The sequence below is a fragment of the Magnolia sinica genome, chromosome 10, assembly GCF_029962835.1.
Source record: "Magnolia sinica isolate HGM2019 chromosome 10, MsV1, whole genome shotgun sequence".
Lineage (NCBI taxonomy): Eukaryota > Viridiplantae > Streptophyta > Magnoliopsida > Magnoliales > Magnoliaceae > Magnolia > Magnolia sinica.
Genome location: NC_080582.1, coordinates 12,078,901 through 12,150,989, shown reverse-complemented (window position 1 = coordinate 12,150,989; position 72,089 = coordinate 12,078,901). Strand labels below are relative to the sequence as shown.

General features: G+C 39.5%; 2 protein-coding genes across 4 annotated transcripts; both read right to left on the bottom strand.

The window, feature by feature from the left end:
- Window positions 1–26,125: 26,125 nt before the first annotated feature.
- LOC131257990 (pentatricopeptide repeat-containing protein At5g64320, mitochondrial-like) lies at window positions 26,126–42,009 on the bottom strand. Of its 3 annotated transcripts, none has more exons than XR_009177752.1 (3): window positions 41,784–42,009; window positions 37,848–38,229; window positions 26,126–26,438 (listed from the first exon to the last, which is right to left on the bottom strand). XR_009177752.1 is itself a non-coding variant. In XM_058259008.1 (2 exons), the coding sequence occupies exon 2, from the start codon at window positions 40,537–40,539 to the stop codon at window positions 38,407–38,409; it is 2,133 nt and encodes a 710-aa protein (XP_058114991.1). In that variant the 5' UTR covers window positions 40,540–40,905; window positions 41,784–42,004; the 3' UTR covers window positions 38,226–38,406. The 3 variants fall into 3 exon arrangements, 1 of the variants encoding a protein (XP_058114991.1); XR_009177753.1 differs by having other exon boundaries at window positions 37,848–38,000; window positions 41,784–42,005; XM_058259008.1 differs by lacking the exon at window positions 26,126–26,438 and having other exon boundaries at window positions 38,226–40,905; window positions 41,784–42,004.
- A 2,901-nt stretch (window positions 42,010–44,910) lies between these two features.
- LOC131257989 (H/ACA ribonucleoprotein complex subunit 2-like protein) lies at window positions 44,911–55,647 on the bottom strand. Its single transcript, XM_058259007.1, has 4 exons — window positions 55,434–55,647; window positions 52,697–52,766; window positions 45,743–45,848; window positions 44,911–45,291 (listed from the first exon to the last, which is right to left on the bottom strand). The coding sequence occupies exons 1-4, from the start codon at window positions 55,558–55,560 to the stop codon at window positions 45,130–45,132; spliced, it is 465 nt and encodes a 154-aa protein (XP_058114990.1). The 5' UTR covers window positions 55,561–55,647; the 3' UTR covers window positions 44,911–45,129.
- Between the last annotated feature and the right edge of the window lie 16,442 nt (window positions 55,648–72,089).

The window sequence follows — 72,089 nt, the reverse complement described above, 5'->3', positions numbered from 1 at the left end:
TATAAAATAACTCCCCCTTTAAAAAAGAAATTCTCATCTTTCTTCCATGAGGGGGCATTTTTGAGATTGGGAATTGAATTTCAATCCAATGGGTGGGGCATTTCAAAGGAAATCCACCGTCCCCAACATGCAACACGTGTGTAGGATCCAAGCCATCCATCAGATGGGGGCACTGGGAATCTTTAATCGGTCAGGCTGGCCCATTCATCAAGTGGACCATACATGTATGTTGAATATGTTCTGATCCATCTTGGCGATGAAACTGTTCGCAACCCGCTCTACATCAATCTAGATCATTCATCAAGTAGGCCTTATCCAAAACAAATTAGGCTGATCACATCAGGCGAGAGATGTAATTCATCAGAGGTGTTGATCAGGTGATATTTAATGGTCCAATATTCACGCCCATGTATTGTTATGAAAAAATTTTGATTATATATATATATATAAGTTTTGTTTGAAAAAACTTGTGGTCCTGGCATTCTTGGGAATAGTCCCATATCAATATTAAAAAAACAAAAATAAAATTCAATGTTTATATACAAGGTGTGTAATACCTTATTATTTACTTAGTTGATTAATGGAGTATGTGCGATGACATGGGCATATGAGGCAGTGTGATTGTACAAGCGTTAATGGCGCACTTTGCACTTCGCAAGTGCCTAGATGGGTCACTCCTCCGCGATCTTACGCGAACCGATGCGAGTCGTAGTGCGATAGGGAATATGGGTTAGGTGGCTGGCGTGGGCGAGTGGTCTGAATAAGACCGATATGGCTTTTATAGAGGCTGGAAACTAGACGTTGGCTACAGAAACTGCTGCATGTGGCTAGCTCAACAGTCATAAAAAAAGCTAGCCAATGAATCTAAACGGCTAGCATGCAGCAATCGGTTGTCCTACATGCATCACGGTCAAAAACTATCAATAACAGCTAGTTTCTCACTAATAGTCATATAACAGTCATATTGAGTTATGACCATGGACCAAAATGATCAGCAACCATGGCATATATAAACAGTGTTTGAATGGTTCATTGAACCATCATCAACACTCCAACCATTCTCACTTACAACCTAGCAAGAAGAGTAACAGTGTACTCTGATCCATCAGCAATGTTCATACGAACCTTAACTAGAAGATCTCGAGAAATAAACTAAAGCAGTGGTCTAAATTTTTATAATTTTATTTCTAAATCTAATTTTTTTTTTTTATTTATCTGTCAGAAAAAATTAAAAGAAAATGCATACACAATTCCATTTGTGGCTCTTCATACTTATTGAATGCATAATCACACCCAAACTCATCAATCATCGTACCTTAAAAGCAATTTCTTGCAACCTATTAGCATTCTTAATTATTTTGAGAATCCACGAATAACACTTTAAGGATAGCATAATCATATGTGCTTAAGCTTGTCCTTACATTTTCAGTTTCTTTAATTATTTTACATAAATTGTAAAATCTGTAACCTGCGCTAACATGTACGGCCTAATTCGTGGGCTAGTTAAGGTGAAATGAGTAATGGGCAACTTGATAAGTGATCCAGATCAAGCTCTGATGTGCATGCACGTGTGCCGCGAGGACCATTCTCAAACTTATTGAGTACACGTGACACCATGGCACACGTGTTATAAGATCAACGCCATTCATCAGATGGACTCCTCTCTAAACATGCTCTAGCCCATAAATCTGGCGCGTCCAATGAACAAGTGGGCCGAGTGACCAAAGGTCTACATTGAATGTACAAGCATGTCCCACGTGATTGGTGGGACTCGCTTGATTTTCGGGCAAGGACATGTTGATGGAACGGTTCACCTGATCAATGGCCCTGATTCACCCACGTGCCACTCTACCTCGATAATTATCATAACATTTAGAACGAAGGACTCGCTGCCAACCAAAAGAACGGACGGTTTAAAATACTTGCCAGAGCCACCATTTAAACCGTCAGATGTCCCACACAAATTTTCAGGTTGGCATACGTGCTGCCATACAGTCCCCACGTGTGGAAAAGTGGCAGAAAGACCGTACACACGTGTGAAGGTCAAGGAACCAAAAAGCAGTCAAAGAAGAGGGAGATCTGACAAATGCTTTTTTCCCATGAAACGTCCACTACTGGACGGCTAAAAATGAGTGAGGAATCATTAGTCTTTTTCCCTTTTTACCACTTGTTTGGTGGATTTGAATGGACAGGGATAGGTGGGCCACACCCCCCCACATGAGATGCTTTGCCAACGCACCTAAAATCAGATGCATTTCAAAGCATCCAGAGCAGTTGGCAGAGGTGGGGCCCACCTTTGTCTCTTAATCTCACAACCCCATTCTACCCCTTTGGGTATTATTGTTTTGTTCCCATCCACCCAACTTGTCTCTGGTTTGTACTTTGTATTCTTCTGTTCGGAATTGTATGATACAACCTTACATTGGTGTATAGTCCGGTTCTGTCCTCTAGAGCTTGTGTGGGCCTATGTGGTGGGCCCAGTCCTAGATATTTCTAAGTTTTCTATTCAGACTATGGTTTAGAGACTCGGTGACTCGGACTGACTCAGTGGGCATTCGGCTGAGTCAACTTGTACGAGTCACCCACTCTCTCTAAACACTCGGGTCGACTCCGTTGGCCTTGAGTCGTGTGAGTCATTCCAAGTCTTCCCTTTCTCTTAATTTTAAGTAATTATGGGATCATTCACTCCATTCATCTATTGTGCTAGCTTGTATTAGAACGCAATTTATAAAATCTGGTGAATTAAAACTCAAGGAAAGCATATTGGCTAGTGATTGAGTCACATAGTGAGATTTCATTGGTTCGTGTGCTGTTATAAAAGAAATGTAGCTCACACAAAACATGTTTGAAAGTTATTCAGTCGAATACGTATTCAAACTTCATATAATAGTGACACCTGACCTAATTAAATTTTGCCCTGTCATTATAAGAGATATCCCTGTGATTCAATCACTAGGCCATCTTCGTTGACAAGAGGGTCGTGTGGGCTCCATAGAAATATGGATGACAAATCCACTGTTTACATCTATTTTGAAAGGCCAAAATAGGTTAGTATTCTAACAATTAGGTGGATCCAAAACTCTGGTGAGCCACACCAACAAAATAGGGGGAATGGCAATGTCAATTGTTGAATCTTTCAAGGAGCTGACCATGATATTTATATCCCATCCAAACTGTTCATATAATGATTACCACTCAGATATACTGTAGGAACAAATATCATTCTAATACAAAACTTCTATCACCACCAAGCAATCAATCCCCATTGTTCGTGTAGTATGGCCTACATGAGTTATGGATCTATTTGATTTTTAGAATCCTATCCTATTGTGGTCTTTCAAAACAGGTGAACGGAGTTGATTTGTCATAGACATCTCCATGGGCTCCACACAACTCTAGGCACAGAGATATATTCGTGCTGGAGGTCACAAGCAATCCTCTCCTATCACATGAAACAATGGGATTAAATGCTAGCCATTGCTACCTTCTTGGAGCTCACAAGAGTTTTTTTATTAATTTAATAAAAAAAATTCACTTCATCTTAGTGGGAATGACCTTAGGAAAGGTTGGATTGTATGTAAACATCATGGTGGGCCCCAGGAAGGTTTCAATGTAGGTTTTCTGTCCCACTTTCCTTTGAGTTTTGAATTTACTCATTTTTGGCTCATGCCCTATCAAGAGCTCGCGAAACTAATGGACAAAGTGGATATTACATGCACATCATGGTGGGCCCCACATAAGTTCCTCCTTCCATGGACATCATGATGGCCCCACAGAAGTCCCTTCAGAAGAGGATTAAAGGGAGAGATTCCATCCAAATGACTCGGACAGGTCTGACTTGGCCAGACTTGGTAATTGTATCACCCGAGTCACATTCGACTAGAATGAGTCGGACTGAGTCACCCTAAGAACCCGAACTCATTGTGTGGAACCAGATCAGTGTCTACTGAGTCTGAGTCGACTCATCCTAGTCACACCCGACTGGAACGAATCTTAAAAACATGGCTGAGGCCACCAAAAAGACCGTTGGTGAGTTTGGTGGGCCAGATGGGACTCGAAATTGAAGACCCCGTTACTATCCTAGAGCTGATCATCTACAGGCAACTGTACCACAACTCATGGCGCCATGCCACCATTCCTGCCAATATGCCACCTTTTCAGGAAATCCGTACCATAAAAAGGATAGATCTCACTATAAAGATCACAATGATAGAAATTCAGGCTAATCTGCTGGCTAGGTGGGACAAACTTGTCTGTTGAGTGAAAAACTTCTATCCATCCATTCCCAGAGCATGACCAATCTAATGACCTGTTTTTATGCAATTCAATCAAACACAAGGCCACCCTTGTAATGTAATCCCACGATAAATTGAAAGTGTAGGATTGGATTTGAAAATTTTGCTATCGAGTTTGTCACCGGTTGTAATAAGCAATTAGGTAATTTACAAAAGAGTATGATTAGTCATTCTGAATAGATTTTTTTTGCCTTATAACTTCAGAAATTTTCTTTTATCAATATAAAGATGGACAAATAAATTAAAATTAGACTAAACAATATCATTTTTATTAATATTTAAATATGTGGCACATTATAATCAACAAAGTATCAAAATAAACAATTTAGAAAAATAAACAAATGAGAAATATCTAATCTATCTATAAAAATAAATAATCAAAGTTGATGGGCAGCAAGATGTGACCAAAAAAATGATCACCTAAGTAAAAACTCAATTAATCAGAATCCAGCAACTTATGCTTATAGACATTTAATTTAATTATATAGTACTGTAACGATGGCGCTAGACAATGGCGATTTATGCTAAGACTAGGCTAGGCTATGTTATGATATGCTACGATAAAAGTAAAGATAAATGCAAAAGATAAATGAGTTGTGTTTGGTGTGGGCCTCAGGCTCTTTTCCAATGCTCTTTGATTTTCCTTACTAATCATGAAACCTCTACACCTACGGCATGCATTCTGAATAAGAAAGCATCCGTATTTACGTAGATGGTCTCCTCTGGAAATATTTGCATCGAGATTTGGGATCATTTCCATGTACATTTGGGACTATTGGCTTCCGGATGTAGATTTTCGCATAAATGGTCTCTTGAATGAATTGTATTTAAAAATAAATCCATTAGGGAAACCTCTACCACCCCGAACCTCAAGTCAATCCTAGTCACCCATCTTGTGACCTAATCAAACCACTTCATACAAGACCTTGAACCTTCGTTCCCTTTTAATTGGGGTCCTAAAGGGGTTGGATCGTTCAAGACACTGTTGCATAAAAAAATAGTTCGATCAAAGTTATCTCCACCGTTTTTCCTACCTTGTCCCATTTAATTGTCGAACTGGTCAAACTAAAATTTTCATCGAGCGCTTTTATTCAATTAATTTTGATTATTATACACACTAGGAACCGATTTGATTGGTATTCATCCTCTCTTGATTTGGATCTGAACAACAACCAAATTTTATTGAATATTGGTTCGATTTTCAAATATTCAAAATTTTCGTTATCACCAAAAACTTTTTGATTGTATCTAAAAAAAGTCTCATATTTTAAAAAGACTACGAGAGACAGCCTCACTGATAAAATTCTTACTTTCAGTGAATCTTTATAGACATGTCAAACACTCATTAATTGACTTGCTAATCATGGCCACATGACATGTAATGGTTTGATAATATAAGGGTATGTGCCACCACATTAATAATGAAATAAATATCACCAAAGAAATATCAAACTACTGTATGCTTATGTGGGACTATGATTTATGTGAAAACCAAACCTTTAGTGTAAACATGTGATGGCTAGTTATTGGTCCACATAAGTACACTAAAAATAGGTGTAAACAGTTTTTGTGCCAAGTGATATTTATGGTGGGGCCTATCGTTCCCAAGGAATCAACCGTCTATATCACCTGCCACACATGACACGTCCAGATAATGGTGCTTCCTAACGAATAATGGGCATCTTTCTAGAGAGTATTCCATGATTCAGTAAGTGGGGCCCATGATTCAGTAAATCCAGACCTTTAGAATGTTGAGTCCCACCATAGATGGAGGAGTCATCATCCCAGATTGGAAGATCAGAGACCTTAATGATGGGACTTTTTTCAACTGAATATGGACTGTTGTTTTTATTTCTCATCTCAATCGTCTATCTATAAGCCACAAATCAAACGGTTAAGATTGTCCCATCAAGAAGATTTCACCGTGGGACACAGCAGATAAAATAGTCTATATTAGTGAAATGTGGGCCCCACCTGTCAGAAACCCGTTGATGCTGGCCAACGTACCATGTAAAAACATCGCAAGAGTAGAATCCTTGGAGAAGGCCCTTTTGAAAAGGATGGCTCCTCCTAATGCCACGTGTAAATTTGATGACCGTTGCTACTAATAAAGATTCAGTTCTGTAAAGACGAGTTTAGTAGTCTGCAGGACTACCCAAAATTGCAGTAATCCTCGAGATGTGGAAGTATGGAGGGCCCACCATGGAAAATTTGGGACCGTTGGAGGCCCACAATCCTAACCATCCAATCGACTGCTGTATTAAATTAAACCTCTGGCCTTGAACTTCCACTTTGCATGTGTCCATCTGGTTGGACAATCTGACCGTCCAATCGCTTGTTAGATGTAAACCATCCATGTCTCAATCTCAACCGTCCGTTTGCTAGCGATGTGACACTCCTCATCATCTGATCTTTGGGATTTTCACTAGTGGCCATCCAAAGTAAGGCCCACTGGTGAACAGATCTAGTCACCAGGTGGGCCACATGAAGATAGAGTTCCACAAAGAAGGAAATGGCAGCCATAGTTCAAAAACTGAGCGACTCAACTTAAAACTCGACCGAGTCAATTCAACTCGGCAAGATATTGAACCGGGGAGAGGTCTTCTAAGAGAGAGTACAATGCTCCTAGTTGCATCAGTTTCCTTGGACAGTCCAATCACCGATCTGAACCGTCCATTTAAGTCCAAAACACATTTCACGAGCTCTAATGCCAAAAATTCAGCTGATCAAATGATCCAATCCATCCTTGATTTGGCCTTTTTTCTACGGCCGTCGTTTTTCAAAGCCATGGATGGCATGGTTGTGGTTACCTAACAAAAGTGATTCTTTAGAATCATAAGTAATCCATGATGAACCCCAAAATATAGATGGATCAAATTGCTGATTGGACCTATTTTTGTGTATACAATCTTGACTGTCCATATTAAACGCCACTAATCGAATGGTTAATGTTTGTCAAATAGCTTTGATGTTTGAACGGTAGTTCATGAAATGTGCATAGAAGCTAATGAACGGTCTAGATCAATGACTACGTGTTCCAATGCAACTAGGAACACTATAGAGTGCTCGAAGAGCCTTCTCTTATAAATATTTTATTTTAATTATTAAACGTGAAATCAAGTAAAGATTAAGTTGAGTCATTGAGTTGACCACCATCCCTTGGTCAGGCGAGTCGCGATCCATCTGATTCTACACTAAATGAGTTGGACCGACTCGCCCAGCCATTTAACCATGGATTTAAGCTTTTCCTTCTTTTTTTTCTTTTTCTTTTTCTTTTTCTTTTAAACACACTTCATTTGGGAACTCAAACCCAAGACCTCAGTCTTTAAAACGCACGGTATCTACCATTATGCAATGGGTTAAAACCATGGCTAGGGCTGTACACGAGTAGATTTAGCTAGGCTAGCTCTCTCGACTTGACTTGAAAAAGCTCAATTCGACTCTGTTTGAAATTGAGTTCGAGCCGAGTCGAGCTGATTTTTTGAGCTCGAAAAAATTTCGAACTGAGTTCGAGCTTGCCCAAGCTCGACTCGACTCGGATCGAACCCAACTTGAATCGAACTCGGATCGAACTAGTTCGGTGACTCGGTTACTTTGATATTGTTGTTGCTCACCAAGTGTTTGATGAAATGACTCAACGAAGTATGGCTAATGGCAAGAAAGGTAGGTAAATGAAACAACTACCATTTTTTTTTCTTGATTTTTATATTGCTTACAAGGTGTTTGATGAAATACATATAAAACCATTGTGTTGTTTTACATACAATGAGATTTTGAAGGTACAGTCCATGTCTTAGTCAAAATGCTACACAAGCGAACCCGGCTCAATGTTGGCTCGAGCTCGACTCGAACTGGCCCGAACTGTTAACCAAACCGAGCCGAGCCGAGTTCGAGCTGGGGTCAACAAGTGGTCGAGTCAAGTCAAGCTGTGCCAAGCTCGACTCGACTCAACTCGTGTACACCTCTGATGGATTCGGGTCACACCAAGTCGCGTCATGCATCACGTCAATTAAGTAGTGTAAACACTCCACCCCAAGCTAATAAGTTGATTGAGTTTAAACTGATGGATGGATAACCAAATTCCAATCCTAAACTCTAACCCTCGAAGCCTAAATCTTGAGAATCACAATCCTAAACTATAAACTCCACCCATTTAACTTGGTTATCCTTGAATGATGCAAAACTTCAAAACTGCAATCTTCACAATAAAGTCTTCACACGCTTGGAAGATGTTGCCAACCAAAGCAGGGAGTCCGCGTGTAGACCAACGGCAGCCAGGTTGCCACCGGCTACGTGGCACTCCCTCCCTTTGGGGCAGCGTTCTTCAAACATATGGAATACTCATTTTTTCTACCATAAGTGTGCGTCTGAAGTGCATTTACTCCGATTCTCATCTCCTTATCCAAATTTACTATTTTACCACCTCATCTAACCCATAAGATGATGATGCTTGTGGCAATCTCCAACTACAGCCTTTCAACCACTTTTTGCTCCTAGAATCACCCAGAATTATCAGAAAATCAAGTTGGGAGACTATATATAAATAGCTCTATCACCTTCTCATTTCAAGCATCCACTTTCATTTCAACTCACTCTCATTTCTAGAAATTCATTAACTTTAGCCTTAGTCACCCCTCCACTAATAAGAGTTATAATGAGAGAGAGAGAGAGAGAGAGAGAGAGAGAGAGAGAGAGAGAGCCTAACCCTAGTCTAGCCTAGCCTAGACAGAGTCCAAGTCTCTTAAGTTAAGTTTAAATATGAGCCACTCAATCTAGCCTTGCGACACTAACATTCATCCAACCAAACAAGCTTTTATCAGTTTCATCGAATCAGCGCATAACATTCATTCCCTTCTCAACCCCTCTGCTCCTCATATACATCAACATCATAGTGTATTTTCATCGCTTTCACACATCTAACTAATGGGCATATGCTTTGAGGCTTGCCGATATAATCGAATCTTGCCCATCAAAAACCTTAGCTAGTTAGCTGTTTTTTTAGCATATCCATTGTATTTTATCATTTTCTCGCATCTGATTAGTCGGCATATGATCTGACACTTACCGATATAATCATAACAGGTCCACCAGAAGCCTTAGCCTGTTGGTCCTTGTTTTATCGTAAGTATCCATACAACATCAGACATCCCATACATATATACTTTATAGCTTATACTTGATCATTTCAAATATATGCTCTATGGCTTGTTGATATAGTCGGATCTTGCCTATCAGAAATTTGGATCGGTCAATCATCACTACCATTGCATCGCATTACATTTTCTACATGCAAGAACTATTCTTATTCTTCAAAAATTAGTCAAATGGGTGCCTAACACCTTCCATCTCTATAACAGTTGTCCCTTACTTAAAATCTCTACAGTATAAACTCACGATTCAACTTATAATTAAAGATCTTTGGGTTTTCAATCTTAATCATTTTTACGGAGTTTAACCAACTATAGAAACGTAATAATTACTTAGTGGTAACTCTGGTCAAATATTACACCATTTATCCTCTTTTATGAAACCCCTTGAACGAGGGAATCAGAGAAAAAAAGAGAGTAGATCTCCCATACCCTCAAGAAATCCGCTCTCCGGCGTTTACGAGTAATCAAGCTACTTGATAAGTCTTTTCGATTCAATAAATTCAATATCACAGACTAATTTCTTGTTGGGATGGCTCGAAATTCCATTGAGTCGAGTTGACTTGGCCAACTTTCAAGTTAGGTCATTGAGTAAGTCAATTAAGTGAGCCAACTCAACAAGACTTTCCAATCTAAGAGTCGGATTGACTCGGTGAGTAGTCTAACCATAGATTCATACTTTTTTCTTGTTTTAACATACACACCTCATATGGGCAATTGAACCCATGACCTTAGTGTTGAAATTCACTCTCTTAACCACTAAACCATGGGTTGGAACCCCGAGTTCGAACTTCATCCATACTTCAAATCAATTCAGGTCACACCAAGTAACATCCCATTGACCAAGTGGTCAAGCCATCTTGATAAGTCCTTCCCACTTAATGAAGTCACTATCACATACTAGTTTTCTATTGGGTTGGCTCAAAATCTCATTGAGTCGAGTTGACTTGGGCAAGTTTTAATTTGAGTCACCGAGTAAGTCAATTAAGTGAGCCAACTCAAGTCTTTCCAATTCAAGAGTTAGACTAACTCGGCAAGTCATCTAACCATGGATTCGAACTTTTTCTTCTTTTTTTTTTTCTTTTTTTTTTTTTTTTTTTTAAAGCCACACACCTCACATAGGCACTCAAACCCATGACCTAGGTGTTGAAAATCACTCTCTCTACCACTTTAGCCATGGGTTGGAATCCTAGGTTTGAACTTCATCCATAATTAAAATCAGTTCGAGTCACATCACGTCGACCAAGTAATCAAGCCATCTTGATTGATCCTTCCCACTCAATGATGTCACTTTCACAAACAAGTTTCCTGTCATGTTGGCTCGAAATCCCATTAAGTCGTGTTGACGCGTCCAAGTTTAAAGTTGGGTCACCTAGTAAATCAATTAAGTAGGCTAACTCAGTAAGTCTTTCTAATTCAAGAGTTGGGCTAACTTGGTGAGTCATATTCTAACCATGGATTTAAACTTTGTCTTCTGTTTTTAACACACACAAACACCTCACACGGGCACTTGAACCCATGACCTCAATGTTAAAATTCATGCTATCTACCACTTAGCCATGCGCTGGAACCCTAGGTTTGAACTTCATCCATACTTAAAATTAGTTCAGGTTACACCAAGTCGCATCAGGTTGAGTAAGTAGTTAAGTCGTCTTAATAAGTACTTCTGACTTAATGAAGTCACTATGGCGGACTAATTTCCTATCAAGTTAAACTTGAAATCTTATTAAGTTGAGTTGGCTCAGCCAAGTTTCAACTTGGGTCCAACTCAACAAGTCTTTACAATTAAAGAGTTGGACTAACTCACCGAGTCATGTAACCATGGATTCAAACTTTTTCTTGTTTTTTAACAAGCATACCTCACATGGGCACTCTAACCCTTGACCACATTGTTGAAACGCATTGTCTGCCACTCAGCCATGGTTAGAACCCTGGTATGAACATCATCCTTACTTAAAATCAGTTCAGGTCACACCAAGTCGCATCACATTGACTAAGTAGTCAAGCCATCTTGATAAGTCCTTCCAACTCAACGAAGTCACTATCATGGACTAGTTTTCGTATTGGGTTGGCTTGAAGTCCCATTGAGTAATGTTAACTCAGCCAAGTTTCAACTTGGGTCACCCAGTAAGTCAATTAAGCAAGCCAACTCAAAAGGTCTTTTCAATTCAAGAGTTGAGTTGACTTGCCGAGTCATCTAACCATGGATTCACAAAGAAATATATATATATATATATCTTTCTTTTAAGGCGCACACACTTCACATGAGCACTCGAACCCATGACCTTAATGTTGAAGCATACTCTATCTACCACTCAACCATGGGTTAGAACCCTAGGTTCAAACTTCATCCTTGTTTAAAATTAGAGCGGTTCACACCAAGTCGCATCGTCAACTAAGTAGTCAAGCTGTGTTGATAAGTCCTTCCGACTCAATGAAGTCACTATAACAAACTAGTTTCCTATTGGGTTGGCTCGAAATCCCATTGAATCAAGTTGACCCGGCCAAGTTTCAAATTGGTTCACAGAGTAAGTCAATTAAGCCAGCCAACTCAGTAAGTCTTTCCAATTCAACCATTTCAAATCACATCTCCAAATCTTACCGAATCGAGTTGACTCGGCCAAGTTTTCGAGTTGGGTCACCAAATACTCAGACAACTCTTTCCTAGTCAACCGAGTCACTTCGCCAGCTAGTTTCCAAATGGCTCAGAGGAAATCTTACCGAGTCAAATCAGTAAAGTTTTGAGTCGCTTCACCTAGTTTTAAATTAATTAAATTAACTATGAATTTTAAACCATACCAGCCAAGATGGGACAGAAGTTGTCAAGGTAGAGACATGGTGGGCCCAACTACACTATTCCCCTGTGATGGATGTTGGACCGTTCTAAAAGGACTCCAAACATGTCTACATACTTTATAGTCATAAACACAATCAATGTTTTCACCTTCCATTTATCATGTGTAGAATATCCTATCCATGAAAAATGTGGGCCACATCATGATGATTGCTTCATATGAAAATCAGACCGACCCACTTATCCAATCGGACACAACAACAATACCAATGGTATAACCCAATGTACTGGTATGGCCCACCTAATGAGTGGATCAGGATGATTTTCTTAACAGGCGATATTCACGGATAGGATCACATTTTGAACGGTTTAGATATCCTATATATGATATTTTGGTGGCAAAGGAAAAGGATGTACCGTAGCTTATGATACATCTGCAGTATCTGATCATATCTCCAGGAATAATTTCATGCATGGTTACAGGGATTCTCTTCCTTGGATTTTACTCCAATGTTTAAGGATTTTCTCTTTGAAGATTTCCTTTTTTTCCATGAAAGATTGACAATGGCCCCTTCAATCCAATCAGATTGGTTAGCCCCCCTATCTAGGGTAGCAAACTGGTCGGGTCGACTGGACCCGACCCTAAGAACTTGGATCTACTGGGTCGGGTCTGGGTCTTGTTATAAACCCCGCTGGTGTAACTCACATGGGTATGTGCATTAGATCCGCTCCGTCCATCAGGTGCACCGCCTCATATTCACCGTAGAATCTCGAAACTCATGTAGGCCACACCATAGGGAGCAGTTGGGATGGTAACGCACACCGTTAGTTTTGTGTGGGGTCCACCATAAAGTTTATGTTCCATCGAAACCATTCATCCGATGCCCATCAGCAGTGCGAAGGGACCCCCCAAAAATTACACCATTCCATAACCCCAGTGAACTGATTCACATGATTTTACACCTGATTTTACATTTCTCTCTATGATGTGGCCCACAGGAGTTTTAGGTACGCCAGATTTTCGGTATCAGGATCAAAAATAGGGTGGAAAACCTAATGGACGGAGTGGATCTCCTACACCAGTTATACCGGCGTTTTTCTTGATAAGCCAGTAGGGTCACCCAATCAGACCCTGGGCCTAACTTTTAAATGGTTCAGATTCAAATCACCCAAAACAGATTTAACCAAGACCCGACCCGTAAAAGTTCCTTTGGCAAAGGTACTAAAATTTACAGACCTACCTTTTAAAAAATATATATATTGTTAGATTACAGAAACTTTACATTCAAACTAGGCCCGTTAGTAAACGGGTCTGGTGTGAATCCTCATGATCTAGGCTTAAAATCAGACCTGACCTATAGCCAGCTTATTTGGACCATTGTAACAAATATTTTATAATTTTAAATTTATTTACTGATTTGTTAATAAATATTTATATTTTTAATATTTTGTTTTCAGCAAGAATTTCCCAATAACATCACGAGAAAAACATCAGAATATGAAAATCTCCTAAGAAATTACCAAGAATGAGATTTGTCAGTGTTTTGGACTTGGCCCCGACCCAAAGCTGACCCAGATGGGTCTGGAAGGGATATCTAGACCCGGTTATTGAGAATTCTCCTGCCCATGAGATTTTTTGGGATTCTAATATTTTCAAATGAAACATCCAAACAAGCACCTAAAGATACCCCACAATGTAAGCTTGTCGTTGTTGATGTTGACTACATCATGACTACTTTGTGGCACTATCAAATGACAATATCATGTTACCACACCTTTACAATTATTTTTACATGTGATTGGATGTATCATAAAAAAATATATATTAATTAATTAATTAATAATAAAATTAATTTTTTTAAAAAAAAATATTCTTACATTAGATTACCACCACATCTAAAAATATCAGCCGACGACACCGATAAATAGTGCTAGTGCCATGCCACCCACCCACCTACATCAGGTGGGCCCCACCGTCCATGAGCGCTCAAAACCAGGTAAGCTGATTACCAATGTCGGTGGTGTGTTGATGTCACCAAGTTATGTAGGCCCTACCGTGAAGTATGTGTTATATCCGCACCGTCCATCTATTTTGCGAGATTATTTTTGGGCATGGGCCCAAAAATGAGACAGATCCAAAGGTCAAGTTGAGTACGCCAAAATAATCAGTGGGGACAATGAGACACACCACTGAAACGTTCCTGGACCCCTACCATTATATTTATTTGCCATTCAACCTGTTCATAAGGTCACGTAGACCTGGATATCATAGAAAACACTTCTATGGCCTCCAAGAAGCTTTCAATGGCAGGCGTTCAATCCCCACTTCCTTGTGTGGTGTGGTCCACTTGACCTTTGGATCTACCTCATTTTTCGTCCCATGCCCTAAAATGATCTCACAAAATGGATGGACAGTGTGGATATAACACATACATCATGGTGGGACCCACAGAACTTGGTGACGTCAACACACCACAGAGATTGGTGGTGTGGAACACACCATGGGCCAAAACACACGCCACCGTGCATATATGGTGGGACCCACTTGGTGAAAGACCCTAATCTTGCACATGTGCACAAACCACACATTCCAACATGATTAGGAAGGAATTCAATGGCTGAAATAGAAAGAAACAGGGACCACAGCTGATAAAAATACTAAAAATGTACAGAGGAGATCCTTTTCAAGGCATGGATGGAGGAATCCTCTTTCCATGACATGTCACTACCAGAGGCTTGGGATGATTTTAACAACTCAATACAAACACAGCTAGATTCTGTTTTCATGCATGAATAAAACAGCACCAGCTCTGTTGGTGGTCCCCACCACCACCTAAAAGAAAGGGAATATGACACATGATTTTAAAAATGACAGGGCATGAGCCAAAACAGTTGCATCTGTTATCAAGATCATGCATTTGTTTTTCTTTTTGTCTTTCAACCTCATACCTTAGTTCTAAAACTCAGTGACTCGACTCATAACTCGGCCGAGTTGACTCAGCTTGGCGAGAGTTTCAAGCCGACTCAGTAGGAAACTCGCTCATATGAGTCAAGTCCCAAAGAGTCGCAGACGCAACTTGCCTGAATGTGGGGCCCACCATGATATTTGTGTTACATCCACTCTATTCATCTGTTTCGCTAGCTATTTATTTTTTTCCAAGTTTTTACTGTGAAAAAATAATATTTAAAATATGATAACATGTAAATATTGTCTAGTTTTGGCAAATCGAGTTTTTTAATAAAGCAGTGACCAAAAATCAGGTTTTTCTCAAGTTTTGATGGAATCTGATTGAGTCGAGTCAGCTGAGTCAGGTCGGGCGTTTTTGAATTTCTAAATTATCGTCCCATCTACGCCAACAGAGGACTCTGACATGCATTTTTCCTAAAGACAAAATAGATATGCAAACACGAAATAAATTCAGAGAAATGAATGATGGATTATTTGAAATTCATTTTCGGACAGGAGAGCATGCATAGTACTATTACTGATCACCTACAGGCAAGGTACCACAACTTGCAGTACGGTACCATATTTCCAGCCAACATGCCATTGTGTAGGACATCAGTACCACAGAACCGATAGGCCCCGGCATGCAGATCACCCGCCACAAAATCAGGTCAGCCCGCTCATCCGGTCAGCCGCGACACTGGAATCCATTGACAAACACGTCTCGCTCACTCAGTGACTAGATCAGTCTGATAATCGAGAAGGGTGACACTCATCGTGGGGCCTATCATTTTCATGTTACTGATTCCCAGATACATAGCATGTTGGCAGGAAAGATGGTGCAGTACCACAAGCAGTGGTACCTTAGCTGTAGGTGATCACTTCTCGCATTACATTCCCCAACTCAGAGTACCACAATCTGAGTTGACTCAGGAAAGAGCTAAGTAATGTTCAAAATCTCAGAAAAGAGCACTGATTTTATCATAAAACGGATAGAGTCAGGCAATTCTCAATAATTTTGGAGTTCGGATTCGACTACTGGGCAACAAACCAAGCTGGGTTGACTCGGTTAAGTTCCGAGTCGAGTCGTGCATTTTTAAAACTAACAATCTTTGCAAATAATATAATATGTGGGATATTTGGAAAATGAAGAACTCCAGAACCAATGAATGAAGGACGGCAGGAAACGGAAATGAAGGAAGAGAGATGTCATTGGAATCCAAGTATGACAGGGAGTAATGACGTTAAGAAAATGACAGGACCAGCTAAGAGCGAACTGCCGCTCGGTTGGTACTTGAACATAATAAAAGAACTGATGCAATTTTCATCCGAACCAAATCACAAAGATAGAATCCTCCGTGGAGACGTGAAAAATCGTACACAAGCAATGACCGAAAACCAAGAAATAAAGCTTCAGAGGCTGGATAACGACATTAGGATTAAAATGAGAATATAACAAAACTCCTGTCATGACAGGACATATGTTCAGATACAGCAGAATGGTATAAACGCATTGTACGAGAAATATACATATGCTATTTTTAGCATATAAAATTGCTGTAATATATAGGGATTTTGACTGTACTGACCTTGAAGTTTGGGCAAATTACCTACGAAGCTATGACGTTCCATATGTCCCGAGAGTGGCCTTCCTACCAGCTTTCGAAAATTACTTAGACCAAAATGCCCTTGTCCTTGTTTTAATAGTTGTACGGTTTTCTAAAGAATAAGAAGTTACGTCGTATTTAATGCCAAGAAAGTGATGTATACGGAATCCTTTTTTGCACGTGGGCAAGGACCAAACTCGTGGGGCCCACATTAATGTATGTGTATAATCCATGCTGCCTATCCTTTTGCCGTGTCATTTTAGGGCTACAACCTATATAACATAACAACGACAATCCATTTCACATGCGAACCACTTCCCATGTTAATAACTATGATCCATGACAACCATGACTCATTTAAAATGACAACCACGACCCATATTACATGACAACCACAGCCCATATAACATAACAACCACGACCCATATAACATGACAATCACGACTATAATTACAATACAATATGAATAACAGTTCTCTTCAACGGGCACCTAACGAGCTGAAAAAATCTGTTGAGAATGTCTTGTTTTAGCCTTGCAAAAAACTTTGTTGAGAAGGTCAGGCTTAAACAAGACATTCTCAACAGAGTTTTTCAACTCGCTGGGTGCCCGTTGAAGAGAACTGTTATTAATATTGTATTGTAATTATGGTCGTGGTTGTCATGTTATATGGGTCATGGTTGTTACGTTATATAGGTCATGGTTTCCCACAGAGTCGTGGTTGTTATATTATATGGGTCGTGGTTGTCATGTAATATGGGTCGTGGTTGTTATGTTATATGGGTTGTGGTTGTCATGTAATATGGGCTAGCGACTCCATAGAAATTCTCAACAGAGTTTTTTAGCTCGCTGGGTGCCCGTTGAAATTGTCGAGTCACCGGAGTTCGGAAATTATCTTCAGAATTTCCTGAGGAGGCCGTTGATCTTCAGGAAGATCGTCAACATCCCTAAGGAAAGGGCAGGGATCACCCATAAAGGAAGAACGCGAGAAGATCTCGATGGCTTCTTCGAGTATCTGCTCTATTACTTTGACTGAAAGAGCAAAGAAATCCATCAATGCTTAAGGTGTTGCAATAGGTTTCTAAAGTCGGATTAGCTTGTGAAAATAATTTCAAACCCAAGTACCACTTTTGTAGGCTGGTCAAACATTCTGAAGGGTCGTGCTGATTCCAGGGGGATTACGGGGAAGTAGCGTAATGTGATTTCCTGAAAAAGAGTGTGGTGCTGGTTCCGAAGGGTCGCTCTGATTCCAATGGGAAGGGTCATGGATAGGAGGACCCATATAACATGACCCAGTGTATATGACAACCACAACACTGTCGTGTGATCATAGTTAACATGCACATTGGATCGTAGTTTTTATCCACATTGGATCGTGGTTGTCATCCAATGTTGGATCCTTAACATGAGAACCACAACCCATATAACATGAGGACCACGACCCATATAACATGAGGACCACGACCCATATAACACGAGAACCACGACCCATATAATATAAGAACTATGACCCATGTTATATGGACCTTCTCAACAAAGTTTTTTAGCTCGCTAGGTGCCCATTGAATAGAACTGTTCTTCATATTGTATTGGGTGCGTGGTTGTCAGCTCCTGTAGTGTGTTCCACCTTAAGTTTATATCCGTCTCATTTTTGGGATCAAGCCCTAAAATGATCTGAAAAAACAGATGAACAGTATTTTGATCAGAGAAGTGAGAGTATAACATGACAACCACGACCCTTACTGCATTACAGTCACCTGATGTGACCTATGCTATTATACAGATATCGTTTGCACAATATCTACGTATGTCATGTACTAACTTAGATGGACGGTAAGGATCTTACAACTACGACCCTTACCACATTACAACTATGACTCTCATCATTGTCATGTTATATGGGTCGTAATTCTCATTTCTTGCTCCCACGTTGCATGACAACCACGACCCATACATGCATATAAGATCCTTACCGTCCATCAAAGTTAGAAAAGTAATGTGCCCTTCCATACCAAAGCTAGCCTGACATTTTTCAAATATGAGATGACTATTGATAGATTGCAGGAGCAGGAAATGCAGGCTATATGGGTCATGGTTGTCATGTTATATGGGTCGTAATTTGTCATATTATATGAGTCGTGGTTGTCAAGTTATATGTGTCGTAGTTGCTATATGGGTCATGGTTTGCAAGGGTCGTAGTTGTCATGTGATATGGGTCGTGGTTGTCATGTTGCCTGGATCGTGATTGTAGTTTTTAATGTGTTGACTTCATTTTTTACCAAACCATTGGTACCATAACCTAAGGCCCACAATGGGGTGATCCGATCCATCCACCCTGTCGACTAGCTTGCTGTGGGGCCAAAAAGTCCTGATTTGGGCAATATCCACTTCTATCCACCTTGTATATTTAGGCCTTACCCCTAAAATGACACAGCAAAAAGGGTGGGTAGCATGGATTATAGACGGCGTGTATGCCTTACTCCTAAAATGACACGGCATGGATGCCTTACCCCTAAAATGACATAGCAAAAAGGATAGGCGGCATGAATTATGAACGGCATAAATTATGAATAGCATAGATGAAACACATAAGCACCGAACACCAACCATTGCCTAGTGGAGGGGGGAGTAGCCAATCTGTCACTTTCTCGGGAGAGTAGCTATTCCATCTCTCCAAGACCGTATGACTTCTGAACCAAGGACATGGGCATTTTCGTTCGAAACAATATCCAAAGCTTGTCAAAAGGCCACTCTTAGGATATTTGAAAGGTTGAATCTTGTTAGATAATTTGCCCAAACTTTGAGGTCAGGACAGCCAAAATCCCAAGTATATATATAAGAAGTAAAAAGGGGGGAGGCTTTTGACATATAAACCCCTGCCTTTTGGCCTAAACCCAAATTCCCCCTACTTTTAAGTATTCCTGAATAGACGCCTATGTTTTCAAACTACAGTCAAATAGCACTTCGGTAGTATTTCTGTCACACTAGTTTGATCGAAAGGATAAAAAACAACCATTAGCAACAGGCAGAAGGATTTACAGCTTTAGATGTGTGTGGCGCTAGCAAGAGATCAGGTAACAGCTGTAAAGACATGCACAGCCAGTTGGTAACAGTTGTGATAAAAGGCCTAGGGGGCGTTTGGATCATAAGTTACTTAAGCTACTTATGCCTCAAGTAACTTACCTTGCTTTCTACTTATTAATATGAAGTGATCAAGTACACATTTAAATAAAAAAGCTACTTGAGATTGATATTAAACCAAACTTATTTATCTCAAATAAGTTACTTATCTACTGCTGCAAGTAGAAAAAGTAACTTATTTGGTGGTATCCAAATGGGCCCCTAATGACCCATAAGTAAATGCAAGGGGCAGTATTGAACTTTTTGAAAATCGGATAATTGTGGTAATGGCTTGTTGACAGTAGGGATTTTTTTACTAATGTATGACAAGATAGGGGTTTATTTAGAAATACTAAAAAGTAAAGGCGTATGCGGGTATATGCCATAATGCAGGAATTTATATGTCAAAAGCCCAAAAAAAGCAATGCAGTACTTTTCTTACTCTGGCAAATGATGCCAATGGCTGATAAGGGCTTCTGAACCCAGCTCGGCGATTTTTAAAACCCTCATACCTTAATAAATAAATGAATAAAAAGGAAGAAGAAGAAGAAGAAGAAGAAAGAAAGAAAAGAAAACAGTAAGAGAGACTGCAACTTATCCCCTCCCAACTGGTTGGATGATAAGGTTATCATCCAACCAGCACATCATTTGCCAACATCTTATCTTTGTATGAACTCCAACCATCCAAAAGGTAGGTCCCACCATCAATATCACTTACCGCAAAAATCAGGCCAATCCACCATCAGGTGGACCACACATCTTTTGGTTCAAATTGGCAGCTGTCAATTATTTTCTACAGGGTGGCCCACATAAAAAGTGGAATGATCAGGTGTTCTCCATGTTAACCAACCTTTTGGATGGGTTGGATATGGTACGTACTTGAAACAGTGACACTATGCATTAGTTGGACGATTCCCATACTAGTTGTGTGTGTGGGTCCAGCTCCATTGAGCAGTGGTAGACAGACTCTGTTTCAACACTGACATCAGGGATTGAGTGCCCGTGTGGTGTGGGTGGGTGTGTGAGTGTGTGTATAAAAAAAGAGAGAGAGAGAGACTAGTGCGTGTGTATGTGACCTCATATATATATATATATTGGATTTCAGATCTTCACATAGGATGGGGACATGTGATCAAGTCCATCTGAGAAATGTTTCCAGCTTTTACACATGATCTGCACAAAGGTATTCAATAATGGTAACGGTGGCTATTACTGCTATGATACGGGCTGTAAATGCTGTTACGGCCTCTCTCTTTTTTCTTTTTCCTTTTCTTTTTCTTGTTGAAAGAAGTAAAAAACTATATTGGCCCATAACGGGGATTTATAGGCCATTTTGCCGTAACAGCCATTACGGCCCATAACCCATAATGGTGCCCGCCGTTACCGTTACATAACGACCATAATGGCCGTTACATAACCGAATTGCATACCTTGATCTGCACCCACCAAATAGCATCTCAATAATCAAAATTCAAACAACTATTTAAAGTGCACGTACAAGCAATGTTTTAAATTTCAATGATATTGGCCAATATATCCCATGATATATCTTGTATCCCACTTGTGCGATACGAAACGCACAGGTAATGCTGATATATCCCACATGTTCGATCCGATGAGCATTTTCAATTTTCAATCCTTTTTTTTTTTGTTGAAATTATGTTAAATCAATGTCAAATCGTTACAAATCCATTGGTTCTTCATGTTTTGCTTCAAAAATCATGGAATTAGAGCTTTGATTTCGATATCCATTGGTATTTCATGTTCTCCATGTTTTTTTGAAATTTTCCTTCAACCAATTGTCAATTGAGGCTAATTTCGAAGTATTAGGAGTATTTGATGAAATGATCATCACATATACTCTAATTTCGAAATTCGAGTGTAGGTGGTCCGATTTGGGAAATATTCAAAATTTCCCCAAGTTCTCCCAAATTGCTTGCAATGTTGCACTCCAAACATCAAATCGAGCATATGCAAGGGCTTGTCAATTTTCGAAAAATAAAAATTATTTTTAAATTAAAAAATTATATATATATATATATTCAAAATTTTCCTTCAACCAGCTATCAATTGACACTAATTTGGAAGTATTTAGAAGTGTTTGATGAAATGATCATCACATACACTCTAGATGTTATGCATTCAGTCAAACAACACATAGCTTAGGACCCTATACAAATGAAACTTATTACATGCACTTCTTTTTTGAGATTTTATGATTCAAAAGAATGATTTAAAAGTGTGTTAAGGTCTTTTATAACAATCCCTAAAGGTTTATTAAAAAATTCAATCATTTTCCCAATGTTTGCCCATGTTTCGCAAAAAGTGCGATAAATTACCTAATACAAACGAAATATCCCATGCAATAACCGATACACATCTGTATATCAACTGATACGCATCTATATCCCAAGGATGCGATACATAATGTGATACCGATATTTCGAACACTGTGTACAAGAAAATTGCCATTAAGACAAAACTACTGATGTGAATTCAAAATTTATCAACTTCGGTTAAGTAGCTCAGTACACAAGGAAACAGGAGATCAAAAGAATAACCCAGGGAAGAACGAACTCATTGGTGAAAACATGGCATTAGATGAATTCATGATTGCAGCAAGGCGAACACGATCTTCCACTCCAGGTAGTGAAAAAAATGTTTATTGTGTTTTGGATGTATGAACATATCGCAGTTGTAGGAATTCTAAAGAAATCAGAGAGGAAAATGGAACCCACATGGAATGGGCTTTCCTTTTCCCAAATTTCAGCTCCAAATCACAACTCCAAAAAATATCTCAATTCCAGTTTGGTGATATCATGTCAGCCTAAAAAGCACGGTCATCAAAATGTAAGCATTCAATATCTATAGGATAAGATCTTTGATATATTCCTGTGGACCACTATCAGGAATTCAATGCAGATCCTTGAATATATAGAAGAGACTGCCTCGATCCTCTTTGAAATGGCACAAACCCTTCAGGAAAATATTTTCCTTGTGAATGTAAAACCGCCTCCATGAAAGAGGAGAGGTAGCAAGAGACATCAAGTCTCTTTTAAGATCTTTTTATACTTGAAAGGAATCCTCATATCGCAAAGACTGGATTTCAAAACATCCTTTTTGGCGGGAGCTGTTAGCTGTCTCATTAGCTTGTCTACCTATATGCTAGAATGCAATGTTTAAAATATGAAGGCTAATCTTGCATCTTGTCAGTGCCGAAAGATACATCAAAGGTTTTGAAGCCTTCTAAGATTCCCACTTGAATCTGTTTTCAGGGTCCCATTTCACCACTAGGTCTTGTGGACGAATATGAAGCAATAAAAATCTGTAAACCTTCTTCACAAGCTCTAGCTTCCACTTCATTTGAGCTTGTCCGCCTGGCCGCTTCATTTGGATTCCTTGGGGAGGGATAAAGCATCGGTCCAAATGGGTAACCTTTGGCCTTCTTCCAGCTGTTTTGGGAGAAAATTGAGGATCTAATAGAATTTGTGAGGGAATTTGGTGATCAGGAAAGGCTGTCAGTGGAACTGGATGCATCTTCTATTGCCCTAATCCCAAAGAAAGAGGAGCCGAAAGTGTGAAGATTTTCAGACCAATCAGATTGATTGGAAGCCCATACAAAATTCTAGCTAAAATGTTGCCAAGGTTTCAAAGGCTAGTAATTTTGTGTCCTATCGCTCAATTTCTCCTCCTTTTTTTTTCAGGCATATCTTTCCTCCATAGCTATTGTTTCTATTCCTTTAAAGTTGTAGATGCTCTAGCTACTCCTCACTAGAAAGCAAATATGACGGAAGATATGGCAACTCTAGAAAAATATGGGACATGGGACTTGGTAGAGTTGCAAGAAGGAAAGCATGTTATGGGCTGCAAATGGGTGTACAACTATCAAACATAAGCCTAATGGCTCGATTACCAAATACAATGCCCATCTTGTGTCAAATGAGTTCACTCGACAGCATGGCGTGGACTATCAGGAAATATTTGTTGTGGTAGCAAAGTAAATGGCTGCATTTCATAATTGACTTCTTGATTTGCTTGTGAAGAATGTGTTTCTTCGCAGAGAGCTACAAAAAGAAGTATTTATGCCTTTGCCACCTGGGTTCATCCACAAAAAGAGAAAGGGAAGGTGTGTAAAGAAATCAATCTGTGCTCTGAGCAATCGCCTAGAGCATGGTATGAGAAGTTCGTTACTTATAATTCTTAGCTTGGGTTTCTAAGGAGATGGTCTAATCATTCCATGTTTATAAGGCACAATGGTGGTTCACAACCATCCCGGAAATCTACGTCAATGATAACATTCTCATAGGCAACAATTGATGCAGGGATATGTGATGACCTAACCCTAGATGCATTTATAATCAGGTTAAAGAATATTCAAATAAATACACCAATTAACTAATCGTTTCCAATCAAAGGGCTTCGGTAAATCTCAACACAAAGATGAAGGTTATTCTGTCAGGATCATGCCCCTTAACATAAAATCACATAAAACAGTAAAAAGGGAGGATCTAGAGATATGAGGATATCCCAGGTTTAGCATAAGTCAATCCACGGTCACGTTTGGATCTGATTCTACTGACTAACCATCCTTCTTTTCCGTTCAAACTAGAAAGGGGGTATCTAAAGAGGAACGAAAAGGGTGAAGAACGAAGGATTCGAGATGAATAAAGTACGGGTCTTTTTGTCATCAAAAGAAAAGAATGAAGATGATTCTTACCTTTCCCTGCACCTCGAAGATCTAGAAAGAAGGAAACCTGAAATCGGGGTGAAATCCTCAACACCCAAGGGCCAATCCTGAAACCCTAATCTCTTGAAAAAAGAGGAAGAAAGAGACGAATTTCTATTCATTCAATAATAATGAAAATAGAGTTTCTCACAATATATATATATATATATAAGTTATGGAAAAAGTAAAAGTGCACTAAAGCCCTTGGAAATAAGAAAAATAACTAAAAGATGAAAAATAAAGAAAGTGCAATAAAGCCTCTGAAACAAGAAAAAGAACAAAAAAGTCTAAAACTAAAACACTCGTGTGGTAGGGTGTGAAATCCGACCCATGGATCTATGGTTGGGGTGAACACCCGCGTAGGATCTATGGTCGTGGCGCGGTTATGCCACTCCTGCACTCGTAGCGCGTCAGAAAGTGGGTCCGATGGACCCATCGTCCATCCATATCAACTCCTCCGCTCTGGTACTCCGTCGGCGATGCCTCCTCCTCTGGTACACTCTAAAGGGTGCACCACTGATGTTCGCATCAACAATGATCTCCAGATAGATGGTTCTAAATCATATTTGGCAGTGCTTCTGATATTAAGGAGTCAGGACCTTTGAAACACTTCCTTCAAATTGAGGTCGCTAGGTGGACCAGAGGGATCTTTACTTCTCAATGGAAATATGTTCTCGACCTTCTTGTGAATATTGGCATGTTGGGTGCTCAACCTACAGATACTCCTATCAAAGTCAATCACTACCTTCATGAATCATGATAAGGAATCAGAAGTCCTTGATCCGGGCATGGATCATCATCTGGTGGAGAAGCTCATTTACTTGACGATAACTCATCCTAGCATCCCTTGCGACATTGGTGTGACCAGTCAATTCAAGAACACTCCTCATTCTCACCATCTTGAAGTTGTTTGTCAAATTCTTCGCTATTTGAAGGCAGCTCCAAGAAGGGGTTTACTATATTATAATCATGGTCACCTGAATCTCACAGATACTGAGATATCAATTGGGCTGGTTCTTCTTATGACCTGAGTTACGTAAGAGGTTGCTGTATGTTCATTGGGTGCAATCTAGTGTCTTGGAAGAGTAAAAAGCAGACCATGGTGAAATGTATCTTCATTGCAATAGGATATCGTTATATGGCTCATGCTATTTGTGAGATTATATGGTTTCGTTCTCTTCTTCAAGAAATGGGGTTTCATGACCCTACTCTTTGTAGGGAATGTGATCTAAGATTTTTTATTTTATTATTTATTTATTTATTGAAGATTCTATACCATTTTCAAACAAGTAGTTCTAAAAGGTTGTTGAGATGTATTCACCACCATTATCAAAATGCAAGTTTTTATTGTAGCCACGATTGGTTGGTAACCATCTTATGATTTATGATATAATCGAACGATGAAGAAAACTTCATCTTCGGATTTCACAACATAAACCCAAGTAACTTGAGTACAATCATCTATGAAAGTTACCCAAACACAGAAGGCACTGAAGAAGGGCCCCAAACATCAGTGTTTAAGAATGAAAGGGACAGCATACTTTGCATTAGGAGTAGCTTAATAGGATGATCAGCAATGTTTAGCTAATTGACATGTCTAACAAAATAATTCGTTCACCCTTAACATTTTGAGACTACTAATCAATATATGGTCAAAACAACGATGGCAATACAAAAGCTGATTGGTAACTGACTGAGATGAACTCAAGGTCTGAAGACCCGATCCAATATCGTCTGAAAGTTGAAAAAGATAAAGTTCGTCCTACTCATGGCCATCCCAAGTCCTTTGTCCAGTCGTCGGGTCCTGAAAGACACAGTGAGAAGGAAAGAAAATTACACTACAATTAAAAGACCTGCTATGATGATGATGAGGACATCCAAGCACCTAACAGATAATAACTTGAAAGATATTTTGGGGACATGGAGAACAGAAGACAAGTGAAAGAATAGTGAGACATGAATGATTCCAAATCCCTTTAATGTCAGTATAAGAGTCATCCACGATTATTACATGACAATCATATGCAGATAATGACGAGTGAAACAGTAATGTCATACTAGTCATATGATTCGAGCTACAGAATCAATGATCAGGACCGACTAACAGGTGGAGACTAAATGCGTGGAAGTTGGTATACTAAATGGAGTAGAAAAGATCTAGATGACGATGCTAGTCAAGAATTTCATCAACAAACCACTGACTATTTGGAGATCTCAAACTCTAGGATTCATCACAAACACTGTCAATGAGTCAATTGTAGCCACAAGTGCCTTCCTCGGTGGTTGACCCACTAGATCCCAACATGTATCTCTAGAATGCCCAGAATGTCCACAGTGAGTACAAACTAACCTTTTACACTCATCACTTGATAACTGCTCCGCTCCGGCCCCTTTCAAGATAAATACAACCATGATCCATAACTCCATAGCTACTACTAAAGTCACCATGACCAGAATCACTCTATCCCAAACCACAACCACCAGATCTGAAATGATCACCTCAATCCGAACATCCTTTGGCACCATCTAGTCTATTATGTCAACGGCGACTGCCAATAGTTGAACTAAGCAAGGCATATTGATCACGAGAACTTAGGGTGGTATCCATCACAACTCTTATGCAACTTTCTTGCTGAAAAGATAGTCCTAAGTGAAGGTAGAGGAATTTGTGCTCGAATGGTTTCATATTCTAAATTAAGCCCTGCAGGAAGATTCAAAAAATAAATAAAAATTGTTGTTACTCAATCTCCACTCATCACTCCTGAGCACATCATAAATATGAGAATTTGTACTTGAATGGTTTCATATTCTAAATTAAGCCCTGCAGGAAGATTCATAAATAAATAAAAATTTGTTGGTAATCTCAACTCATCGCTCCTGAGCACATCATAAATGGACTGGTCTAGGATGACCAACTTCAGCCACAAACCTCTAACCATTGTATAATAATCTCCCAAAGACCTCTCCCCTGGACGAAATTTAGCGATATTTCAGGTTAACTGAAAAACCCAGCCACATTTTTCTTCAAAGAATAAGTTGCAATGATAGAATCCCACCTTTTTTTAGCAGTTTTACAGTACCCAAAAGTATCACTGATTTCAGCCTTGCAACAATCATCCCATAAGCATCACATCATCGGCTTCCCAATCCACATAAGAAGGATCTGACTTCTCAGGTGCTGGAATAATCACATTTGTATCTCTTTTTTTTTTTCCCGACCACCAATAAACATACAAGCTACAAGGACCATGATAAATAATTTGTACCGTCAAATTCAACATTGGTAATTGCCAACCTAGATTATCACTTATTCCAGATAACACGTACTCCCCTTGGTATCACTGAGGAACTTATCACTTGAATGTGAAGATGTACCTTCATTTTGTTTTTTAAAAAAGAAAAAAGAAAAAAAAAATCACTCCAAGCTACTGCCTACTAGAGACCACCCAAGCACACTCTCAACTACACACAATATTGATAACCACTCCAAACAACTTCAAACCACTCAAGGTCGACCACAACTACACATATGAGAGTGCCACAACTATCTTGACACACATCTAAACCACCATTTCAGGAAATCACATAGAAACAACAAGAAAATACCCAAAAACACATCATAAGTTCCTCAAATGTCACCTGATCAACATGATACTTGTTTTAATAGTTGGAAAACCCCAAACCGCACCAAACCCCTATGAAAAAAGGTATAAGAAATCCCAAGAAAAATGAGAATTAGCAATTTTCCTGACTTTTTCTATTTTGACCGAAACTCCTTCAAGAGCTTAACAAAAAAATCCCATAAAAATCACCATAAATCTTTTAAAATAGCGCTCTTTCAGATCCCGTACTTTCTTTTTTTTTTTAAAACCATGGGGCCATCCGACCGTACACTGGTAACGTCACTCATCCGGACAATGACATCAGTAGTCGGCCCCACCAAAAAGATCTTCAATCAGCACAAGAATCCTTCTCTAATACCAAGTAGAAAGGGGAGAGAGAGTGAGAGGATTTTTTAGGGAAATGCAAGACTTGTGTTAGTCCCTCTTGAGTAACACAAACACACACACGCACAGTCGGCCCCACCAAAAAGATCTTCAATCAGCGCAAGAATCCTTGTCTAATACCAAGTAGAAAGGGGAGAGAGAGAGAGAGGAGATTTTTTAGGGAAATGCAAGACTTGTGTTAGTCCCTCTTGAGTAACACACACACACACACACACATTAACATAAGGAAAGCATATAGTGCTCAGCATCAATGCAACAGTAAAATACATATGGGGGACACATTTACATATACATTCACATTCCTCACACTCTTGTCCCTTTGCATTGTGACAATTAAGATGCAATCCGCGTCACCTCTACTTCAATTTTCCATGAAAGAATCAAGCATATAGAGGTCTAATGCCATTTTGTGAGAGAGAATCTTTCGTCCAAGTTTTTATCTACTCCATCTGTCCATTCAAGTTAATCAATTGGCTGATGTTCTGACAGAAGCCTGCAATTCTTACATCTTTAGGAGATGGTGCAAGTCAAACAATACAACATTTATGCTCCAGCTTGAGGGGGAAGGAAGAAGAATGAGTGTGAGTTCTGTATTTGATGCACCTGCAGAGTGCCATACTATATGATATATTCTTAGGGTTTCTTTATAAATAAGAGTTCAAGGGAAGAGAGAAATTAATGTTTCTAATACCCTTTTCTTTTTGCCCCTCTTCTTCTTTCTTTCCAATCACAAATCTCATCAATCTCAAAAATACAATATGAGACCCACCATGAGCCAAGAGGTCACTTGCTGGCCAGTAGATTGCTTGCTTAGAACCACCCGCAATAATTATCCTTCCCAATAGGAAAGGCAGTGAAAGGAGTGTCAGATTTGCTCAATCACTTCCAAATGAGACAGGTATGCGGTGGTTTGTTGTCTATCCTACTAACATCCCCCCTCAAATTGATGTCGGTCGATCAAGAAGCATCAATTTGCCAACAAGAAATTGATGACGTAGTCGTGTCATAGCTTTAGTAAAGACGTCCGCTATCTGAAGATCGCTTGAGACATGTGGAAGAGATATAACCCGAGTATCAACAGCTTCCCGAATAGAATGGCAGTCCACCTCAATATGTTTGGTACGCTCGTGATAGACGGGATTGGTAGCGATCTGAATAGCACTCGTATTATCAGCATGAAGAGGAGTGAGAGTAGACTGAGGAAAACCTATTTCAGCAAGTAAGCCACAGAGCCACATAATCTCCGAGCAGGCTGCTGACATGGCACTGTACTCGGACTCGGTCAAAGATTTAGAAACACGATCATGTTTCTTACTCTTTCAAGAGATAAGTGAATCACCAAGAAACATACACCACCCAGTGACAGACCGGCGAAAATCAGGACATCCTGCCCAATCAGCATCACTAAAAGCCACAAGGCGAAGAGGAGTACCAGTAGAGAAGAACAAGCCACGGTGAGAGGAACCCCGGAGATATCGAATAATTCGGCGGACTGCGGCAAGATGAAGGTGGCGAGGAGACTGCAGAAATTGACTGACTTGCTGGACAGCAAAGGAGATGTCAGGCCGTGTAATAGTGAGATAATTGAGACTACTAACTAACTGTCGAAACACCATGGGATCAGGAAGGAGATCCCCCTCCTCATGTCAATACTTGACATTTACTTCCAAAGGGGTATCCACTGAAGAGGAGTCCTGCCAACTAGACAAGGAAATCAAGTCCTCCATGTATTTATGCTGATGCAGGAAAACCCCAGAAGAATCGGACTGAACCTCCAAACCGAGGAAATACCGGAGAGGACCAAGATCCTTCATATGGAATGAATCATGAAGATGCTGCTTAAGTTGATCGATGAGGGCAGAATCAGTCCCAGTGATGACAATGTCGTCGACATAAACTAGAAGAAGAACGATACCAACAGAAGTCGTTCGAAGAAACAACGAAGAATCATATTGGCTTTGGATGAAAGAAAATCGAAGTAAGGTAGCCCGGAACTTATCAAACCAAGCCCGGGGAGCCTGTTTCAAACCATACAGAGAGCGCTTCAGCTTACACACATTCGACGTTGATGACGAGCAGAGGCCAGGAGGAGGTGTCATGTAAACATCTTCCTGTAAATCACCGTGAAGAAATGCGTTCTTCACATCCATCTGGCAAAGGGACCATCCCTGAGAGGCTGCGATGGCAATAATAGTACGCACAGTTGTCATTTTAGCGACAGGAGCAAAGGTCTCCTCATAGTCAACCCCATACTCCTGGCGGTTACCAAGGGCAACCAAACGAGCCTTATAACGGTCCACAGACCCATCAGGCCGAAGTTTCACAGAAAAAACCCACTTACACCCAATTAGCTTGACATGAGAAGGACAAGGGACCATGTCCCAAGTCTGATTTTCTTGAAGAGCTTGAAGTTCTTCCTGCATAGCCTTTCTCCAACACTCATGTTTATCAGCTTGTGAGTAGGAATTAGGAATCGACACAGTTGATAAGGTAGCCGTGAAGGAGGTATGAGGGAAACCATACCTATCCGGTTGATGAGAAGTACGGCCAGATCGTCGAGGAGGGTGCAAAACGGGATCAGGTGGCAGATCAGACTCAGGAAGGGGTAGAGTTGGTCGACGGCGTTCATACACAAAACCAGGCTTGAAGCGTTCAGGAGGGCACATCAAATCATCAAAGTGAGGAAGAACAGAAACTGCAGGAGATGATGTAATAGAACTAGGAAAGAAATATTGATGCTCAAAGAAAACGACATTACGAGATATATGAAATTTATTGGAAGAAGCATCATAGCACACAAATCCTTTTTGAGATAAGTTATATCCCATAAAGACACATTTCACAGATTGCGCAGAGAGTTTGTGACGTTGATGCGGAGGTAAATGCACAAAATAGACACAACCAAAAGTGTGTAAGTCAAGAAAGCTAAAGTGTTGTTTATGCAGACGATAGAATGGATAGTCGAAATTTAGCACTTATTGCTGTAGCTAAAGCTTCAACCCAAAATTTAGGAGGAACAAAGATGCAAGTAACAAGGTCCTAGCAACATCTAACAAATGTCGATTTTTGCGCTGAGTCACGCCATTCTGTTGAGGCGTATAAGGACACGAGCGGTGAGAAATAATTCCTTTATGACGAAGAAACTCAAGAAATTTATGAGACATATATTCTCTACTAGAATCAGATCGTAAAGTTTTAATGCTAGTGGTAAATTGATTCTCAATATATGCTAGAAACGATTTGAAAACAGCAAAGACTTCAGACTTATAACGCAGAAAATATACCCAAGTATGCCGACTATGGTCATCTATGAATGTCACAAAATATTTAAAATGAGCATGAGAAATGACAGGAGTAATGCCCCATACATCACTATGAACAAGGTCAAAGCAATTCTTTGCCCTACTCTCGAAAGAAGGGAAGGGAAGAATCTTACTTTTTCCGATTTTACACATATAACAATCAAAAGACAAAGCATGAGGCAAAGAAGAATCTTTTTTTCCCAACGAACCAGAATTTAGCAAATGAGATAAAACAGCATTGTTTGGATGGCCTAAACGTTTGTGTCATACTTCACAATTATTGGAGATAGTAGTACAAGCCAAAGAAATGATACTAGGAATGAAAAAGTATAATGGAAACAATCTCCCAACTTTAGGCCCCTTCGCTATTGTCCTCCCCGACACCGGATCCTACACATGACAACCATCACAAGAAAACTGAACATTGTAATTATCATCCACTAATTGTCCAACCGAAATAAGACTCGTAGAAAGCCCAGGTGATACAAAAATATTAGTAAGTGATGGTGCGATATCACCAACCCCAGTAATCGGTAAATGATGGCCATTAGCAATTTGAATATTAAAAGAACCAGTGTACTTACGAACATTGCTAAGCGTATCAGGAGAACTGGTCATGTGATTGGATGCGGCGGAGTCAACAAGCCAAGATTGAGAGGGTATAGTACGTATAGTACCCTTACCTTGCAGCCCTAAAGCGGAAAATGCCGATACAATCATTTGCTGCACCATTTCTGGTGTAAGGGCAGGTGTAGCAGCAGTGGAAGATGACACTGGAGCGAGATTTTGAGTGCTGGTTACCCCATCCGAAGTGTGGCCAGTAGCAGTAGCATGATAAGCATTCACGGGTCGGTTTTGAGGACGTGTTGGGCATTCTTTGATGATGTGCCCCTTCTGTTTACAGTAGTTGCAGAACTTTTTAGCACAATGGGCAGCAATATGCCCATAATCTTTGCAACTGTAGCACTGAACTGTACGCATGTCTCGAACCCTCCCTTTGCCTTGAGCAGCGTATGCGACAGCATTCTCTTGTGGAAGCAAAGATTGAGTAAGAAGACGTTGTTCCTCTCGAAGAAGTGCTCCAAAACACACGTCAAGAGATGGTGAAGGATCCCTGTGCATCAGGTTGGAGCGAATAGACTCGAATTCTGGCCTTAGTTTCATTAAAAACTGGTCTCCTTTGCTAACTTCATGAACTGCTTGAACAGCAGAGAGGGACTCGGTCGACATATAGGCATACACAATGTCGGAAAACTCAACCCAAAGTTCTGAAAACCACAGAAATATTCCTGAACAGAGAGTGTACCTTGGGAATAGGAAGCAAGATCAGTTTCCAACTGAAATCGCCGGGCGGAATGATCGTGATGATAGACCTTTTTCAAGTACTCCCACATCGATTTAGCCGTCTTGTGCGGCCTTAAATTGAGTATAAGCAATTGATCAATAGACCCAATAATCCAAGTCATCACGCGAGCATCTTTCACCTTCCATTGAACCAACGTCGTAAGATCAGTAGGCACTGGATCACTCCCATCAACATGACCCCACAACTCCTTTCCCATGACAAAAGGTTGAAACTGAAACTCCCAGGCAGCATAATTCTTCCCTGTAAACCGAGTTTGAAAGACTTCTGAGTTGGAGTTGTTAGCCATAACTAGAATCTCTCGAAATGCACCAAAAAAAAAAAAAACTGCAAACCAAAACCCGCACCCAAGAAACCAGAAAACCAGAGCCTAGAACCACGAAGATTGGACCAAAGACAAGGTTGCAAAGACTGGCTCTGATACCATGTCAGATTTGCTTAATCACTTCCAAATGAGACAGGTATGCGGTGGTTTGTTGTCTATCCTACTAACAAGGAGGAACCCTTTGCACCGCCCATAGAGAAGCTTCTTGCGGCCCTAATTTCCCAAAAGTTCCCAAATACGCCATCCAAAATCATCCGTTTTTGTCACTCAATGTTCCTCCAATCCTAAAGGACCCGGATTTTCAAAAGAGCAGCCACCTATATTAAGCTTGAGAAACCCGGCCTAAGCACTTCAAGAGGCCTCTGAATCTAACAAGGTGCCCTTCTCCCTAAGAAAGCCCCATCCCAATCCCACATGAAGTTTGAGAAAAAAAAAGCTCTTAACTATGGACCAACAAAAGCCCAATCTGAAATTTATGACGTAATTCTTCTTTTTTTTTTTTTTAAGACACAGGGTGTCCCCACCTCTTTTTTGAAGTGAGACTAATCCCTGCAGATACACGCAATCACCCACAACCACGTGTATCGGGTAAAGCCGAGGAGGGGAATCGAACCCTCACCTATAGGGAGCAAACCTACGGTGAAGACCATTCGGCCAAACCTCGTTGGGTGATGTAATTCTTCTTTGAATCACATCAAATGAAGAGATCTTATTGTCGAAGTTGAAGATCCCATTATTCCTCTCGTTCCATGGCCCCAGATGATAGAAAATGGCATCACCCTCCAAACCTTTCCCTTTTTTCAACCCAAATCCATCCTTCAAAAGCATCTTTTTCTGCACCCAACTTACATGAAACTTGGCTAAGAAGTGGTCCCAGATATCCCAAGCTATACAACAATGGATGAAACTATGGTCCACCTTTTCCTTGTCGTCACGGCACAGGAAGCAAATATTAGGAAATGTCATCTAACTCACTTGAGATAGTCAAGAATGAGGATTTATTTAGTATGTTATCCACACAAACACTTGCAACCTGGGTGGATCTAGGGCCTCCCAAACTTCAGCATTTCGCACAATTTCTCCATTTCCTAGATATAAGGTCATGCGGAACGATTTCAAAGAAAATTTTCCATTCAACAACCATTTCCAAACCTTTTTTTTTCTTTTTTTGATGATGATGAATATTAATAAGACCAAAGGCCAACAAGAAAAACAAACACTTGCAACCTAGGTGGATCTAGGGCCTCCCAAACCTAAGAAGCTAGAAAGAAAAGAAGATATATGACCAGACCCCACAGAAAAAAACACTCTCAGGGATCCCAATATCCCAATCCCTAATACAAGAGGCAAACCTAACCAACACCCCTGTGACTGAATTTGAAGAATTATGGAAACACTACCCATAATTCATGTCTTTTTTGTTGGAATCTATGAACACATCATTAAGCATACTCATGAGATTCTAATAGGCACTGGTTTCATCCTCCCCGAGATTTCACCCTACCAAATACCCCAACACTTTGTAGCAGTCTTTCACTTTCGCTTCTTACAAGAAGAGAGAGAGAGAGAGAGAGAGAGAGAGAGAGAGAGAGAGAGAGAGAGAGTAAATAAATGAAATGAATTGGCAAGCAGAACGCCCTGAATCCAAGAATCCCTCCAAATTCTACTTTATCCCCTTTACCAACAATGTAGCAGATGCCTTCAGCAAAGATGGCTCCCACCCCGCTTGAAATCTCAAACACTCAGCCCACCTTACTAATTTCTTTCCAAAAATCAGACCTCCCACCATGCAAGGCAAGCTCAAGAACCAACCCCCATCTAATTCACCATACTTACTAGAAAAGATTTCTTCCCACAGAGCCTCTAATTGTCCTTGCTACTTCACATTTATTCAATAGGATGCCCTTCTTGTCTTCCGAATGGGTACCTCTCCATTCCAAATCCTTGAGCCAAAGTTTCCAAAATTTCCTATGCCACCAAAACTTTCATTTTATGTTTTTTCTTTTTTCCATATTCTAGGCCCTCATATGGAGATAAATTGGATGCTAAAGCCACAACATAAAAGATATGTTAGTCCGAATAGACTTAACACCCTTCATTTTATATTGAGCTGGTCTACAAGATAACACAGGACCACACAAAAAAGCGCGCACACTGACATACATATATATCTCTCTGCAGAATGTGAGTTGATGCGACTTCAAACTCCATTATTTGAATTGGAAGTTGATGTCAGGCTTCTCATGAGCTTCGTTGCGATAATCAAGAGGTTATATAGAAATGTGTAACCAAGCATATAGAGATAAGAGGTGTTATAAATGCTCAAGCCATGACATGTACAATATACTTGGGCTGTTAGTTTCAGCAACTTAGACCTATGATGTGGTGATTCTAGCCATTGAATATTTGGACTTCTTTAAGTTGAGGTCGTGCTTTCTTCCTCAGTCTATTTTCTGGGTAGTAATCAAAGGGTTAGGATTTTCCCATCTAGGATATTTTGGTGCACATGCCATCAGCAGCAAGCCCTAGGCCCCTAGTACAACGATTTGAACATTGAAGCATGGACACCACTATCACAAACTGAAAACCCACGCATAACATAGATACCATTGCGTTGAGCATTGTATAAAATCAAATCATGAAAGCCCATCAGTCCATTGAAGACAATGTGATGGCATGAGAGGTAAGTTATCCACACCTCAGAAGGACTAGACCATTGATTGTTCTTATTACAAATGTCAGAAGAGATCGGCTTCAGATGATTCTTCACAAGCTGTGCATGACTAATATTTGTGCTCTAGCATAAGGTGGGTGTTAAGATATGAGAGAGAATTTATTAAGAAATGATGAGAGAACTCAAGCTGGTAGACTTTTAAGGCACTAGCCTCTCACAAAAGGCACAGTTGCAAATACAAGCAAGTACAATTGCAAGAAGCACACGACAAGATGTGGTCCCCAAAGACATGAACTGTGGGTCCAAGGGTCCATTCATAGACCCCACATGTACCATACACATGCCTTAAGTCCAAAAAATATGGCAGATTTGCAGTCTTTTATAGATGCCGTGTCTCAAAATACCACCCCAATATGATCGCCGCCAGATGTGTACAAGAAAATGAATGGTTAAGAGGTACTGACCAGAAGTGCAAATTCAATGTACACAAGTGGCCCATCTGATGATCGATTTCACCTATTTTTAGACAAGGAATCCTGCTGGTGGGATCCACCTAATGAGTAGCTTGGATCTTGAACATGTCTTCTACGTTGCCACATATCAGGGGTGAGTACCCGAAAAAGAGCACACTCACTTAGCATAACTCTAGATCATTTCTGGTGATGTCATCATTGGAAGAGCAGTTTCAGTGAGGAAATTTTTTTATCTAGAAAAAATTTAGGACCCAAGCAGCATTTTTCCATTAATCAGCAGAAACAAACAGAAATCCAAGACACATTACATCAAATATGAGAATGCATGGAGAAACCCAGCATTGTTCTGACATCAAAGGAAAAAGTTAGCATGCACCTCATGCGCATAACTAGTTTGCAGCTCCCTCCTCATAGTAGATGTGGCAAACACGTGAAGCCACCAGAACCATTGATCGGTGGTCAACCATGTAATATAAGCCAAAAATCACAAGGATGGAACAATTCCAACAATCTAGAAGTTGTAAGTTCTGCCAGTTGAATGTGGACCGCTGCTCTGACCACTCTTTTTGCAGTCCAGTAACTGGATGGATGCCACAGTCAAATCCCCTTGGTGATTGGGATATACTATATAGCCTGTCTACAAGGTGGCCAACCACATAACCAGTCCCCATCAGTGCCCGTTTGCCACAAGTACTTACCATGAGGGAGCTGCATAGAACTTCTATGTCAAGATTTGCATGATAGCATTTCCAAGAAGAAGAAGAAGAAGAAGAAGAAGAAGAGAGTCCAGCTTATCAGCAAATGTACAATTTTCTGATGCACAAGATCGCATACATGTAGGGCCTTGGTCTGGTGATCCAAACCAATTATCTTTTTTAATGCCCCCGATGGACAGTAAAACCCACCAAATAAATGATTTGGATCACTGAAACGTGTCCCCACATGAACGGAATCCTAATCCTGTGCATCACCAAATGCATGCATGCTGATGAGGAGGAACCTACAATTCCTCTATAGAGAAAGCCAAGAAGGTGAACGCATGTATGTGTGCATGAATGCCTGTATGTACCTCTTCTAACATGCCTGAGAGCTCAGCTGCAAACTTCTTCCCGACAAGGAGCTTGGCTCTCATACCTGATGGGATTGCAATCTTTTCACCCATAATAAAATATGAAGAGCCTTGCACATGAAGATGAAAGTCCTTTACACGTTGTGATGATCCCTGCCATGTTGGCGAGTGAGTAGCGTCAATGTGAGACTCTGTAATGGCTGGTTCCAAGAGCCCGTGCAAACGAGAAAGGTCGATGTCTAGAAGGCTAGCCAATTATAGAACTTCCACCACTATAGCATTTAAAAGCCAGCCCCAAATTTCTAGGAGAAAGGCTAAGATGGTGATGGTATTGGTATCTCTACAAGAAACTTGCAACATAGACAGGAGCACTTGATCTTGACTGGAATAACAAAGTTTTCAATTACCTTGCAAAGAGTAATATTACATAAAGACAGAGGAGGGACAAATAATTGTGTATCATTTCATAAATCTCTCACCCACATTAGGCCATGATTATCAAATTACAAATTTTTATAAAGCGAAAGATTGGTGGTGGGTTTTACTTTTCTCGATTGCTCTAATAATATGATATTGGTCTTCTAACAAAATTGCTGACCAGTGTATTCCATGTTAGAGCATTGGGTGTGATTCCATCATTGACTCCTCTATTTAGAAGCAAGATGGCATCATCAAGCATGCCTGCCTTGCAATGCCAACTAATGAGTGTGTTATAAGTGATGGTATCTGGAACAACTCCCTCAGCGTGGAGCCTGTCGAAGAGGTTCAGAGCCTCCTGAATCCGCCCTGCCTTGCATAGGCCATTTATGAGGCTATTATACGTGACTATGTCCGGCATCAATCCTCGATGTAGCATCTCTTTCAGAAGTTCAAGCGCTGAGTGTATTTTACCCATTCTGCAGAGACCGTTAATCAAGATGTTGTAAGAAATGTTATTGGGAGCGATACCCTTCCTTACCATCTCCTCGAGCAGGCCCAAAGCTTTCTCCACAGATCCATCTTTGCATAGAGCCTTTATTAATCCATTGTAAGTGATGAGATCAAGGGCACAACCTCGAAATACCATTTCGTTCACAAGTTTCATAGCCTCTTGCAATGCCCCCTTCCTCAGAAAGGCGTGAATCAACGTATTGTAAGTCACATTGTTAGCAACCACACCCTCCAATAACAAGTCCTGATAAACCTTGACTGCTTCCTCTAGTCGATCATCCTTGCAAAGGCCATGGATTAGAGAATTGAATGTGAATATATCGGGCTTGCAACCTTCATTTTTCATCTTACCAAACACTTCCATGGCATCGTCAAGCTTACAATCCTTGCATAGAGCAGATATGAGACAATTGTATCCCACTACGTTTAATTGGAAACCCCTTGCCGATATTTCCTCCAAAATTTCATTAGCCTCCATCGATCGACCTTCCTTACAGAACCCATCAACCAAGAGCGTGTAAGTGATGATATTTGGTGAGCAACCCTTCATTGACATCTCATCCAGTAATTCCCTGGCTGGTCCCAAGCGGCCTGCCTTGCAGAGGCCATGGATTATTATGTTGTACGTGAAAACATCAGGATTGCAGCCACTAGGCACCATGCTCTCGTACAAAACAGATCTAGCATCATTGAACCTTCCTTTTGTCAAATACCCATTGACCAGCGTATTAAACAAGACCACATTCGGATTGGGCACTTTATCTAAAAGTGCTCTCGCTTCATCTTCTCGACCATTTTTACAAAGCCCATGCATCAAAACCCCGTAAGTCACAGCATTAGGCGTACAACCACGGAGAAGCATTCGATCGACCAACTTTGACGCGTCGTATATCCGACCGAGCTTGCATAGACCATGAACGACATCATTAAATGTATCAGCATCAGGTGAGCAACCCATCAGAATCATCTCTTCCAAAAGCTTCAATGCCTCCTTCACTCTACCATCCTTGCAAAGAGCATGTATCAGAGTCTGATAAATAACCGAATTGGGCACGCACCTGTGCTTTGTCATCTCCCTCAAGAGCGAACATGCAGAATCCACCTCCTTCAGGGAACAAAAGGCCTTCATGACGATGGAGAAAGTGAAAACAGTCGGAGAAATGCCCTTATTCAACATCCTGAAAAACACGGTTGGGGCTATCTTGTGACAGTTCTCTGAAACCAAGATATCCAAAACAACATTATATGACCTGAACGTCGGTTCGCAGTTGAAACCATCCATCATTTCATCGAGCAGCCGAGCTGCACAACCCGGCAAACCAGCTCTCCCGTACCACTTCATGATCAAGATAAACAAAGGCTCTTTGAAGACAATTCCTTCTTCTTTCATCTGACCCAATAATCCATCTATAGCCTTAAACTCCCCGGCCCCACCTAGCCTATTGATGAGAATGTAATAAACATCGAACGAGTGGGAATAGCCCTTTTGGGAACCAGCCCAATCAAAAATCTCCATCGAGGTTGATACATCGAGAGGGAGTTCAAGTAAACTACACAGCTGTTGGGGCGTAATCCGATTAAGCGATTTTCTAAGCTCTTCAAGATCAAAGGGTCTGAGTATCTTCTCCCATTCATTGCCGGAATCTGATCCATCTCCATCTAAATTACTACTCACCAACGACCGAACCAATAAGCAGTGGTTTTTATAGAAAGATGGTATCTTTTTCCCATAAAAAGTAGCAAATTTGTATCTTTTTATCATAACTCTTGGTGCAGTTAACAGGGATTTCAGAAACCGAGCATCCAAAGAGTAAAAGAGCCCTATCCCATTTCCAAAATGTCCTGTTTTCTCTGATTTTCGTCCACAGCTGCAATTTCTCTGTCTTTTGGAATAAAATAAATTGCAATTTTCTTTTATATTCTTTTCCGAAACTCCGTCATAGAATAACAGAAATTTCAGAAACTATCTGAGAAGCAAAAAAAAAAATTGCAACCCATTTCCAAAACCACCATGTTTCTTCTGATTTTAGTCATTTGGATTCCACTCAGCTGCAATTCTATGGTTCTCTTTTCTTCTTTTTTTCTTTTGGCCAATATAAGTTGAAAATCCAGTAGTGTTACAATAATCCTACATAGAACGAACAAAAAATTGAAGAAAATTATTAAGGAAAGAGCTTTATAGCACCTGAGACTGAGAAGAAAAATCCCTTCTTTTCTCTGATATTTGAACTATGTGTATTTCCTTGCTTTAAAATAAATTTTTTTTTTTTAAGTGTATACTCATCTTCAATTTTCATGTTGAAGAACCCATTTTTTATTATAGAAATCAGATATTTCTGAAATCCTCTGAGCAGAACAGAAATTTCAGAAAAATGCTTAAATGCAAGACGTTTGAATCGTCTCAAAACCAAAGCAACATGACCCATTTTCAAAAATCCCTTATTTTCTCATATTTTATCTATTTGGGTTTCTCTTACCTGAGAAATTCACAGTTTCTCTCAAGTAGTACAAGTTGACCAATATATATATATATATATATATATTATGTAGGATCAGGTATTTCTCAAAATTTTCGGGCAGAAATAAAAATCTACAAAAGAGCTTTGAATAATATAATAATCAAAAGCAACATAACCCATTTTCAAAAACCCCCTTCTTTCTCTGATTTTAGCGACTTGGGTTTCTCTCATCTGAGAATTTCAGAGCTTTTTTGACAATGCAAGTTGAAAATAAAAAATCCAATTTTTACATACAGATCGGATATTTTCGAGAGAAAAAAAAAAATAAAAATCCAGTAGTAACAGCGTCGAATCATCTAATGACCAAAAGCAACCCAACCCAGCCCATTTTCAAAAATCCCTTTCTATGATTTTGGTGAAGTTAGTTTCTTCAGCTGAAGATTTTTGGGTCTTGATTTCAAGAAAATATGATTGCTGATTGTGGAAGTTCTGGTAATGAATGGAAAGAGAGGACGAGAGAGAATAAACAAAAGGGAAAGGCGTTCACCTGCTTTGATTTGAAGAAAGGGATCCTGGAGAGAGAGAGAGAGAGAGAGAGAGAGAGTCGAAATCAACGGGCATGCCTACAACTAAACCAGCACCACATGTGTGAGCTCAGATCAACCACGTCCATCAGGTTCGCCGCCACATTTTCACCGTGACTTTCAAGATCCAATCCAATCCATATGTGGGCCACATCAGAGGGAGCGGTGTAAAATGGACGCGAATTTCCTGTGCCCCCTAGCTCTGTGATAAGGATCTTGGATTCTTGATATTGGATTCTGCTATCTTTCAATCTGAAAAGTTTCGAAGCATGCTACATCTATGGTTGAACGCAACAGATGAATGGTCTGGATTACCAGAATGTGGGCCCACTTGTCAGAACTGAGAATCAGTGTATGCTGTGGAATGATGCGGCCACGGGGCTCAGTAATCCGGACCGTTGCTTGCTCTGTTGAGTCCCAACGTGGACGAATAAAGACTTTCGCAGGAAGTTCCTGCTGGAAACTTAGGTGGGGCCTACCGTGATGTTTGTAAGAAATCAACCCCGTCCATTCTCTTTTTGAACTCATTTTAGGGTATGGAGCCAAAAACGAACAGTATCCAAGACTCAAGTGGGCCGAAAACGGGAGGATTGAACGTCTGCAGTTGAAATATTCGTGGGGCCACAGAAGTTTTGAATCAGGATAATCTTTGTGTTTTCATTTCATCCCAGTAGGAATGATGTTATGAACGGTATGGATGGCATGAAAACATCACTGTCGACCCAGGGAGGTTTCAACGGTAGGAATTTCCCTAACCACCTTTTCCTTTAGTACGGTCCACTTGAGTCTTGGATCCTGTTCACTTTTGGTTTCAAGTCCTAAAATGAGCTCACAAAACGGATGGACGGGGTAGATTTCTCACAAACATCACAACGGGCCCACCTATGTTTCCACGCAGGAACTTACTTCTATGAAATGGCTTTCGCAGGAAACCCGCGTCCCGTGCGGACTCGGATTCGGTAGTGACGCAGTACCGATTGGTGCTGGAAAATGTCTGTGGGCCCCACCATCATCTATATGTTTTATCCACGCCGTCCATTCATTTTGTCAGCTCATTTTAAGACATGAGCCGAAAAAAATGAGGCATATCAAATCTCAGGTGGACACACAACAGGAAATGACAGTGATTCAACGCCCACCGTTAAAAACATATTGGGGGCCACAAATTTTGGATGGCAAATAAACATTACAGCATGCCTTTTCGCGTGGTGTGGTCCACCTTGAGATTTGGATCTGCCTCATTCTCAGATTCATGCCCCTAAAGCGAGCTAAAAAATGGATGGACGGCCTTGATAAAACACATACTTCATGGTGGGCCCCTAAAGCTTTTCCAAGCACATAGGGGGTGTTGGTGGGGTCACTATCCAGCCCAATCAGCAAAAGGCTCTCTTAGACATCCCTCTATCCATCTACTGCACCAGCTCAAGTTAGTACGAACTCAAAAGGTGTGGGCTCCACACTACCAGGAAAGGTGGGGATGGAGATATCCACCATGACGTTTATATTGCCATCCAACACGTTGAAAGGGTTAGTTCCATCTGGATGAAGGAAAAACACAAATATCAGCCTAACCCAAAACTTTAGTGGCCCACCTGAGTTTTGGATCTGACTGACTGCAACTGGTCAATGATGAACGCTTAATCCTATCCATTGATGTAGACTGCTCATCAGGTCTATCACATATTTCGATTGGTTACCATGCAAATACCATACCAATTAGACAAATACTAACCATTTGATCAACGACCTCAAATATGGACAGTTGAGATCTTGTACACAAAAGCAAGTCCTTTCAACAATTTGATTCATCTATTTGTTAGGGCTCATCATGGATCATGGATTGCTTATAATTCTCAAATATCCTTGGTGTGGGAATAAGGCATTCCAACAGAAAATAAGGCCAAATAAATGATAGATAGGATTAATCTGATCAGTGACATTTTTATTTTTATTTTTTTGCAAGGTAGTCCATAAATTGGATCATCTAATCAGTACCAATTTGCATGGTAATCCATGAAATGGATCCTTACTCTTGCTCAGGTGGTAGACTCTCAGATCGATGATTTAAAACTAAAACAAGAGCAGAAACAGCCTCAGCGGGGCCGTGATCATTTGAAAACCCATTTGAATAACAGCTCCAGGTTATTTCGATTGGTGGAAATCGAAAGTTAGAAGATGAAAATGAATCAGTTCTTTTCTCATCTAGCAAGGCTGGTTTTCCTTCTTATCTCGAAAATTCCTCCATAAGAGCCTGTTTGATTTAAAGGTAAACTAAGAAAATGCAAGGAGAAGAAAAATACATGACATAAGGAAGAAGAAGAGGAAGAGGCAAGCTGACATTAGTAATAGGGAAAGGAAAGCAAATCCTTTGTACCTGTTTCTTTTATTAAAGACCAGTGAAAGCAAATCCTTTGCACCTGTCTGTTTTATTAAAGAAAAGACTTTGAAAATGTTTTTACTTTTACATTGTAACTATTTGAATTGCAATCAAAGGATACCACTTTTCCCTCCAAAATTGAAATTTAAAATATCATATATCAAAGACAAACTCTTATCTCTCAATTTGATTTAAATTAAAAATAATAATAATAAATTAATAAAATAAAATAAAATAAAAAAGTTATACTCAGCTATTTGTTTTACTACATACTAAAGAAAAGTTCTTGTAAAAAAGTTTTTACTTCGCATTTGTAACATTTTGAATTTCAATCCCATAAAAGGACACCCTTTTCCCCTCCAAAATTGCAATTTAAAATGTCAATAAAAATTATATTCTTGTTGAGGTGAAAACTACTTAAACACTTTGTTTCAGTATCCATTGCATCCCAAATTAGTGCAAATGTCTTGTCCGTGCAACATTTCCTTTTCACTCTCAAACCTATGTGAGAGTAGGAAAAAAAAAAACTCTTCCTTCCCCACCATTTTTCTCATGCCACGTTTTCCTTTCCTCGGTTACTTTTTTAATTTCAACCAATCGAAATAGAAGGGAGACAGCTGCAAATCACACATGCCTCGTCCCATAGGCCCTCCCAAAAAGATCTGCAGAGCCACTAGCAATGGCCCTGGTGATTAGCCAGCACCTCTGCACCATGTAAAACCTGATTAATATCCTAAAAACGGGCACATTACATCCTATTAATGCCATGGCCAAGCCTTCTCTTTCAATGCCATGTCTCCACCAAAGGCCAGCTAGATTGTGTTATCCATGCATGAATAAATAGCACTAGCATTGTTGTATATAACACACGCTTTCAAAATGGCAGAGCCAAAAGCCAGGACAAGTGCCATTGGCTTTGTTTCTCTCTATCTTCAGAAAAGGGAAGATGTGAGTTCATTCACATCTGATACAACTTGGGTGTAATCTGCCTTCAGTTTTTCTAGTTCTTCCTGGCCTAACTCCCCCTTGGTAGGTTTGGTTAGCACCAAAACACAGCATGTAGGCCTCTTGGTGGCTCCTGCGGTAGCAAGATCCTGAAAAACAGAATGGCAAAAGACACATCATCAAAGAGAATTTTCAACTAAACCAAATTGCATAGCTAAGAAAGTGGAAGCCACACAGAGAGCTGCGATTATGACAATTATGGAAACAAGCACTCACTCAAAAAATAATAATAATAATAATAATAATAAAATAATCAACAGGAAAGCTACCGCAGCAAAATTCCCATTGCACAGGGATATGTGCAGATACGACAAGTCGGTAACAAAGATTTTGATAAGAGAAATATGCACGTACTACTTTAGCATATAAAATAGGTCAAACATATCCAAAATACAAATTAGAAACATGAATGAAGCTTCTTTTTCCTTATTCTAGCACTGACAAAAAATGGCTCATATGGGTTCCCAGCTAGGCAATATTAAAAACCGTTGTGCCTTGTGCAAAACAATTAAGGGAACATGGGAAGAGACTACAACTTACCTCCTTCGACGGAACGTATATGTATGGGATTTCAGCTTCTTCACACAAGATGGGTACATGCGTGATCACGTCGATTGGAGAAATGTTTCCAGCTATTACACACAATCTGCAGCCAAAAAACAAAAGAATCTCAACTGAACTCAAATAGCTATTTGAAGTGGGCACACATGAAAAATAGCCCAAAGACAGACTACTGATGTTAGCATTATTCTGCTAATGTGATTTGATAAGACGAGATCTACAATAGATTCCTGTGGACCACTGTTAAGCATCCAATTCCCATCCATGAAGCAAGGAGGGAAAAAAAAAACACTGACATGATGTAGCACAACTTGAAAGAATTGAACTGGGAGAAATCACTCACACCAACTAGGAGATCAAAACATGGAAGACTACACCATAAAATTGAAGATATCTTCAATTGAAGGGAAAAACAAAAGGAACAAATGAAAAGAAAAGGATAAATATGTGGCATCACACCAGAACAAGAATACCAATGAGGCACACCGAAGGGATCTGGAGGCATCACACCACTGGATTCTTGAAGAATCACTCCTATGCTAGAAGACCATAAAAAGAAACTGAAAAGGACAACCTTTATTCATTTGAAATATCATGGCATATCCCAAAGAATTCGTTCATATGGATTTTTATCACCAAGTTGATTTCTGCTTAAAATAAAAGCGAATACTTAAATCCTATTGGCCCAGCTATTAAACATGCCTAAATTGGGTCAACCTGTAATCAGAACTACCAAATAAGGAACTAAAGAGGAAACAGCAAAATAATGCTAAAACACCACATATCAACCATATATGAGGGCTTGTTTATAACAAACTTGTGTGCATAACTGCATATGGGCTGCACAGTTTTGTAGAAGAGCCAAAATATGTATATGGTTTGTATATATAAGCGTTCTAAAGACCCCACAGTCAAGTGGTCCATTGGATGGGCCCTTGCATATTGATATGTGAGTCCCACAGTGCAATCAGAGCATTGATTTGCTTCAAGATCTATCATTGGACCTTCATCAGATGCAGATACTAAATCAATCAAATATCAACCCTTAGTGTTGTTCATCTTTTGCCAGGATTTTCAGGAAAGTCGTACTTGGACTATAGTTTTTGTTGTTGACAGGAAGCTGGGTTGGTAAAGAAATTTATCTATTCTTAGAACAAGTAGATTTCTTGAGCTAAAAGATTTATCTAGAGTTTAGGCAAGGAGCTAACTTTGAGGTCTAAGTCGAATCAGTAAACTTACAGGTTAAGCCATTTATAAAGATTTTCCATTGTTTTCTCAAAATATTATTGGACCTCTATTCATTACTCTTGGTTTTGAGCCTACTCTAAAACCATATTGCTGGTTACTTGGATTGATGTGGCCCCCATATCCATGCCAAATTAACGTGTTTGCAAGTGTTTCGCATTAAATTTACCATTGCAGCTTTGCTACAGACCAATAAGATTGTGAAACCATAAATCACCATCCTATTTCTTAAATTTTATTTTATTTTATTTTTTTAAAGGAATCTACGTACATGAGGAAAACAGTGGGCACCATGATGCTACTAATGGAATGAATGATGTTAAAGTGCAGTGTCATGGAGAGGAATTTGAGATCCAATCGCATGGATGCACTACTTTGTCATCAGAGTAACAAATCTCAGACTATAATTTCCATTTCTCTAATATCATACAGTACTTGCATTATAATAATTAAATATAGTAACTGACGATAGGATTCTTTTCTTTTGATATAATTCTTCATTTATCTATAGATCTGTAGATCTTAAAACGTGTTTAGAGTAAACAATGGTCACTGATGTATACAAAAACAATCGATTTGAATGACTTATAATTAAAAAAAATCACTAAACAATGTCAAATTGCAGTGATACAAATAGACAACACTGATCATGTAACATTCTGATGAAACGAATATGGTGATAAAGGATGGCCATGAAGTCCATTTCACAAAGTTGTTGACCAACAATGTTATAAATGATAATCAAATTGATGATACTAACCCAACAATCAATACACGCACGTGTGTGTGTGTGTGTATTGAAATATGACGAAGATTTTATTAAAGCAAAAGAAAAAATGATGCAAGACATGAAATTCAAATATGATGTGCAAGATTGTCAAGCTTTAGATCACAATAGTTCAGAAACAATTACACAAAATTCCATATCCCATATAAAAGTTCAAGCATTCAATCAAGGGGAATCTATGCAAGTCCAGGCCTACACATGCAAGGGCCAGATCAATCAAAATTATAAACCAAACAAGAATCAAATGAGGGTAAATTCATCCACACATGCACAAAAATAATTCCCCCAATCCAAGGGATTCAGAAATTTCAATTCGGGGAACTCTAAGGTTGAAGAAGGGGTATAAATTTGAGGATTTGAGTAATTTAGGGTTAGGAATTTTGGGTGAAAGCGGAGTGAAAGAGAGGAGAGAGATGAAGCAGAGACGTACCGCACGTTTGGACAGCAACAATGACCTAGACGCACGTGCGTGTCAAGTCTACTTGACCCGACTCTCGCCACTCCTCTCTATCCTCCTTCCACTTTCTCTCTTTTCCTCCCAACTCGGACATCAAGAGGAGGTAGCGTGCATCAGCACCTCTCTCTCTCTCTCTCTCTCTCTCTCTCTCTCTCTCTCTCGTTTTCTTTTCTCTCTTCTTTCTCTTCCGCTAACCTTCTTGTTGGACCAAACAGGGTCTGGACTCGGCCCAAACCTAGCTGGCTTGGCCCAAACTCGAAGGGTCGACTCGGTACTGAGCGGAGCAACCAGCAACCCCAATCTCTCTTCCTTTCTGTTTCTTCCTCTCTTTCTCCCTTCTCCTTTCTTCTCTCATTTTGACACGCTAACGGAGTTTGGACTTGCCTAAACTCGGCCCACAACTTAGGCGAAGTCGCTCAGCAACTCGATACAGCTCATGGCAGCAGCGGGGAAGAAGATCACCATTAATGGCATCTTCGAAACCGCATATTCTTCCACCAATATGTCTCTTAGGTATAATCTATATGTACCCTAGGGAGCTCATGAATGAGTTTTTTCGAAGCTTAGGGAAGAGTTGGCTGGTGGGTTCGACGGAAGAAGGAAACGGCAGTTGTCTTCGTGTTGCCGCAAGAATGGGAAGAGGAAACGCTGCGTCTGCTCCCTTCTTTATATTAATCCCTGATTCTCTTAGAGCTGTCGAATGAGACCTAAGGGCTGGGATCTAATCCCGGTTTCTGGTTTTCTAGAAATGGATATTCCGACCGAATTTGCATTTTGCTTCGTCATAAATGAAGATGCAGTGTCACGTGCAGGGTCAAAAGTAAGACCAACCTCATATGCAAAGTTTAAAGTAAGAATCAAACTAAATTTATTATACTACTATTCAACTAAAATTTGAGTCAGCACCTATACCTTCAGATCTAAAAGCAGGAGTCAAATCGAATTTGTTACTGTAATTCAATTCACTCTTCAAGGAAGTTGCGATCAACCCTAGACGATCCAATTCCCTCCTCAACGAGATTGCCATCGACCCTAGACGATCCGATTCCCTCATCAACGAAGTTGCAATCGACCCTGGAGGGCTCAGTGTGGATTAGCAGCCGCAACTGAGCGGTGGTCACATGCCTTGACAACTACAGGGATCGACCCTGGAGGCATGTGACCACCGCTCAATTGCAGTTGCTAATCCACACAGAGCCCTCCAGGGTCGATTGCAACTTCGTTGATGAGGGAATCGGATCGTCTACGGTCGATGGCAATTTCGTTGAGGAGTGAATCGGATCATCTAGGGTTGACCGCTACTTCGTTGAAGAGTGAATCGAATTACAGTAACAAATTCGATTTGACTCCTGCTTTTAGATCTGAATGTATGGGTGCTGACTCAAATTTAGGTTAAATAGTAGTATAATAAATTTAGTTTGATTCTTATTTTAAACTTTGTGGGTGACCAGTAATATCACCAATGGTACCCGGACACATGGCATGATGCCACGTGCCAAAGTGTCCATCAAAGCAAACTCGGAAATCGAGGCAACACTTGTGTGCAGAAACAAATAATATTTATTTATTTTTAATGGTAAATAATATTCTGATTAAATAAATAAATTTAACAAATTCAGTAAAACAATGAAAACATTGAAGACAAAAGAAATCAAAAAAGAATATTCAAATAGTCAAAGTAGAAACAAACCACTCGTATTCTAAACTAACAAATTGTTGATTAACAAAACATTGAAAATCACACATAATCATCTCAAGAAATAGTAATTTTTATGAACATCACTCGTTCTCTTAAAATATTACAACCAAAGGAAAAGAAAAGGCGAAAAGATGAACAAAACCTGTGCTTTTTGTTATATAGGTCCTGGTACCCATAGGCTATAATGGAAAGCAAACTAAAACCTATAGAGTGAGAGGAAGTCCTTACAAGTAGTTTCATCAGTAACCCAACTCGCAAGAAATATTTGATCATAATGAAACTTCACAAAGTCAGAAAATGTGACCCAACACCACCACCCCCTTCTATAGACCCTAAAGACAATCCCTACGAATCTTTAATGAAAATCTTCCAACTATTAGATTGATTCAAATCAATCTATAATTATTTAAAATAATAAAAATCCCCTTAAAAAATATTTGGCCTAAAATAGCAAAAACAAATCTACTAAATACCACACAATTTTCAATCATATCTTCCACATCAGCCACCTATCTTCCACAAATGGAAAATTTGATCTCTAAAATTTAGCCCCAAATCTTGCCACAAACAGCCCAAAATCAGCACATGATGGCCCATCATACTAATGCATGACCTAAAAACTTCATTATTACAAATTTAACCTTCCTATTATCCACGATATCCTTGTACTTAGACACATTTTCCACCTTGCTTAGCCAATCGATGAAGTGGTCTGCATGCAAATGACTGTGGAACTCCAAAACTTTTTTCGTCTTCAATAGAGAGGGTTAGGATCGGGTGCTCGCCTATATGATAGGGGTTTTCGCTTCCTTTGTTGCTCTATTTTCAGATAAGGAGTTTAAAGCTATAACTCAGATGCCTAAGAAGCCTGGAAGAGAAAGGCTCACAAACTGAGTAAGGCAGTTGGTTCGAAAGGTAGCTCCTTAAGTCTTCCTCCAGTCTCTCAAAGGTCCCAACAAGCAATGGCTATAGCTAAAAAGCCAGCAAGAGCAAGCAACGGCTGGCCCCTGCTACCTTAATTCCAGCCTCTTTGTCGCATTCCAACAATTGAAAGATTCAGTCATTGGTATTTTCACAAGCTGGGGCCACTAGCTGTTGGTTGGGACCTTGATGGGAACCTTTCCCTACGTATCCATGTGCTCCAACTTTGGTGCCCAAATTCCCTCCATGCTAGAGCTCTCCCACTTGATCAGTGATATTGCCTACCATATGCGTGAATTGATCTATTTGCTCTATGAACACGTGGATCAATTGGATTACTTGAACAAACCATTTCTTTGTCACCCTCTTCAAAGCCATTAAGAGAGGACGTAGATTCAAAAACTTCTAACGATGGTGCAACTTAGTTATTGAGTCATCAATGAGATCTCGACACTCAAACTGCAAAGAAATAAACGAAGTGTATACTCACCAAAAATATTGGAGTATAGAGGGAGAAGTAACTTTATTGCCATTCAAACTACTCTTACAATACTTGGGAAAATTCACAAACTCAAAAAATGTGGGATGCTACCTCCTACAAGGCTACAACAGAAAATCCATATAAATCTTTAATGAAAAATTTCCAACTGTTAGATTGATTTCAAATCAATCTATAATTTACTCAAGAAAATAAAAATACCAACAAACATTTGGCCTAAAATGGCAAAAACAAATCTACTAAATACTTCAAAATCTTCGGGGCTGTTTGATTTTTCATTTCTTATGTAAATACCTTGTAAAAAGCTCATTATTGCTCTTTTGCCCTGTTTGAAATTTCATGGGTATTTCTACCTTGAAAACTGGTAAAAAAGAGCTTACTTAAATTTATGGGCCCCACCACGATGTATGTGACATATCCACGCCGTCCATCCTTTTTACCAAAACATTTTAGGGCATGAGCCCAAAAATGGGGCAGATCCAAAACTCAAGTGGCCCATACCACCAGAAACAGTGGCCTTAAACATCCACCGTCGAAAGCTATTTCGTTCATCAGGCCCACATTGATGTTTATTTGTCATCTAACTTGTTCATAAGGTCACACAAATGCTGATAAGGGGAAAACACAAATACCAGCTTCATCCAAAACTTCTGGGGGGGCCACAGAGTTTTTTACAGGAAGAGTTCAATTTCCACTGCTTCCTATGGTGTGGTCCACTTGACCTTTGGATCTACTTCATTTTTTGACTCATGCCCTAAAATCAACTGGCATAACGGATGGACGGTGTGGATAAGCCACATGCATCACGGTGGGCCCCATATTTATTTTGCACCCTTCCTCAGTTTTAGTTTTAAAAAAGCTAGCTGTCAGGGTATGCATTGAGATTCACGTGGTAATTGCATAGGTAAGTAATTATTACCTATTTACAATGCATTTACAAAAGAAAATAAAAATCAAACACCCCCTTCAATCATATCTTTCACATCAGCCCCATATTGTCCACAAATGGCAAATGTAATCTCTGTCATGTAGCCCCAGATCTTGCCACAAACGACCCAAAATCAGCACATGTTGAGCCTACAGGGGGCCATGGCCTACATCACAAACCAATCTGTGACATCAATCAACCTTTGAACAATTATTTGCATCTAACGCAACTATTTTGGTTGTATGTATCATATTATCAAAAGCATGGCCATTGATCCCATTTACAAGAAATTATAGACTTGAATCATGTTCATTTGCATAACATGAGTCTTTTTAAGGAAGTTGAAAGAATATTAAAGAAGCAGGAGACAAATTACTTTAAGAGGAATAAAACTAACCCTTTGTTACCACGCCGGATGCTCTTGACCACTTCCTTCACTCCTCTCTTTAAACATTTGGACTCAGAAGCTAAGAACCAGAAACCAAACACAACGATTTTGAGAAATAGTGAAAAAAAAAAAAGTAAAGTGAAAAAAAAAAAAAAAATTTGCTAGAAAACCAATATATCAACACCAAGATTTCATAAAAAAAGAACCCACCTATTTTTACTCATCTATCATTTCAAGTACGAATTTTTCATTAAAGTAAACAGATGCCATAAATTAAACCTAAGTTTGTCTAGGGATTTTTTATCAATAACAAATGAATTTATTAAAACAGCATGTAGGGCGAAAAGATATAGAAATTCATTAAGGCAATTGATAAGAATGTTCAATACAAAAAGACAATCTACCAATTGCTTCTTTGCACGATTATTGTTTTGCATCCGTAGGCCTTGGTGTGAGGGCAAGATGACACTTAGATGTCCAAATTGAGTTAGAAACCGATCAAGCAACTCCTCAAAAGTTTTAATTGCCCAGTATGTGTATAAGCCAAGTCAAAGCATCACCACTTAATGATTTTTAGAATATAGTACTAATAGAATATCGTTGTTTGACCATTTGTCAAACACTCGTTCCAAAAGGACATCAAGTGATGTTTATGCTTTGTTTAAGTTGTTTATTTGAAAAAGGTGATGAATACAATCATGAGTCCAGCAAAGTCTCCAAATCCTAATTTGGTGGGTTTCATTAGGCTTTGTCGAGCAATTTGTTACGTTGGGATTTGCATTCATTCTATCATTCTATATTATTGATTGGTTGATTAAGTCCATATTTTAATTTGGGCAAGTGTTTTAACTTGGAGGTTGATTAAGATTCACTTGATTTGGGAGTTGGCTGGATTTGCATTCATTCTATCATTCTATATTATTGATTGGTTGATTAAGTCCATATTTTAATTTGGGCAAGTGTTTTAACTTGGAGGTTGATTAAGATTCACTTGATTTGGGAGTTTGTTGAAGTTGCTTTGTTTTGGAGGTTTGATTTTGATTGTTGGGGTTATTAAATGTGTTGAAGTTTGCACTTTGGTTCTATTTATAATCGTTATATGTGTTTCGAATTGGTTGTTTATGCTTTGGTTCTATCATTGGGCTGATTTGGGTTGGCATTTTGGTTGTTAAATTAGTTAAACTTTGACGGATTCTCAGATTCATGTTTCTAAAGAGTTTCATGTGTTGGGGCTGAAAAAATCATACCCACTGAGATCACTCACGTCCCTATAATTCGCTTCTTGGTGAAATTACCAAGATACCCTCTTTTCCTTCAAAAGGTAGTGAAATCAAGATGTGGGGCCCACATGCTATGTGTATAAAATCCAACACATCTATTATGTGAACCCACCACGGTGATCACATGGACCAAAAATCTAGCCGATCAAATCATGAGATGGTCTGCACATGGACTTGGATGTTTTTGAGTGGTGAATATTATTTTTTATGGCTTGCCCACCTCATGATTGGATCAGCCAGGTTCTTGATTCGTCTGATAATCATGGTGGGGTGCACCTGTTGGACGGGTTGGATGTCAGACATGCCACCTATGCCCCACAATTCTTGAATCGTCAGTTTTTATAGAATAAAAATAACGATGCCATTTATGTAATTTCTCTCCACAGAAAGTACCACCTGGGGATTTTCGTTCCTCCAGGTATTATTTGGTAATTCAAATTAGTGAGGAATTTTGCTGTAAAATCCCCTTTCTTCTATATCTATAAAGATATATAGGAAGCCAACAAAATTATAAAGATTTAATTTTTCTGTAAAATCCCCTTTCTTCTATATCTATAAAGATATATAGGAAGCCAACATCATTCTTTTCCATTAATTAGATGAAATAAAAAGAATCTCAACACACATTTTCAGCAAATATGAAAAATATACTAAGAACCCAGCATCGAATATGATAGAAGTACACAGCTCCCTCGCAGTACATGTGGCAAAAATCAAACATGCTAGGCTATCACAACCGTCTGACAGTGGGCCACCAGTGATGTAGTATAGGCCAAATTCTCTGTGTAGGCCAATTCTGACCATCCATTTTTTGTGAGTTCAGCTGGATTAATGCAGACCACCGCACCCACCATTCCTTTTGCAATCTATTGGTTGGGTGGCCACCACAGTCCAATCCCCTTGGTTTTTGGGATACAGACTATCCACAACATGACCCACAATATAAATGTCCCAATCAGTACCACGAGGAGAGAACTGCATACAACTTCAATGCCGAGCGTTACATCCTAGCATTTCCCAAAAATAAAAAATAAAAAATAAATTATAAGGCCCTGCTCATCATCAAAATGCACATGATTCCATACACGCAGGGACATGGTATGGTGATTCAAGCCGTTGATTAGAGGCAATCCATAGCTGAAAGGGGCTGCCTCGAAAAATATTTACCATTTGAAGATCCTAAACATTCAAGGCCCACAAATAGACAGTTTACAATATTGAAAGAAAAATACCACAGTGATCAAAGGGTCCAAATGTTCCAATGTGGGAGGTATTTTACGTGTCCCCCATCTTGCAGTGAGGCCCATCGAATAAACGGTTTGGATCACTGAAAGATGGTCCACAAATGTACCGGATCCAGCACGTCAGCAAATAGCGCGTTTGATGAGGAGTGGAACTCAGTAAATTCCCTACCAAGAAATCCAACAAAGAGAATGGCGTATGCATGGATGGATGGATGTAATCACCTTTTCGGACGAGCTTGAGAGTTCTCTTGCAGAGCTTCTTCCCTGCAAGGGGTTTGGCTATTGGTGCCAACGCCATTATCTTCTTCTTCTCCTTCAGTGATTTCTCTGTCTCGCTGTCACTTCCCATCTCTCTCTCTCTCTCCCTCTCCCTCAAGAAGAAGAAGAATAGGGGTTTAGGAAGAGGGTTTTGGAGGCTTTGGTAGAGAGGGTTTCAGCTTTCGTGGAAGGTAGGGTTTTAGAGGAGAAAGAAACTTCGGTACTCCGGCGGAGTGTGATGGTTGATACACGTCCACTTAGAATTTGTTGGATCGGCTGAGCCCACCGCGATGTCAGTGAGGAATCTGCTCCGTCCATCAGTCTGGCCAGCTTAATTAGGACATGAGTCCAGAATGTCGCAGATCCAAAACTCAAGTCGGCAAGAGTGGGGTTGAAAACGCCTACCGTTGATAGCTTCCCGGGGCCTCTGGGATGTTTATTAGCCATCCAAATCGCCCAGAATGTCATTCCACGAGGATGAAATGAAAACATAAATATTGGCTCACTTAAAATTTTCTGTGACCCCACGGAGGTTTCCACATCCACTGTTTCTCTGTATTCCCTACTAACACCGTTTTTTTGGAACTTAGACCTGCTCGTACGGACAGCGAATTTGAGGACGAAAATACCCCTCCTTTCACGGAAACGGATTGGGTACTCCGCCTGCCACCAGCCAATGGCGGATGGTCGGTGGTCTGTGGGCCCCACCATGATGTATGCTTTTCATCCATGCCGTCCATATATTTTTCCAGATCATTTTATGGTATGAGACCAAAAATGAGGTATATCCAAATCTCAAGTGTACCACATTACAGGAAACAGTGTTGAATGAGCGTCGACCATTAAAAACTTTTAGGGGGCCCACTGTGATGTTTGTGAGAAATCCTCCCCATCTAAGTTCATTCATAGGGTCACAAAGACCTGGATGAAGAGGAAAAACAAATTTCATAATGATCCAAAACTTCTGTAACCCCTAAAAGGGTTTCAATGGTAGACGTTCAATTCCCCACTGCCTTTTACAGTGTGGTCCACTTGATAGTTAGATCTATCTTATTTTTCGTCTCAAGCCTTAATATGAGCTCACCAAATAGATGGACGGTTTGGATATAACACAGACCTCATGATGGGACCCACAAAAGCAAAACAGCAATAAAAAAATAAAATAAAAAACACAGACTAGTGCTGCGGAAGTTTTTTTTTTTTTATTTTTTATAGGGAGAACTTTTTCTCCCTTACATTTTTCTCTAATACATAATTATGTAAATATGTATATATAAGTATATAAAAATATTTTTCTATCTTTTAATTCATTTCTTTGTCTATTTATTTAACAAGCATATCTCCTAAACTAGAATGATTTTTTTTATTTTTTTTTTACACACCCCCACACACTCACAGTAGTGGAATTTCACCACCTATGGATACTCGAACGCTTGATCAGGTATTGAAACTCCTAAGAGCCTATAATACAATTTCATTAAAGACCATACTAGTAACATGAGCTAGAACAAGCTGAATTATGAAGGCAAGAGTGTATTTAATTCACAGATATTTTCAAAAGGATTAGTTCCAAACAAGACTTCCCTATGATCGGATTTTAGTCAAGGTATGCAAAAACGGTAACCTAATGGTCGTTATGTAAAAATAATGGTGGCCACCATTACGCGTTATGGAGTTGCAACAACCGTTATGTAAAAGTAATGGTCAGCTACAGCCCCGGAACGGGTGTAATGGTCCTTTATGGGGCTGATACAGGATTTAAAAAAATAATAATAAATAAACGTAACGGCTGTTATGGCCTGCATCATAACGGTAACTATGGTGGCTGTTATGGCCACCGTCACCGTCATGGAATACCATGATTTTAGTGACAAAACACCACATCTCATATACTGGATGCCATATATCATTCCAAACAGCAGTTCAGTACCGAATATGAGGGAGTGAACAAAGCATTTTGTTGTTGCCGATGTAGGTTTTTAAGTTCATCAAAGCCAGAGAGACAAAAGTTTAAGAACATAAGGAAGAGTCGGTGAAAGCTGATATTGGAGGATGTCTCTCTTTGATTATGTCCTTAATCCACCAAAGAGAGTTGGGTGTAACAAGACTTGAAAGGCTGTTCCGTCACCTCTATTCAGTTGGAATTTGGTGATAAGATGCTGAACAACAATGAAGTGCACATAAGATTTGCACAACTTACTATGAAAAAAAGAGAGACCTGAAGCTTTTGGCATACGAATATATTCGTAGGTAAAAACAGCCTTTTACGAAAACTTTTAACTACGAAAAGTTTCGTAGGTAAAAATATACTTTACCTACAAACGTTTTCGTAGCTAAAAATACTTAGAAAACGTACGAATATTTTCGAAGGTAAAAATATTTACAAATCTTATACCTACGAATATTTTCGTAGTTAAAAATACTCACAAAACTTTTACCTACGAAACATTTCGTACCTAAAAACATGAATGACACTTTTACCGACAAAAAGTTTCGTAGGTAAAAACCTGGATGAGACTTTTACCTACGAAAATATTCGTAGGTAAAAGTTCTTTTTCTTTTTTTTTTTTGGGGCCAATGTTCCATCATAAAATTCTTGATATAGACCTAATATACACCTCTTACAATATTTTTGATCATATTCTTCCCGATATACACTTGTTATATAATATATTTCATTATATTCTGACTTAGGCATCAATTTAATGAAGGCCATAGAAAATAAGGCAAAAATGTGATGCTGGCCTGAGAAATTTGTTCAAGGACAACCTTACGTGTTTATGATTTATCAATCTCCTTATTCATGAGAACTAATACAACGATTAGTAACTGTACCTTCACTGATACCCATGATCAAGTTTTGACTCATCGGTAAACCAAGGTGAATCTGCATTCCTAGTTTTCAAACAATTTGTCAAAAGCCTATTCTAGCCATATGTTTAAAGTAAATGCTTAAAGTAGTGCTGGGTACGGAGGTTTTGATATCATTACCTCAACCAAGGGCTTTTTACCATGGAGCAACATATCAACACTCCTTTCAGTCTGCATAGAATAAAAGAATAATATAAGATGCATAGATTAAAAGAATCATATAAGATGCAAGGATTATCACCCATGATCATGTCTCGAAATATTCTGAACAAATGTGTGCAATGAGCCAATGACAAACATATAACATGAGTTCTTTTACTTTTAGATAGGAAAAGACCTATATCTGGAGCTAATAATTCATAAATAGAGTGCAAATGAATGAAATGTAAATAGAGTACATAGATGCTGAGAATATCAAAGTTTGAAGGCATGTTTTCTTTATGGGCTACACAACTGTATTTTCCACCATTTGCTTCAAATGGTGGAGAAGACTGATCCACTGTACATGCGGCATGAATGGATGTCACTCCAGGCCATCCAAATTGTGGTCCCAATTGTTGACATACCCGATGCGTGACCCAATATTTCCTTTCCCTCATTTCAATCAGAAAATGGAAGGTTGGAGGAGCTTTTCTCTCAAGAATGCTTTTCTGACAACCTCTAGCACGGGCTTCATCATCTCCAAGAGTAACAGTCTCAACTCCCCCAACCTGGATATAAATTGACTCAAGTCAAACTGAATAAATTGTAGAAATCGTTGTCTCAAGCTTGCAGCCCAAAAGCTATATTCATTGAACAAATCCAACATCCGACTTGATACAAGTGTGTGCATAATCAGAATGGCTCATCAGTCGATCCCCAAACGAGGTTTCTCACCTGTCAGATGTTCAGATTCCATTGCTGACTCAGGTCCAGTCCCAGATTTGCTCTTTGTTTTTATGCTGCCATAGACAAAACTCCCAACTATTAAATGTACAAGACCAATAACCATCTGGTTTTGTTAAAAAATATAAGCACTTCTCTAATCAATGCTAAAGATCCACATTTTTCAGTAACAGAGTTACTATTCATATAAAAAATGCTCCAGATAACCAAACTGCATCAAAATGTGATTAACCATTGCCTTGATAACCAAGTTGCATTAAAATGTGATGTGTCGATCTGTGCATGTGTTATATAACTACAACATGTGTTTTTCCTGACTTCATTGTGTTCAACACGCATGATCCTTGTTAGCATCACCCACCTGTAACCAAAAATAAAAACTCGCATTGCTCTGTTTTCTCTGCTTCTCTTTCTTTCAAGCCCTCTAAAAATCCCAAAAACCATTTTCATTGCTTAAAATCTTCAAACAAAAAAAAAAAACAGCTTTTTGTCTCTTATTCTTCTTTTCTTCTAAAAAAACTCCAAAACGTTATAAGAACCAGAAACCAACATTCCAATAACGGCTGGAAAAACCCAGCAAAGAAATCCAAAAAAAAATAAATAAAATCCCAAACAAATGGAAAATACAAATTAAACAACTTTTTACTGAAAAGAAACAGAGATCCCACATGAGAAAAAAGAAAAAGAAAGCAAATCCAACCCCAAAAAGAATTAGAGAAAAAGAAAAAGCAACCTACACATATATGGTGTTTTGATGAGCAGTAGCTTTGAGAAGATAATCAGTACCCCAACGAATAGCTTCCTACAACGAATATCATCATACAGAAAAGTTATGTAGCAAAATTGAAGAACTAAAAATATAGAAAAAGATAAGGATGAGATGTCAAAGAGAGAGAGAGAGAGAGAGAGAGAGAGAGAGAGAGAGAGAGAGAGAGAGAGAGAGAGAGAGCACATGCTCATCCTCTCAATTATAAACTCTGAAAAACTAAGAAAAATCTGCATTATCTAAAAACCAAAGAAACATCCAACAATTCATGGGTTGAAGTGAATGCTTCCCCATACTTTTGTTTAAATATTAATCTTTCCCGCTCTTTCTTTAGATCCATAGGTGCCTCAAACCTGTTGGACAGTCATGGCCTGAACAAAATCAGCAATACATAGCCTCCAAAATAGATAGTATTCAATTATCAACTTTCTTTCAGAAAGTTTTAAATCTCAAGTTTGTAACACTAGAGTAAAACGCAAAATATGGCATGGACATTTCAAACATGAGAATTATCTTCAAATTACCCCACATGATGATCCCAACCACTGAATGAGTGGACCTTACTAAAACTTGTTGTCCAACTATTTTTGGGCACTCGGAAACATCCAACTAGTAAGATATTACAATGAGTGACCCATAGATTGGTAGATTTGGAAAAGCCAAACAAATGCACCAAATGGACAGAAAAGATAGCTTATGTGTTCAATGTCTTGTGCATCTATTTTTATTTCATGTTGGGAAAACACTACTTTTGCAATTGGTGCAATATTTGAATGGAAAGTTCTGTTCTCGCACCTTATGTTATATTGGTACATGCAGCTATATGTTGTTGTAGAAGGCTCTACCCATGTGCGGGCTTAGCAAACTTCACCTAGAAAATATGCCCAGGTTTAAGAATCAAGTTGGTGTCAAACTAGGTGAGCTAAATGTATGCTAAAGAAATGGACAGTCAACATTTAATCTATATATATGTCTTATCAAATGATAAGAGTTAGACTGACCTGAATTTTGGGTAGGGAAGGCGGGATTGTGACCTGCACCTGCACCTGTTGGGCAGCTTTGATCATGGACCCATGTAAACTCCCCGGTGAAGCATTGTGAACCTCCTTCCAAGCCTACACTCTAAATAACTATTTCACTTTGAATGAGCATATTACATCCAAACATAGATAAAGTATTAATACATCTTAAGCATTACAGAAACAACTTATTGTATTGAAGTACTGAACATTAGTAGCCAAACCAAACCACAAAAGAAAAAGAAAAAAAAAACACACACACACAAGTGCCTATCCTTAAAGCATTATTCCACTTTTCAGGCTAAAAATTCAAATTAGGGTGCCTAAATGCCCATCCTTGTAGTGTTTTGCCTACTTTTCAAGATAAAAATCATGGTAAAGCCACAGGCTATTCTTGAGGCATTTTGCTCTCTATTCAAGTTAAAAATTCTGGCAAGGGCATGTAAATGCCTATCCTTGAGGCATTTAACCCACTGTTCAGGATAAAAAATTTACGTAAGGGAACCTAAGTGCCCATCCTTGATGAAAATGTCACATCTTTTCAAGATAAAAATCATGTAAGAGAAGCTAAATGCATTTCCTTGATGCATTTTCATCACTTTTCAGACTAAAAATCAATATGCCGGCATGTAAATTTGTATCCTTGTGGCATATTCCCACTTGTTAAGGTAAAAATTGGAGTAAACGCACCTAAATGCCTATCCAAGAGGCATTTTCTTGCTCTTAAAGCTAAAAATAAATATAATGGCACCCAAATGCCCATCCTTGAGGCATTTTTCCCTCAGTTTCAAATTAAAAAAATCCATGTAAGGTCACCTAAATACCGTGCAGTATCACCAGGCACATGGATCTTAAAAATTACAGACTCAGCCACTGAAATTGAGCTAGAATTAAGAGAGGGGGAATATTGCCTCGGAAGCAACAACAATAAAATAGGTCATGAAGATCGTCAGCATTATGCATTTGGCCAATGCAGATGGACACAAATCAAGTCAGAGAATGAGATATGGCTTTAAAAATGACACACATAATCGCATGGATGAACTGGAATATACCCGAGGGGACCATACTTGTAAATTCGCCATGGGCACCAATTCACAGCCCAGAGTATGGAAACATATAGACTGTCATGCTCTGCTGGACATAGAATTTTGTGCAAGCATTACACCTGCAAAGAAGATTTCTCCATATCTTAGAAATGAACATGGGTTCTTTCTTCTCTGAAACAAATGAGGATTGACGTGGATCCACTCCAAATATACAATTGGGATTTGAAATGCTACCGTGGGCTGCATCCTACTTTAAAGCCACATTTTTCTCCAAATTCACTCCAAGCAGAGGATCCTTCTCACTTGGCACAGTATTTGCAAATAACCTGATTTATCAAAGGGAAACAATCAGAGTTAAAAGCTTAGTACAGGTATTATAAGAAGCAAAACTTACTCAAATGAAATAAAAAAGAAAATGTATGCATTTTCCTTCAAAAAATTTGATCTGACAATGAAGACTGACCTCAATGATGTTGCCGACTAAGGGAGCTGTTTGTTGAGTTTAATCTTTTCCTGATTTGTTGAGTTCAACAGAGAACAATGTGCATCGTATGCTCCAACAAAAGGGACTTTACGAGGGAAGGTGCAAAATCCTAACTGTGGCCGCACCACCACGCTAGAGCAACAATGCTAAGTAGAAAAACTACAACAACTGGCATAACGTAAACAGTCCCTCCTAAGATTATAAAAAGTAAAGCACTCCTTAGGCAAGATAGTAACCATAATACAAATCATTGAAAAAAAAAAAAAACCAATCTACTTCAATGTGAGATTTATGGCCTTTTTCATATCGATTTTACAGGAAATGTAAAGGGATATTACTAACTTGTAGCTATCTCATTCGGCATGATATTACTCACTGACCTATGACCAATAGTTCCCGCTTACTATTAGTTCTAAAGTCAAACAAGTAGAAGGGCAAATATCAGCCTGCAACTTATCTATAGTATAGAGTTAGTCATGTCAAAACACTGTCAATATCAGCATGTTCCATTACAGAATGTATAAAATGCACCTAATGAAATGGGATATAGTTAAACATTGGGGCACATATATTGGTGATCCTGGAAGACTTGAAAGGCTGTTCCGTCACCTCTATTCAGTTGGAATTTGGTGATAAGATGCTGAACAACAATGAAGTGCACATAAGATTTGCACAACTTACTATGAAAAAAAGAGAGACCTGAAGCTTTTGGCATGTTTAACATTCTTCCTTGCAGTTGATTCAGGAAAGGTTGATGCTCATCTACTCTCTACCAGCACCCATTGGGAAGCATAATCAAGCATTGGGTTCATGACCAAGATTTAATATGGACCAGTTTAGCAGAGTTTGAATTATGACTTTTGAACCGTCCAGTTGAAATTATCTACTAGCACCCTAGAAATTACCAGGATAATAGTAAATCACCATGATATTGCTGCTTACTAGCATATCACAGTTGACCCTCTCCAACAACTATCTTAAGGCTGGTATCTGTTATGTATGGGTATAGTAAGGTTGGAAGGAACTTCAACCTTTTATTTTTGCCTCATAAACGAGCTTCTGCCCCAGAAAGTTCACGAAATGAGTGAACACTGTGAGGGAAAGAAACATCATAAGGCGCTCATCTGAGCAAGTCATAATCACCATCTATATTCCCAATTTACTTACATGCCATCGGCTTAGTACTTAGAAGTGGAACATCTACCCATCATTCAGTGAGAACAAGCACCCACATCATCATCATCATCACCACCATCATAGCCATCATTGGGGTCGGATTAGCAAATCACGTTTCCTTAATCATTCCTTTAAAAGTCCTTATCCTCAAACAAGCCTTAATATCCCTTCTAGTAACCTCAATCCTTGTCCTTTTAGGTTACAATTCAATCCTACTCAAGGTTCCCCTTCTTACTGGAGTCATCTCTAACATTCTTGGCACATGATCAAACCATCTCAATCTACTCTCCAACATTTTAGCTCTTGTCAGGACTACTTCCAAGCTTCTTTAGGTAACTTCATTGTTATTTCTACCTTCCATGTCTTCCAACCACTTCAACTCTTCTTCTTCTATTTTCTTTTTCTTTTTATTAATGTTCTCATCTCTGCAGCACTCATCCCTGCTCTTTCTTTTTTTTTTCTTTTTTTTTTTTAAATTTAAAAAGATCTCATCCCCTACTCATATTGCCTTTCCACCACTCAAAACTTGACCCTATAAGCATAGTCGAATAAATAATTGTCTTCTAAAATCTTCCCTTAAGTTTCATTGGTATGCGGCGATCACACAACAAGCTAGAGGTGCATCTCACTTCATTCACTCTGCTCTAATTCCATGGGAAACATCCTCGAGCTACCTCCATCCTTTCGAAAAATAGAGCCAAGGCGGTGTAAAAGAAATCACTTCGCGGTCAAACTGGAAATTGAGCGGCGAAAACTGAAAATTGAGCGGGACTAAGTGTTGGATATACATTGTTGAGGTTTACATAATCTTGAAGTGCAGAAAATTTCCATGTCTCGAATTTCCGAGTTCATTCTCTAATCACGATGGCCTTAGGAGGGTTGATTCGAGACATGGAAATTTTCTGCACTCCAAAATTACTGTAAACCTCAACAATGTATATCCAACGCATGTCAATTTCTAATTTCCCCGCTCAATTTCCAATTTTCCGGTTTGCCCGCTCAATTTCGGTTTGTCCCGCTCAATTTCGATTTGTCTCGCTTAATTTCTAGTTTTCCTTTGGCCCACTTAATTTCTAGTTTGGCTCATTCAATTTCTTTGGCCCGCTCAATTTCTAGTTTAACCCACTCAATTGACCACAAAGTGAATGAAATGGATTTTCCACCATCGACCGATGGAATCTTGAAAACTAACTAGGTTGGTTGGCTAAATTAGCTTCTCCTACCCAAAATCATATGTGATACGTTGAGTAAATCATTCTAGTTTGGATCCTTACTCTTACTCGGGTGGTAGATTCTTAGGAGTTTCAACACTCGGTCAAGCATTCGAGTATCCATAGGTGGTGAAATTCCACTAGTGTCGGTATGTGTAAAAAAAAAAAAAAAATCAATTTAGTTTAGGAGATATGCTTGTTAAATAAATAGCGAAAGAAATGAATTAAAAGATAGAAAAATATTTATATATATATATATATATATATATTAGAGAAAAATGTAAGGAGAAAAAGTTCTCCCAGTATAAAATAAAATAAAATAAAATAAAAAACTGCCTAGAGTTGATCAGCTACGGTCGTCTGTGTTTTTTTTTCTGTTTTGCCTTTTTGGGTCCCATCATGAGGTTTATGTTATATCCAAACCGTCCTTTTATTTGACAAGCACATATTAAGGCTTAACACGAAAAATAAGATAGATCTAACTATCAAGTGGACCACAATGTAAAAGGCAGTGGGGAATTGAACGTCTACCATTGAAACCCTTTTAGGAGTTATAGAAGTTTCAAATCATCATGAAATTTGTTTTTCCTCTTCATCGAGGCCTTTGTGACTTTATGAATAGATTGGATGGAAAATAAATGTTATGGTTGGCCCTGCAAAACTTTTAACGGTGAAAATCAATTTTGCTACTGCTATTTGTGGTGTGGTCCAATTGATCTTTGGGTATGATTTTTTTTTTTGGATAATGCTCCGAAATGATCTCGGAATATGGATGAACGTTGTGAATATAATAAATACATAACTGTGAGGCCCATGTAACGTTGATCTCTTTTGAACTATTCGTACAGCTTGGAGTTCGAGGAGTGTCAGCACTCGTCTTGATGAAATGAAAACATAAATATTGGCTTACTTCAAATTTTCTGTGACCCCACGGAGGTTTCCACATCCACTGTTTCTCTGTATTCCCTACTAACACCGTTTTTTATCTGCCTCATTTTTTCATACCATGCCCCTGATGGGCCCGGAGAAACAGAGTGAATTTCTAGTTGACATTGTGGTGGCCCCGTGGACGGGCGACCTTCGGACTTAGAGCCAAAACGCTACTGAAGTGACGTGGTGAAATACAATTGGTTGAATGCTAATAGCATGTTCCCTTACAATTAATGATCTTTTCCTTGGAGTTCGGTTAGACGGGAGCGGATTGGATACTGAACGCTTCAGTAGCCAAAACGCTCCTGAAGTGATGTGGCAAAACGCCATTGCTGGATGCCAAGCGGCTGTTTCCTTTCAATAAATACTCTGTCAACGGAGATCCGTTAGCGGATGTTTTTCCGTTTAGGCCGTGAACGCACTCGGCCACGCACGGACGTGGATTTCCTGCCAAAAGACATTCCAAGAAGTTCTTGCGCTAGGAACCAGGTGGGGCCCACCATGATGTTTGTGAGAAATCATATCCGTCCATCTGTTTTTTGAGTTCAAGTCAGACTTGAAGCCAAAACTGAACAGTTTCTAGAGCTTAAGTGGGTCAAGAAAGTGATAATTGAACGTTCATGGTTGAAATATCCGTGGGCCACAGAAGTTTTGAGTAATGCTAATATTTTTTATTCAGTTCATCCCAGTAGGAATGAAGTTATTAATGGTATAGATGGATTGTAAACATCACTGTCGAGCCCAGGTAGATTTTAACAGTAGGAATTTCCATGACCACATTTTCCTTTAGTACGGCCCACTTGAGCTTTGGATACGGTTCATTTTTCGCATCATGTCTTTAAATTAACTAAAAAGACGGATGAAAGGGGAGGATTTCTTACAAACATCACAGTGGGCCTGGATTCCCAGCGCAGGAAGAAATCCGCGTCAGAAAAAAAAGCAATGTGGAGTTTAACGGTGAGTGGCCAAGGGAAGCGGATTGCGTAAGTAAACTCTATGGGGTCCACCATAATTTATATATTTTACCTAGTCTGTCCATCCATTTTATAAGATAATTTTAGGGCCTTAGCTCAAAACCTAAGAATATAAAAAGTTAAAATCGACCACACCAAAGGAAATAGTGTGAATTGAATTTATACCGTTGAAAAATTCTTGGGGGCCACAGAAGTTTTGGATCAAGATTATATCTTTTTTTTACATTCATCCATGTTTTTGGATCCTCTGAACAGTTTGGATGAAAAATAAACATCGCTGTGGGGCTGGAAAGGTTTCAACGGTGGAAATCATTATTTCCACTGTTTCCAGTGGTATGATCCACTTGAGATTTTTACAAGCTTCAATTTTGGGCTCAACGCCTAAAATTAGATGGAAAGACAGATGGAAGGTGTGGATAAATCACATAAATTCACAGTGGGCCCAACTGAATTTTCTCAGAATGACCATCCGATTTCATGGCCGAGTGGAGCACGGCGGAAAGGGAGAAAAATCCGTTAACGGATCTAACGGAGTAGCATTTATACCAAGGGAACATGCCGTTGGTGTGTAACCAATGCCGTTTTGCCACATCACTTCAGTAGCGTTTTGGCTACTGAAGCGTTCAGTATCCAATCCGCTCCCGGTTCTGATCTTATGCTTGTTTGCCACGTGGACCACAAGCAAGTCACAGGGATTGGAAGAGGTGTATACCTTTACTCCCCTATTGAAGTGACGTCACCACTTTTCATGGGCGCCACCATAATGTATGCATTGTATCCACACCGTTCATCCATTTCGCAATATCATTTTAGGGCATAATTCAAAGAGTGAGAAAGATCCAAATTTTAAGTGCACCCCACCGTAGAAAACAATGGAGATTGAACGCCTACCATTAAAACCTCTTTGGGCCATAAAAGCTTTCGATCAAGTTAATATTTATGCTTTATCTTATTCCTTATCTTTTTTAACTTATAAAAAGGTTGGATCTCTAATAAACATCATAGTCAGCTCCGGGAAGGTTTTGACGGTGGCCGTCACCTCTCACTGTTTTCTATGGTGGGGTCCACTTAAACTTTGGATTTGCCTAATTCTTTTGCTTACTCCCTAAAATGATCTCTCCAAATGGATGGATGGTGTGGATACAACACAAACATCCTGGTGGGCAAAAGAACTTGTTGACGTAACATCCGTCTCGTTCAGAAGCCAACCCGCTTCAGTTTCCAGTCCATTTCCAATTGCGGCCAAGCCGTCCGCATGAACTTCCTTCGACGGCGAGCTAGGTGGGGTATACAATGATATTTGTGAGAAATCCACTCCGTTCATCATTTTTTCATATTATCTGATAAATGCAGCCTAAAAAATGAGGCAGATTTAAAGCTCATGTGGGCTGTACGGCTTGAAAACAATAAGTGGGGGAATTCCTGTGTTTGAAAATTTCCTGGGTCCATCATGATTTATATATGTCATCCATATGGTTCATGAGGTCATTCTTACTGGGATGAACTGAAATTATAAAAACATTAACATAATCCAAAACTTTTGTGGCCACTTGAATATTTCAATGGCGGAAGCTTAATCCTCACCTTTTCCTATTGTATGGCCCACTACAAGTTTGGATCAATATCATTGCTAGGCCTATGTTGTAACATAATCTAGAAAAACTGATGGCCGGGATAGATTTATTGAAAACATTATGGTGGGTGCCACTTACACATGTTACTACTTTTAATACTCATGTCACCGCATTTTCGTAATTTGCAGAGGATGGGACTTTTACTTCTTTAAATTAAATAGAGTTGGGACGCCGGTTGGCTACTGAACCAGACGGTAACTAGTCTTGCCACCGATGATCTCTCCAAATGGATGGATGGTGTGGATATAACACATACATCATCCACCATGATGTATGTGTTATATCCACACCATCCATCCATTTGGAGAGATCATTTTAGGGAGTGAGCAAAAGAATTAGGCAGATCCAAAGTTCAAATGGACCTCACCACAGAAAATATTAGGAGCTGACGGCTACCATTGAAACCTTCCTGGGGCCGACCATAATGTTTATTTGAGATCCAACCTTTTTATAAGTTAAAAAAGACATGAAATAAGGTAAAGTATAAATATTAGCTTGATTGAAAGCTTATGTGGCCTGAAGAGGTTTTAATGGTAGGCATTCAATTTCTATTGTTTTCTTTGGTGGGGTGCACTTGAAATTTGGATCTTTCTCAGTCTTTGTATCATGCCCTAAAATGATATCACGGAATGGATGGACGGTGTGGATATAATACATACATTATGGTGGCACCCATGGAAAGTGACGATGTCACTTCATTAGAGGAAGGGAAGAAAAGAAATGAGTTGAAAATAACGTTTACCACTTACTTGGTCAAGTGCGTGAACGTGCAAACCGAGAGAGAGGTCTAACGGAACTCCAAAGAAAGAGCATTAATCGTAAGGAGCACGCTCATGGCATTCAACCAATTGAATTTCTAGTTGACATTGTGGTGGCCCCGCATAGCCAACGGCATGTGGACAGGCGACCTTCGGACTTACATTCCGTGCTAATAGGGGTGTACCGTGTACATCGAGTCGAACCAAGTCAAGCTGGCCTCAGCTTGACTCGATTCTACTAGCTGACCTCAGCTCGAACCTGGCTGGGCTCGGTCCTCGAGCCTAACTGGATGGCTCGGCTCGGTTCAGTCTGCAGCTCGAGCCAATTTGAGCCAAGATCAAAATGAGTTTGCATTGTAGCATTTTCACAAACCTCGTGACTACTCCTCCAAAATCTCATTGTATTTAACACAATAGCAATGATTTTACAAGAATTTTATCACACACCTTTTAAGCAACATAAAAGTTAATAAAAAATGGGGGCTGGTTTCATGTTCATACCTTCTTTGCCACCAGTCACATTTCTTTGAGTCATTTCATTAAACACTTGGTGAGCAACATTAATATCAAAGTAATCCAGTCATCGAACTGGTTCGATCCGAGTCGGATCAAGTTGGGACCAACTTGAACTCGACTCGAACTCATTTTCAAGCTCAAAAAATCAGCTCGATTTGGCTTGAACTCAGCTTCAAACAGAGTCGAAGTGAGCTTTTTCGAGTTGAGTTGAGCGAGCTAACCGAGCTAGCCCAGTTCATGTACACCTCTACATGCCAAAGCCTTCCCTACAAACTTCTTGTGACAGGAAACTAGGTGGGGTCGACCATGATGTTCATGAGAAATCCACTATGTTCATCAGTTTTGCAAAATCATTTTAGCAAATGGGCTAAAAAATGATCTAAATCCACAACTCAAGTGAAATGTTAATTAGGAAAAAGTACAAGACAAAACCTCTCTCTCTTTGGTCCACCATGATGTTTATATACCATCCATACTCTCCGCAGGGTCAATCCTATCAGGATGAAATTAAAACATAAAAATTAGCCGGATTCAAAACTTCTGTCGCCCCACACATATTTCAACAGTGGAAGTTTAATCCTCTGCCGTGTGGCCCACTTGACTTTTGAATTTGTATAATTTTTGAGACCATGTTATAACATGATATGGAAAAATGGATGGACGTAGTGGATTTCTCATAAACAACACGATGGGCCTCAACTAGTCACAGGAATTCCCAGGAAAGGCAATGGCAGGAAATCCACCTACATAACCAACCTTATGTATGATGGGGCACGCTTTAGATGAAGCGGATTGCCTACTTCCCTGTTTGGACGGATTTAGTCCAAACAGGGAGCGGATTGGCTGGTGCATCACAGACCACCTATCTAGCTGTGTGGCGATGTCACCAAGTTCTGTGGGTCCCATCATAAGAAATATGTTATATCCAAACCGTTCATCCATTTGGTGAGCTCATCTTAAGGCTTGAGCCTAAAAATAAGGTAGATCCAAATATCAAGTTACACACACTACAAAAAGCAGTGGGAGATTAAACATCTACCATTGAAACCTTTTTAGGGTATCAGAAGTTTTGAAAAATATTATATTTGTTTTTCCTGTCTGTGTGACCTTATCTATAAATGTTTGAACGGTAAGAATCATTGTCCAACTGCTGCTTGTGTGGTGGTCCACTTGAGCTTTGGATATGACCCATTTAGGGCCCGTTTGATTTTCCATGATACGCGTGAATCACAATAAATAAGTAATTATTACTTTTTCACGGTGTTTGAAAATATGGGAGTAATTTCATGTCCAACTCAGATCAACAGTGTTGACTTAAATATGTGGACCCCACCGTAATGTAAATGATATATCCACACCGTTTGTCTATTTTATTAGAACATTTATCCTTAAATCATTTTACCATATGAGCCTAAAAATGAGTAAAATCCAAGGATCAAGTGGACCCCACAGTGGGAATTATATGTGTGTATTAAACACTCACCATTGAAAGCCTCTTGTGTGCCTAGAAGCTTTGGTCAGGTTAATATTTGTATTTTTCCCACACTGTGTGTCAACCATCTACCCGATTAGTCGATGCACCATCCCATGGTGGGCCTAGGGCTTAAAATCAAGTCAATCGGTGACTTATGGGCCACACCATGTACATAAGTTGAGAGGGATTACCCTCCATTAAAACATTCATAATCATTTGTCGAGCCTACCGAGATGTGGTTCACAGATCCAAACCATCCATTATGTGTGTCCCACTTGTCAAACCAAGTTTCAGACGCATCCAATTTTCAGGTGGGCCCTACCAACTGCTTTTATATGATTTATGCATGTCTTCATATGATTTTTGATGGTATGGCCCACATGAGTTTGTATTCATCTGATTTTTAGGATATCTATAACATAAAGGGGACCCATCAAATGCACAATGTTGATGACCGACACACATCACAGTGGGGCCCACACAGCTCAACCTCACGGGAAGTTCCCATGAGCTCGACCGCATAGAACCTTTTCCCACACACACACATATATATGATACTATGAGCTTGACCTCATGAGAAGTTCCATGAGGTCAAGTTGTGTGGGCCCCATTGTGATGTGCGTTGAACATCTACCCCATCATCAAATGCACCATTTCATGGTGGGCCATGTGATTAAAAATCAAGTCAATCCATGACTTGGGTGGGAGTGGATGATACAACAATTGAGAGGAGTTGCCCTCCCATTAAAACATTCCTACTCATTTAATGCGCATCATCTGCATGTTTGTTATGAGATATGGTTAACCATTGCATATGCCATTGTGTAGGTTGTTATGAGACCCCCTGATAGGTAGAGATTATCTCACATGAGC

What these genes read in the sequence shown, in the direction of transcription:
- LOC131257990 (XM_058259008.1), bottom strand. Translation starts at nt 40,539, where the DNA reads ATGATAAAAAGATACAAATTTGCTACTTTTTATGGGAAAAAGATACCA.
- LOC131257989 (XM_058259007.1), bottom strand. Translation starts at nt 55,560, where the DNA reads ATGGGAAGTGACAGCGAGACAGAGAAATCACTGAAGGAGAAGAAGAAG. An exon ending in TCTCAAGCTCGTCCGAAAAG is followed by an intron (nt 52,767 to 55,433) that starts GTGATTACATCC and finishes TCTGGTTCTTAG; the next exon opens with CTTCTGAGTCCAAATGTTTA. An exon ending in ATCCGGCGTGGTAACAAAGG is followed by an intron (nt 45,849 to 52,696) that starts GTTAGTTTTATT and finishes TTTTGGCTGCAG; the next exon opens with ATTGTGTGTAATAGCTGGAA.